We start from the raw sequence: 72089 nt of genomic DNA, 5'->3' as shown, positions 1-72089 counted from the left end.
GCCAATCTCTCTCCCTCAGAGAGCCTGAGCACTCTGCATGAGTTGCTACAGACAAGGTGGGTTGGGATTGGATTGCTCTGCCCCCCATCCAAATTGAGACTCTTAGAAACACTCCCAAACTTTCAAGGAACTTCCTCAGTTATCAAAACTGGTGTATGCTACTACCACAAACAAGAATGGATACATTTATCTGTACATAGTGTATCCATCAATGCCTAAATACTTTGCTGCATCCCTTACATTGACATTGGAGCAACCACAGTGGGACAGAGAAGTTTCAGATGTTTAAAAAATAACAAGAATGAAGTCGAGATAAAATACCTACTGAATAAAAAAGAAAGTGGAAAAGTGGAGTTAATAATATACTTAGCGGTGGTCTCTGAGGCTATTGAGGTTTGATGATTAACACTTTTTTTTTAAAAACTTTTATTTAATTCTTTCTTTGTTTCATCTTATCTGTATCAGTAATCCCTCCAAAACTTGCACATAAACACAGATGAAACTCAGTTAATGAGGAATATGGAAGACATGGCTTCTATCCATCTCTGCTTTCATTTTTCATAGTGCATAAGTAGACCTTAAGAAAACAAACCTGCTACGTCTTTTAAATTCACACAATGGCAAGTCATTGTAAATTCCACTGGCCACCACATTATATACTATGAAAAACTATATAGTTTCAAAATTTGTCATTCAGCATATCCATGTCATGGTAGAGTGGTCTAAATATGCTGCCACTTAATCAGTTATCGTAAATATTTAGAATTGAATGAATGATTAATGTTTGTGAATGATGAAATTAACATTTTTCAAAACATATGTTTTGGCCAATGTGATCTAAACATTTTTTTTAAAAATAAAGACCAAGGTTGAATTAGAAAAGTGTGTATGAATTCTTTACGAGATCTTAAATTGATTGGTTGCACATTTTAAGATTAAACCTGTTAAAGAAGTAATTTGATACAGCAAATAAAGAAATTAGTATTTGTGTAGTTACGATACACAAATCATCATTTTGTTTCCGGTATGCATGTACAGGTAGTTAGATTGAGGAAAAGAACAGTTGGACCTGATGTCTCTGTTTAATTCAGTTTTAAATGCCTCTCAAAACACAAACTAACATATTGTGAGCTCTGCAGAGCTGGTATTTATTACAGTACTTCTCTGTTGAATTTTGCCCTGCTGTACAGGTGTTCATGACCAAGTTGGTTTGTAGGGCCAGATGTTAAAGTCATGTGTTTTTACCTCACAGATGGTGCAAAATAAAGCTGTGAAGCAGCTTTCAAACAAGTGTAAGTGCCATGCTGGTGACATTTTCATAAGAGTAAGGAAAAGAGGTATAATGCCTGAGCAGCTCTGTTGGTAAACCACAGGAATTAAAAGCTTCCCTGCTTCTGCAGAGTCATCACTGTAATTACTTTTTGAGTAGCATTTGATAACAGCAGGATTAGTTCCATCATTCTTCAAATTTTTTTGCCAGACTCTCCAATTCCTGCAAATGTCTCTCAAGATACTCACTTCACTCACAGGCAGGATTATTAGAGGAGCGGTCAGCATGGAACAAGCACAATTAATAATTTATGCCGTAAACACCGGTTCAATTGTATGATATTTTGTTTCTGTGCAGCAAAATTATTTCTGTACGAACTGTGTCATTCCACCACTGATGTTACTAATATTCATGTAGCCAAAGATGACAGAGTGACAAGTTGTTGCTGCAGATAAATGCAGTAAAGCAGAGACAATAAAGAATTTTTGATGTGGGTGAGATTGATTGCAACAAATAGCAGTAAGTTTCAGGGAGCAAACTTGATTACATCTACCAATTATTTTGACTTTCATTGCTTTGGATGTTTGTCATCAATAAGACATGGACTGACACCATCAACAAAATCAGGAATGATAGGATAACACAGGAAAGCGGCCTTTGTGTTTCAAGAATACAATTCCATCTTACATGCACATTATTATGTATAATCCACTTCACTAGAAGAGAAATCACCATACATGTATAATAAATTATTTACTTCCCAATGATTTTGCTCCCTGTTCCTGCTGTGATCTGAAAAGGATGCTAGAGAAGATTGGACCCCCACATATGGTAGATATGAGCAAATGTTATTTCCTGTCAGAACTGCAACAAGTCAAAGTGTCAGGGTACACTGATAAATTTCAGAGGAATTGTGCAGTGTTGTCAAGGGGTTTTGTACTTCTTGTACTTCTTTAATGTAAGCAATGCTGCTACTTTGCAAACCCAGTTAATGAGGTTATAAAGGGTTGTCTTTTCAATCCCCTGCAGGAACCTTTTTCAATGGAAATGAGACTCATTTGATAATTCATATGTGTTGTTCTTTGGGCCTGAGAAGTTCATGCAAGGTTTTGGAAAAACTTTCCTCCAAAGCTTCAAATTGGAGTGCTTAAACTCTAATCTACATTGTCACATCGATGTACAGCCTGGAGCTACTCCGTTAACTGTGATAACAGGAAGGAACAAACTCTTTTCTCTTGTTTCTGTCTGTGGCAGACAGCACTCACTGTTCACTAATACAGGCTGAACTCTCCTAAGGCAGTGAGATGACATATTTCAAACATCAATACAGTGGTTCTGCTCTTTGTTTTTCCACCACCTCCAATGCTTAAATGCTTTCACCATGGAGTTTTGTTATTTTAAGCACAAAGCTGAGATTTCCAGGGTGAAGAATGCTTGAATTTTATGAGGTTGATTTTTTAATGAGCATAACTCAAAGAAAACTCTCCCATAACAAAACCTCACTAGGAGCTTCTACGGTAAGATCGTCTGTCTAATCTTCATTGAAATGGCCAGTGGAACTTTCCAATGGCTCCCAGGAGAGAGTGACTCAGATTTGCAACATTATATTCAACTCTCTCCAATTTTTTTTTTTTTTTTGTCTACTGCCATCTCATAAGCATTAGTTCTGTGACAAAATTGCTTTTCTGTTTCTTTTTTAATATTAAATAACACACTATTTAGTGCAATATTTAATTCAAATGAAAAAAATACATTTTAATAATTAAAGATTTTGGTATATGTCAGACCTATTTTGGGATTGATCGCCATTAAACTGTTTCATCTTATCCGTATCCATAACTCCTCCAAAACTTTCACAGAAATGCATCTGACACATTTTGCCATCAGAGTGCTGAAGCTCTGTCATAATCAAATTAAATTAAATGCCATAGAACATTTCATTTAATTTGATTTTGATCTTGATTTGATTGGTCTTCATTTTGTCTTCATTAACTGTACATTAAAAAGGACAAATTGCACATAATATATAACAATCAAATAAACAGTACCCATATAAGAGTAAGACATAACAATAAAAAATTAGGAAACAGAGAGAGTAATGGCAAATAAACAAATCAGTAAGGCCTGCTGTTCAGGTGATGTCCTGAACTATGCCTGTGAAAATGTCTGTGAAATCTCCGTAAAGTAAGATGTACAGGATTGTGACTTGTAACTTTTGGATGATGGTTAATTCAGCCCCTGCCTCTTCCTCCGGCACATCAGTCCTTTCCCTCTGCTTTATATCTTCTTTCCACTAAATCTAGTTCTTCTGGCTTGTTTTCTGTGTCTTTCTGCTCTCTTTTTCTCCATCTTTCTCTCTTTATCTCCCACTGTGTCCACCCCTTTCCCTTTACTTCGGCTTCTCACATTTAACTATCACACAATCCCTCCCTCTTTTAGTCTTAAGCAAAAGTCCTGGCTCCCATCTTATCTCCATCCTCCATGTAGTGACACCAAGCATGACTAAGAAAAAAAAAGTGAGGTCTTAAATTTCCTTGGCTGGTAGCCCGCCGTGCTACCTCCTCCCCATCTTCCCTATGGCTTCAGCCTGGTCATGTATCTACCTGCCAGCAAGCAGAGAGTTGCAGTAGGAATATAAGAAGAAAAAAATGGCAATGCACCTGCTTTACCTTGCCTTGAGTTGCCAGATTAGCAACTTCAACAGCTTATCTTTTGAAAAGTTTAAGCAGTCGACTCAGCTATCATTCATGTGTACGCGTCTGTATACATGGTGTGGAGATTTGCATAGAAGGGGATAATTCCATTTTTTAGTGACCTGAGGACAGACTCAGGAATGGTATTTTATGTAACCCCGAAGAGTTCTTCAAAATAACCTTAAAACTTCATGAGAAAGGGATTTCTTTCATTTATAGTACTGCTCAGAGCAATTCTTACCTCAGAATAGGTCGAAAACCAAATCTAAGAGAATAAGCAGGTTGACTTTGTCCCTAACAATAATACTATGCTGTAATATGCAATATGCCCAGTGTGACTGGTTGATAGGCTGTTAGTCATTATTAATCCATTTATCAACATACAGTACAATTGAATATGAATAACTTGCCAAACACCGCCTAGAGACTGAGGGTTTGGAGGGTTTACAAGCTTTTTGATGATCTGGACTTTGCCTTTCTGGGGGCTTTCTGTTCTGTACTTTGTCACTGAGATAAAAGCTACTGTTTTCATGTTGGTATTTTGATATTGCTAGTTTTCACAAAACTCAAGGCTGAGGTTGGAGACAAAGAACAAGCCCAGAAAAGCAGGGGGCTGAGGTCTAATCTTAAATTCTTAATCATGCAGTATGTTTATAGTCTAATGACACTGGCAACAGTGAGTGGTTAATTATTGGTCTTGCATATATCTGTGCAGATGGAAATTTAGGAATGACCCAAGTACCAGTAGCACCTTAGATCCAAGGGCAACTGCAAATGTTAGAACATGTCTGCCGATCTCAGGACCATGCCTGGTGAGTTTTCCAGTGGAGATTTAGACTGATGAGATTAACAGTTGTTTTTTTGGGGGCTGTTTTTTTTTTTTTTTTAGCTTTTGTTTGTTTGTTTGTTTGTTTGTTTGTTTGTTTGTTTGTTTGTTTGTTTGTTTGAGTGTTTATTTTGCATACAGCCATGATATACAGTAAAGACTATTGTTTTTAGATCAAACAGATGGAAATGCTTTTTATTGAGAGGTGGTTCTGTAACTGACGTAAGGCCACCTCAGTATTCAGTCTGGATGAGATGCCGTAGAGTCCAGTAGAGATGCTATTCAATTACTGCCTGGATTATAGCACATACCAATAAATGATTTTCTAAAGAACAGCATATACCAAAATCTTTCCTGGATGTGTTGAGTTGCCATCAGAGGAAGCACAAATCTATTAGATTCACCTCTCTTTACCTAAATAAAGAGAATGAATTCTGAGGTAAGACAAGCTGATTAGCCAAGATATCCAAAATGAAATCATAATCAGTTTGTGAATTCTGACTGTATTTAACATGATATATATCAGCGCTGGGCACACCACAGAAGCTATCATAAGCTTTTAAGAATTTCACTTCAGAAATATAAGTTTAAATCCTAAACCAACAGCTAACACAAAGCCTCTTAGTTCAGATGATGGCTTCTAATGTAAAAAAGTGGATTCTTGTGGAAGACGTTTTTAGGCATATCTCTACAAGAAGCAGAGAATCAGGACAGCACTTCCAACTCTGAACAACTCTGCGTTAGCTATGTCATTAGAGATGTGTTTCAGTTTCCTTGTCATTGTAGTTGATCCCATTTTGTCGCAACTGTTTAGCCTCGGTATGACCTGATGTGTGCAAACCAACAAATGTATTAATGGATGGATGACACATCTCTTGTTTTGTAATAGGGGTCATTTATGGGGCAAATTTGCATTAATGGTTGACTGGTTTCATTTAGCAGCCGTGTTTCTGTTGCCCTCTCTCTGGCTGGCAGTCATGTCCAATGTATTTCATATATTTAATCATTTCTAAATATTTGATCAAGAATTTAATGTGGGAGAAATACATAACCACAATTCAATAACCTAAATTGTCCTTGAATGGATTTATGCGGGCATCACCTCCCACAATACTATTCCTTACATATGGTGCATGGCATGTTGTGAGCTTTTTGTTTTCTTGTACCATCTACAAGCATTTTTATTTAAAAAAACGTAAATCACATTCATAACACTGAGAAACATTCTTCGGATTGTTTTTGAAAGCATCCTGAATCACTGCATGTGACCTGAAGATCCATGGTGGTCTGCTGTGGTCGATAAATGCATTCACCATGAGTGCTGTGCAACTCATGAATTCAACACAGACAGATTTCAGAGGAAAAAACACATCACAAAAGATGTACAGAGAAAGCTAAATCAATTGCTATGATGATCAAATGTGAAAGCGTGGTTGTTTATACATTGATGAATAGCCACTCTATCCCAAGGAACAATGTATTATTTTAAATTCATGCCTTCCAGTTATTGGTGAAATAACCTTCTGCATCCTTATAGGCCATCAGTCCTGAGACACAAGACGAACAAATGCTACCAACTCTGCAGCCTCGGGCACTGCAACGCATGACCAGAACCTTTTCTTGTGTTTGTAGCAAAATGTAATTATGACACCCACACAGTGAAATTATTGCTGTCCTCCTTTCTATTCTATCCAAATATTGTGGGCCTAAACATAACCAATAATAAACAAAACTGGGTGAAAAAGAAGAGACATGGAAAGCCAAAACATATTTTCACTGGAAATGATGAATAATTGAATCTGGGAGGCATACACACATGCAGACACAGATGTGCTTGCATGCACACACATTTTCAACCCTCCACAGGCACACACACAGGGGGGGATATTCCACTGGGTCTCCAGTGCCATCTAGAGTTGCGCTGCAGAAATGTTCATATAATGATAATATTGGGGTTATAATCTTAGATTTTTGCACTAATTGGACCTAAAAGCAAGACGGCATGAGGGAGTTTTCTTCGAGCATATCACCACTCCCAGTTAGAAGTAAGTGATCATCTCCAAAGTGATAATGTAGATGGTAATTTTTCTAAAGATTACATTCTAAAAAGACAAGTAAATGAAGAAGAATCATTCAATATCTCTTTTTGGTCAGAATGAAACAGTTGTTAATGCAGACAGCTGAGGGCTATCATGCACTGTTGCCTATTTTTGGAAACCATGCAGTGGGCCGTATTCTCTCCTTAATGATGAGCAGATGTGTCATTCTTCTGTCTGGCAAATCCTGACAAAGCAAGAAGCGAAGCTTGATGTTTTATCAAGTTATCAGCACCGGTAGAGCGATTATCCTTAAATGTATTGGTGTTGTGACATGACTTGACTTTTTCATCATTCAAAGGGTGTCACAACAGCTTCTTCTACCAAGCGTTGGCACTGACTTCAATGGTTCGCTACACTGACTTTTTCCTCATTGCTCTCTGCAAAAGCCTCCCTTTCTCCTGTTGTTTTTCTTATCTTTCTACTCTCTTTAAGTAGAGAGTTAATGTTATATTGTCTTAAATGTCAATATTGAGTATATAAGTAACACCAAATCTGACTGCAGTATTATACTTATGTAGAAATTTGAGGCAGAAAAATCTTTCTATTTCTTAGTTCTGTTTTAAACCTTCAAATTTTTAAGAGAACTATATTTTTTCTCTGATACAGTTATTAAATAGCTACTCGTTCTGGTGGGATGAGACTTTACAAAGCATTTAATTGGTTTATAAATATGATCCGTGCATAATGAAGATTTATATGAGTTATAGAGACTAAGAATCATAATGATAAACTGCCTTCATTTCAAATTCAATGTGGAAATGTTTTCATTTGCATTACTTTTTTGTAACCATCATCAAAAATACGATAAATATTTAAAACTAGCAGTCAATAGTGCTTTCAAAACAGATTCCAGGAAATTCCAGAAGCGCATGTCACATCACATCTGACATCCTTTTTCCCTGTTAATGCTGGCACAAGAACACACCACAAATACAGCTGTTGTTCTTTCCACTGCTATAGACGTTAATGTTGAGTTTCCTATTGGCAGCACTTCAGATACCATTGGCAAAAGTTGTGCCCAGAACATGGCACCACTCCAGATGCTTGTCATTTAATGTTGCTTCCTTTACTCACAGGTCAGAGTAATAGTTTGCTTGCAGGATATAAGTGTTGGTCAAGAGGAGAAAAAAGTAGAGCTAGGCAATCTGAGCCAAGAAAAATTCCTGATGCTGTCCTTTGAACACCCTATTGTTTGATCCTTTTCCTGTGCAGTACAGTCAGAACTGAAAAGAAAAAGCTAATACTTAGAGGCAAAGAGCTGGAAGGGAAACTTTTAATTGGCTACACAAAGCACATCTGTGTTAAGTTGTTTCCACCCAAATTCTGTTTGTCAGAAGCGCAGAGCACTGTAATAGCGAGGCAGTACCTGAAACTAATATGAACAGTAAACACTGGTGTGGAGGGATGGGCACCTTCCTCTTTTTGCGAAAATGACAGGAGTTATGTAACTACTTTTGTATCTGACCCAAAATAAATGCACAGGCGGCACTCCAGCACAACATTTACTTTGACATGATTTATTCATTTGCCTTGACTCCAGAGAGGGAAGGGGGGGAGGCCGTGTTGGGAATCAAGCCATGTTTCCAATCAGTGAATGCGTTGCCTCATTTCACTAATCATTATTCAAATAAGATTGTTTGCTCCCCACCCCACCTACCTAGTTTGAGTGTAAAACGGATGACAGCAAAGCCGACTGCTTGCAAGAGGGATTTGTATCAAATCACCCCAACCCACCCATCCACCCAGTGAATAGCAGTTTAATCATCCCTAAGTTTCCTAACAATAAGCTCATGAATACTGAAGTAGTATTTTATTTTTCCTTCTTAATTGTATTCACTGTCATAAAAGAAATAAAATCCACTTGAAAAGAAGGCCTTTTGGATCATTTGCATGCAAGCTCAGCCTCGTAATGGAATGAAATATGACACAGCAATTTAATTACTGCCTCAGAATTGTCTCTCCTCCCAGTATAAATATTGATTCAGGCTACTAGCAGAATATCTTTGCACTATCCCTTTCACTTCTCCTACTGCTCCCACCTTTCTCATATACAATTCCATTCTTTCCTCTTTCATAAAGACTCTCCCCTCCCTCTCTCTGACACATTCAGTCCATCCACATCTCATCTCCTTTCCCCAGCTACTCACTTCCAACTGTGTCTATTCGTTATTCTGCTAGCATCGGGATGATGCATGTCATCATGTAGGGGCAAAGACTGGCAGAGGAGCAACGAATATGAGATTCTGCCCTGGGTGCTCTTCTTCCTCACTGTGATGATAGTACTACTATATATGCATGTCTGCTCTCTCACCGTTAACGGGCCCTGAAATTACACACAATTTCCATAGCAATAGGCTTCTTAAACGACAAATGGGTCCCTGAGGGGGGCCCTGCCACCCCTTCACATTGCAGGACAGAGCACAGAAAGAAAAGATAGACAGGATGTACAGCACCACAGAGGTGGTGACGGAGGGGTTGTTTTCCCACAGACATCTCCCATGTGAACCTCTATACACTCCTTGTCCTCGCTACTTCTCATGGAGTGTGTGATGGGTCATCCTTGTCGTAGATCTCAGCTGTTCAACGGAGAGACATCATCCTGGAGATGTAGCCCTGATTTGAACTCATCTCTACATTTTCCCAGCGAGCTACTATCACGAGGCAGTGGAAGAAAGTGGGACGGGATGCTGATGAAGTCTAACATAAAGAAAAGCTATAATAAATGAAACACATCAAGCTAAAGATGCCCTTTTAAGAATTTAAATGGAGGAGAGCAGTGAGCAGCGCTTTTAACTCCTCAGACCCTTTCTATCCCAAAGCTTTTTCTCAGTCTAAAGAAAGAAAACATGCAGCATCTGTGAAAGCCGAGGCATTTTGTAACCAAGACACTCTCAAGGACATATTTCTCATGTTTTCATAGAGCTCTTAATAGGCTGAATGCATAACAAGGCTTTCCAAACATGCAATGGAGATTTGAATCCTTGTTGGAGGATTCATCCATGAAAAGTGAAGCATTGTCATGCACCTCACAGCTCTTGTAGACAGTCGTGTTTCTGTTGAAAGATTATACTTTGAAAGTGAGACTAAATCTATAAACTTTTTGATGAGTTTTAATGAAGACTAAATATAATTAAGATGATGGATCTGTGGAACTGATTTTGGACAAAGAGGGTAGATGAACCATAAGCATGGCCATATTAAAAAGACAGCTTGCGTCCCACTCACTCTATTCCTCAGAGGGTCATGCAAACATTCCTTTTCTAAAGGCTCGCTCATGTGCATCTCATCTCATCTCATTGTAGCCTGAAGAATCTGTGACAGCGCTGCCTCAGCTGGCACATCGTTAACATGGTGTAGCTGAAGTAAAAGGGAAGCCAGATGCATGACCTGCTGGCAGATTAATCCACCGAATGATTAAGTTAAGGTCAGCTGCTGGATCCACAGACACCAGTGCAGTTCAATATAGCCATAATCACCAATGCCATGAGACGGACAAAATAATGTGACTCAATTTATCATTGTGTAAATAAAACATTGTTAGGAATGCAAGACATGGAAAAAAGAGAAGATAGGAAGCAGATGTTCTGTGTCTGTGATTAAACATCTCGGTCCACAGGGATCTTGCCAGCAATGATTATGCGGCAACAGCAGCCTCTGATTTTTGTCTTCATGTCATGTTTGAAACGTTGCTTGTAATTGTTCAATTAGATTTTTGCAGATCTGTTTGTGTGATTTGTCCAAGAAAGGAACTCAAGCATTATTTTTGGAGATTGTAATTTTAGGACGCAAATCTGATCAAAATCACTGAAGCCCTCACAGTCAAATTAAAGAGCACTTTTATCAGTGAACGCTCATGGTAGAAGTATTTATTAAGAGTACTATTAGAACATACTAGAGAAAGATATATACAGTAGGTCTCATTTCAATCAGTAACATTTAGATTTTTCAAGAAACAGAAAAGAATAAATAAACTAACTCAATAGAGAACTGTATTATTTTAAGAGGGAAATAAAAATTGGCTTAATTGCCCCATAGCACACAATGACCATTATATGTGTCTTTAGAGGGTTGATAGCAATATGCTATAAAAGTACTTTTCTGTCACATAATCTTAATAAGCAAAAGCTTGAGAGTCCCAAAAGTCCACTTGCATTCAAGACAAAAGTTTATTTTTCCCCCGGTGACAATGTGATAATAAATTATATATAATTTTCAATGTAGTTGTCACTGGAATAATTATTCCATGTTCATGTGATTTTTCTGTGAGTGTTCTGATTAAATTACTCGGATTGTGTATATGAAAAAGTAATTCAATTGTTTTTCCGTTACAGTTCAGCATTTCCACAGAGCTTCAGATGAGTTTGAGGTGCAAAGATTTGTCAGTCATGCTTTAATTCCTGCTGCTCGTCTCCAGAGGTAGATCTGAAGTCACTCGATGCACTTCACAAGCAGCTTTTAAGGTGAAATGAAATTCATGTTTGGGTTGAAGAAGGAAGCCAATCAAAATGCAATTGTGTCGGTAATGCTAGCTGTGCAGGTGAAAACACAGAGGACAGTTGTTTGTTTCAGTTGCTGCCCTGTACCAATCTGTGAGTGTGACAGGAAATGTTAACATTTAATGTACCAAACCTCTTGAGTTTTTGCTCTCAGAAACAACCACATGAACAGAAGTCTTGTAAATCTGTCGGCTAGTCATTGGGAAAGCTATTAAAAATGTTTGGGTCCCTGTGCATCTACTGCACTCCATTTTGTTTGTAGCTGCAAAATCTAAAACCTAAATAAAGGCAATTAGATGGTTTAAATGCAAGTATGTAATCGTGCAATTATAGTCAGGGTCACTCAGGATTAGCAGTGAGAGCATGTTTATTTATTCACTTTTCTTACATGTGTAAGTTCCATGGGACAAAACTGTTGTAGATATGTTTGATCATTTGAATTTTAATTGAAGGAAGAAGAAGAATTTGTGTTATTTCATTCAGAATCCCAAAAGAACTGAAAGAGCAGAGAGCAGACATTTTGCATTCTCATACCGAGACATGAGGGACCCCAACCTTGATTAATATTTAATTTTTCTATTCAGCTATATTAGCAAACGGCACAATAGAATTCAGCTTCACATTTAAATAGAATATAAAAAATAAGTACATCTGTAAGGATTTATGTAAAAGGAACGAGAATAGTTAAAAGTGGATGATCTGTATTATATTCTCACATTTTCACCTGTAGAACTAATGGCTTGGTAGGATGAATTACGCACTTGGCTATGTGTAGCAATTTCATATTTCATACACATAGGAAACTTTGCATTACGTTGAATATCAGAAAATCTCATTCTTTATCATGGAACCTGCTCAGAAGATGCTACAGTGTCTTCCTTTGGTGGTGCATAAAGCACAATCCTGACTACGACTACATGTCAGTCTAAACCTCAGCAAAAACTGTGGGTGTTGTTTTCTGTTTTTATTTTTATCTTATTTCATTTTTTCAGATTTCTACAAGACATCCTAAAATCTGTCATTTTGGATAATTTTTTTTCACACCGGGTTATTAATGCTCTAGTTTACTTGAATTCCTGTTTGGTGCTGTTAAGGTGACAGCTAGATTACTAGAGAACCAAATCCAGGTTGTTAAAATTTTGCAGATTTGGTAGGCTTTCACCATTGAACAAAATGACCTTCCATCTCAATAAGCTAAAATATGTTTGGGCATTGTGCAGAAAATACACTTTGGCTACAAGTCAGACAGCTTGACTGGGACATAATAAAGCAGGCAACATCCGTAAGCCTAACAGTTGCCAGTGCAAAGCAATTCTATCTTTCTGAACAGCATGTTGTCCAACGCAGGCAAATGTACACTCAGCTGTTACATCTGCCCAGGCTCTCCGAATCTCCTCTTTAATTCCTCCTGCAAGCAGCTGGAATCAGTGTATGAGACATGCCAAGAATGGGAAAGCAGGTGGCAGCCTTGCAGCCATTCAAAACTCGTTATACATTTTCAAAAAGCTGCTAAAAATAAAGCCTCTTACAATTCCTGTCCTTGGTAAGCAGTAAAGAATAACAAATCACTGTTAGTGTCTTTAATGTCCACTGCATATCTATTCAAGAATGTGCAAGTGAGACGGCTGCTTACATTTGCTCCGTCAGGGGACTATTCAGTGTTAGAAAGCACATCAATCAGTAGAACATTCAGGAGATTTCAGGGTGGGCTGTGAAGATAAGTGTAATGGCTGTAATAGTATACTAATCCAATTACAATGATTCCATTATAGCAAATTACAAAATTTCATTATAATAACATATTACCATGGGAGGTACAGAGCGGCTGGGTTTCCATGGCTACAGTCAGAAACCCATAGTTAAATAAAATATGGAGAGGAATATAACACCCACGCATGCTACACAGCTTTAAAAGTTCAATTTTTTTCTCTCATCAGCTGGCCAGTATTTGTCAGACAAAGAAACCCACAGTATGAGTTCAAACAATCAGTAGATATGTGGATGATGATGTTTTCCTGAACATGCAATCGGTGAATGTACAGGTTATATAAAAGAAGTGAGAACACATTTTATTGATATGTTCTGATAGGGAGGACCACAGGGAGTGAGGGAGAGATGAGGAAGGTCTGTAGTGAGGTGAGAACCTGTGGTTAGCCTCGTCAGACAATCTGCTGGGAAATATACACTAGCAATTAGAGTTTGGACACACATACTGATTCAATGATTTTTCTTTATTTGTATTACTTTCTTCATTACAGATACATACTGAAGACATCAAAATTACAAACCAAGATATATGGAGTAATGCAGACATCATTGAATTGGGAAAGAACCCTGAATATGTTTCATACTTGAAATTCTTCAAAGTAGACACCTTTCTTTCACTGAGTTTCATGAGGTAGTCACCTTGAATGGTTTTCCCTTGTCAAGGTTAATTTGTGGATATTCTTGCCTTCTTAGTGGAGTTGGGACAATCAGTTCCTTTTCACAAAAGTCAGGTTGGTTACATAGTTGACAGCCCTATTTCATAGCTGTTAGAATCGTTTTTATGGTAATAACTAATCAGATAAGGTAAAAAGAAATCACAATCCATCATTCTTTTAAGAACTGTCATTCAGTCCAGAAAATTACCAAAACTTTCAATGTATCCCCAAGTACAGTCCCAAAGACTTGAGCTTCTGGCTCTCATAAGGACCATGCCAGGAATGGAAGAGTAAGGGTCACCTCTGCTGCTCACAATTAGTTCATCTGAGTCACCAACCTCAGAAATTGTTAATTAAGCACTTCAGATTAGAGCTCAGATCAATTCTATACATATTTCTAGTTGCAGATATTTACATCACCTGTTCAGAGAAGACTGCATGAATCATGCCATCATGATCAAATAGCTGCTAGAAACCACTACTAAGGACAAACAGCAAGCAGAAGAGATCTATTTGGTTCAAAAAACACAAGGAATGAACATTAGACCAGTGGAAATCTGCTTTCGTCAAATGAGTCTGATTTTGAAATCTTCGATTTCACCTGCAGTGTCTTTGTGTGACACAGAAACGTCAAGGCAATGCCTTTACATGCATGGTTCCCACTATGAAGTATGAAGAAGATGTGATGGTATGGAGGTGCTTTTCTGCTGACACTGTTAGGGATTTATTCAGAATTGAAGGCATACTGAAACAACATGGCTACCACAGCATTGGAATTCTGTCAATGTGGTTGACCCAAACACACTGACAGGCTGTGTAAGGTCTATTTAACCAAGGACTATTTCATTATTTGTCCCCTCCCAGGTGCACATGCCTGGAACACCCTAGGAAGGCATCCACGTGGCATCCTGACTGGATGTTCAAGGAGCAGTGGCTCTGCCTTGAGCCTCTTCTAGCGCCTTACCCTATCACTAGGGATAGACCCAACCAACCTGCGGGGAAAACTCATTTCAGTCGCTTGTACGTGTGATCTTATCTTTTAGGTCATTGTCCAGAGCTCATGGCCATAGGTTAAGTTTTTAACCTAGACAGAGCTGTAAATGGAGATCTTTGCCTTGTGACTCATCTCACTCTTTACCAACACTGACTGGTAGAGAGATGGCATCCATGTGGATGCTGCACCTATACACCAGTATACTATTTCCTGTTCAATTTTTACATCATTAATGAGATAGAACACCCTGAGAATTTTAAACTCTTCCAGTTGAAGGAGGGACTCCTCTCCTAACCGGAGTGGGCACTCTGATGCTGGGAATACAGAGACTGGACAGCTCATAGGAAGCACTCCCAAAGAATGGCTCAGGGGACACGGCCATAAACCTTCTCCAGGTCCACAAAGCGCATGCTGAGTGGCTGAGCAACCTCCCATGCTCCCTCCAGCACCCTCTCCAGAATATAGAAACGGTGCGGTGTTCGACAACCAGGGAACCACACTGTTTCTCCTGGGTCCGAGGTTCAATAGCCAGACTCTCCTCTCCAGTACCCTAAAGTAGACTTTGAGCAGTGTTGGAACACACTTTCTGGTCCCCCTTCTTAAAAAGAGGAACCATCAACTGAGTATGTCTCTCTAGAGACACTGTGCCCATTGTCCACACATAGTTGCAGAGACATGTCAGCCATGACAAACTTCCACAACATCCAGAGCCTTAAGATAGTCAGGGCAGATTTCATCCACCTTTGGGACTGTGCCACTACAGAGTAGTTAAACCACTCCAATATTCTTGCTCTTTATACTCCCTGGAAAATGTGTTATTGGGATTGAGGAGATCCTCAAATCTAAAATATAAAACATGTGTCAAGTTATTTCACATATTTTTATTTACTCCATAATTCCATGTGTGCTCATTTATAGTTTTGATGCTATCAGTGGCAAGGTAAAATGTCGTGGAAAATAAAGAAAACCATTAAATGAGAAGATGTGTCCAAACTTTTGACTGGTAGTTTATATATTTCCCATGACCTGAGATGCCAAATACACTGCTATGATTACACAGGGGATTCAACAATTCAGACACACCTGCCAGCAATGTCAGCCTTACTTCCCTTCAGTTTTGGCAAAGTAACTTACATTCTAAAATATGTGGATGTCGAGTTCCAGAATAACCCTGTTACATCACTCTTTAAGACCGGTTGCATACAACAGCTTGCAATCATTACTGTTATTAATTGCAAAGAGTGGCCTATTTTCATTTTATTGTTTCTTTTTATTAATAATTTATCTGTGACTCACATACTGTGACCCCTCTAAGCTGCACGCGTGCGCAATTGTGCAGTGTTCGCACATTCTCAGGGCACAAGAAAATTTAAACTGCACACAAAATAAAATTCGATACAAATGTATTAAGTGATATCTAATGTTAGGCCTAATCTAATTAATATGACCAGTAATATTGTTTTCTGTACCATTTTGCATCGTAACTCAGTGAGTGACAGGTGTCCAACCAATAAGGTTCACTGACGCTATGCAGCCAATCAGAGCATTGACGGTGCTGCATGTGCGCCCTGCTATACAAGCAGTGGAGGTTAGCTTGTAAACGTCTGACTCACCAAGCTAAAGTAAGAAAGACATGTGTTTTTTTAAGATGGAATGGCTGTCAGAGTTTATGCAAATAGAAGAGCAAGCGGTGAAACTGGGTGAGATTTTTTTTCTTTTTCAGAAAGTTCAAAGCAAGAAGCAGACAAAGGCATTAACTTGGACAAAGTGTACAACCACGTGAAAAATTAGGTAAAATTTAAGTCAGATTTGTGCCTATTCTAATGACAATTATTAAGATTTTTTATTTATTATAGCTGCTTCCCCCACGACCTGACTAAGTGGTGGAAGATGGATGGATGGATTAATGGGAAATAGAAATGCTAATAAAAAAAGAGTAATTAGATATTTTACAGACCAAAAGTTGCAGGAATTTATTCTGTACCACAACCAACAGCACATGCCATTGTGCAAAATGTGAATGTCTTAATGTGAACAAAATGTTTCAAATGTCAGACAAAATGTCCGAAAGGTGTATATGTATCACTTTTTCCAGAAATGAACCCTAAGCCAGGCCACAACTGGACATCACCAGCCAAAGCAGCACTCTTTCCATGGCCAAAGCAGACCCTTGCATATAACATAAAGTAGGCCCTCGTTACTCGCGGTTAATAAATTCTAGGAACCACACGCGAATAATGAAATCCACGATATATCGACAAACTATTTATGCTATTACTTAAGTTTACGAAATCTCCCCATACTGATATTAAATCGCCTTTTATCTGTATTACCTTTTCCCACTCTCTTATCGACTGCTTAAAGCACTTTTGTGTCTCACAGAAATGCGCTGCCTTCCGAGACTCACAGAATGTAGCGCACTTCTGGAGGCCATCAGGCAATAGAATGCCCGCACGGTATCACGTGAATACCTACTAAAAATCCACAATGAGGTGAAGCCGCCCGTGTTGATTCGCGAATTCGCGAGGGATTACTGTACTACACATCTCATGAAGAACAAGATTTTTGTCTTTTTCATTTCAAGTGGGCCAAATCACTTACATTAGAAGTATATTAGTGAAAAATGTTGCTGTAATTTGATTCTTTTAATAAGCCATGTAACTTGCTATGATCTAAGGTTTTGAACAAGTGTGATACTAGTGTGTAGCCACAGCATGCACATCTGATGTTGCTCATAGTGATACTCAGTGTACTCAGGAAGCTTGTGTGTTTGCCCAGATAAATGAAAAATTAGAGGGAACATAAACATGTGGCTAAAATTCTGAATACCAACTTCTTCTCCTTTCAGCTTTTCCCTTCAGGAGTGGCCACAGCAAATCAGTTGCCTCCATCTAACCCTGTCTTCTCCATCCTCTTCTCTCACAACAACTACCTTCATGTCCTCTTTCACTACAACCATAAACCTCCTCTTTGGTCTTCCTCTAGGCCTCCTAAATATAGTTATAACAGTAGTTTTTCATTGTGACATATGGTTAGATTAAAATAATGACTGCAGTAATTCTCAAATTAAGAATCTGATGTTTTCCACTAATACATTAAATTGTGTGCAAGATAACAGCCATTCATTTCTATTTAATTTGGGTCAGAGTTTTAATGGAAATCTCTGCAAAAGACAACATCCAGAAAAGTAGGACTGCATTCTGGGGTGTCGTATAAAAGAGAGAAAGATACCCTGCAAACACTGTTTACCTCACAGACAAGCCCTTCCAGGAGTCTTGAAGTAAACATTAAATTTGTCCGAAACAAACAAAATCAAGTTAAGCTTTAGGTATATGGGACGACACCTGTGTTGAACGGGCACCTTCTGCTGCCGGTTTGATGATATATTTTGGTGCTGTATTTAATTTTAGTTTATTTTTTGGGATGCATCTTGAGATATATCAGCAGCATGACTGAAGTTGATCTGAGGACACAGTTAGCTTTAGCAGTGAAACAGTTTTCTGTGCTGTTCCATTAGCCTGAAATCAACTGCACTTTTCCAACTATGCAGTGTATCCAGCAAAGATCCATGCCCTCGCAGTCATCACACCTCAGAAAAACAGTGAACCGTATATTATCACATTTAGCAGTCTGACATTATCCATGTTTTATTTCGACATGAGAACAATTACTGTAAAGACTGAGGGCCACAGAATTACACCATACAAGGATCAATTCATCACTGTCTGTGAATTTCTACTCTCCTGGCAGAGATTCAGACAGTGAATTAATCAAAGGAACTGTTATTGCCAAATTACTGACACAAGTTCAAAGATGAATGCCTCCTGGCTGACGCTGACTGACAGCCCAGAGTGATTCATTCAACTCCACTCTTATGATTGGCAAAAGACTAAAACTGAGGCTGGGCATCAACATAGTGCTGTAAACTAATGTTGCTTATTTTCTCAGAATTTAGACTGCAGCAATAATGAAGAGGACAGCATCTTCAGTGGTCTATGGCTTAGGAGATAGTGACAGACTATCCGTCACTGACCTGTGGGTCATTCTCACTGCTCTTTGCTAAAGGCCCCATTCAGTCTGGTGCCCAGTTAGATTCAACAATGAAGGTACAGTAATTTATAAAAAAAAGCCCCATGACTCCTACATTGCGATAGGACCCTCACAATAAAACATCCAATGCCTGCTGCAGGCAGTAATGCGGCTGTTTTCATATGATGAAGACTCAGGTCTCTTTTCCTTGGAGATTCATCTCAAGATTACCGTGATATACGGTTGAATACATATTTGACCTCCCTACCAAAGTCTGTGTGTTTAATGCACCTGCGATGTGTCTCAAGAACGTACTGTTCAGAAATACTAAAACTGCAGCAAATGTTTAAGCGAAGCAACAGCACTATCATCTTTTTAATATTTGCCTGCTTGCCTAAAACCCAGATATCCGTATTGATATCAGTTCCATGAAGAGAAGCAAAATCCATAAAATCTATGTTCTGGTTATTTTGTTTATCATGTTGGAGATTGCAGCAGGGGCTTGTGTTGTCATGGCAACTACTAGTCAGAAAAAAGGTTAGATTGTTGTTAAACTTACCAGGATGCATGGAGTAATGAGAGTCATCATTATGGGAGCACGAGCCAACAGCGGGCTATTCCTTCTTTTGTTTGCTGAGAAGCAAGGCCATTCAATGAATGTATGCCAGTGACTGCATGTTCCCTTTCTTTTATAAGAAAATGCAGGAGAGCATGGTGAAGTTCGCAAGATATATTGAGTCAAGATATATTGAGTCAAGGCTGCAACAGGTTTGAGGATTTGGCAGAATTCTCATAGTAACACAAATCAACTTTTTTGTCGCAAATCTGACCAACACAATCGTCCTGTCTTGCCTTCATTCAGAAATGATGCTGTCTGGCAGACCAGGAGAAAAACTTAAAGAGACAGTAAAGTCAAAATGAACCAGGTGTGTATTTGAAGTACAGTAATTAAACAAAAGTTTTGGTGGCATTTTTATTTTTTTCTGATCAGTGGTGACTTGGTAAATGTAGCCGCAAGAGGACACAAGCCAGTGTCTTATTGTGCCGGTCCCAAGCCCGGATAAATACAGAGGGTTGCGTCAGGAAGGGCATCCGGCGTAAAACTTTTGCCAAATCAAAGATGCGAATCAAACCTATGACTTCCATACCGGATCGGTCGAGGCCCGGGTTAACAACGACCGCCATCGGCGCTGTTGACCTACAGGGCGCCGGTGGAAATTGGATTACTGTTGGTCGAAGAAGGAGAGGAGGAAAGTGCGTTCGCTCGAAGAAAGAGAAGAGGAACACCAAGAGTATAGGACTAAGAGTAGGGATGTTGAATGTTGGAACTATGACAGGAAAAGGTAGAGAGTTGGTTGACATGATGCAGAGGAGGAAGGTAGACATACTGTGTGTACAGGAGACCAGGTGGAAAGGTAGCAAGGCTAGAAGTTTAGGAGCAGGGTTCAAGTTGTTCTATCATGGTATAGATAGGAAGAGAAATGGAGTAGGAGTTATCTTGAAGGAGGAGTTTGTTAGGAATGTCCTGGAGGTAAAAAGAGTGTCGGATAGAGTGATGAGTCTGAAGCTAGAAATAGAAGGTGTGATGTTCAATGTTGTTAGTGGGTATGCTCCACAGGTAGGATGTGAGCTGGAGGAGAAGGAGAAATTCTGGTCGGACTTTGATGAAGTGATGCAGAGCTTGCCTAGAAGTGAGAGAGTTGTCATTGGAGCAGACTTCAATGGACATGTTGGTGCAGGAAACAGAGGGGATGAGGATGTGATGGGCAGGTTTGGTATCCAGGAGAGGAACGCAGAAGGACAGATGGTAGTTGACTTTGCAAAAAGGATGGAAATGGCTGTAGTGAATACTTTCTTCCAGAAGAGGCAGGAACATAGAGTGACCTATAAGAGTGGCGGCAGGAGCACACAGGTAGACTACATCTTGTGTAGACGGTGTAACCTGAAGGAGAACAGTGACTGTAAAGTAGTGGTAGGTGAGAGTGTAGCCAAACAGCATAGGATGGTGGTGTGTAGGATGACTCTGGTGGTGAGGAAGATCAAGAGGGCAAAGGCAGAGCAGAAGACGAAATGGTGGAAGCTGAAAAAGGAAGAGTGTTGCATGACTTTTAGGAAGGAGTTAAGACAGGCTCTGGGTGGTCAGGAGGTGCTTCCAGATGACTGGACAACTACAGCTAATGTGATCAGGGAGACAGGTAGGAGAGTACTTGGTGTGTCATCTGGAAGGAAAGTAGATAAGGAGACTTGGTGGTGGAATGAGGAGGTACAGGAGTGCATGCAGAGAAAGAGGTTAGCTAAGAAGAAGTGGGACACTGAGAGGACTGAGGAGAGTAGACAGGAGTACAGGGAGATGCAGCGTAAGGTGAAGGTAGAGGTAGCAAAGGCCAAACAAGAAGCTTATGATGACTTGTATGCTAGGTTGGACAGTAAGGAGGGAGAGACTGATCTATACCGGTTGGCAAGACAGAGAGACAGAGATGGGAAGGACGTGGAGCAGGTTAGGGTGATTAAGGATAGGGATGGAAGTCTATTGACAGGTGCCGGTAGTGTGATGGGAAGATGGAAAGAGTACTTTGAAGAGTTGATGAACGTGGAAAATGAGAGAGAACAAAGACTAGAAGAGTGTGACTGTTGTGGACCAGGATGTAGCAAAGATTAGTCAGGATGAAGTGAGGAGGGCATTGAAGAGGATGAAGAGTGGAAAGGCAGTTGGTCCTGATGATATACCTGTAGAGGTATGGAAGTGTCTAGGAGAGGTGGCAGTAGAGTTTCTGACTGGGTTGTTCAACAGGATCTTAGATAGTGAGAAGATGCCCATTTTTAAGAACAAGGGAGATGTGCAGAGTTGTGGCAACTACAGAGGAATAAAGCTGATGAGCCATACAATGAAGTTATGGGAGAAAGTAGTGGAAGCTAGACTAAGGGCAGAAGTGAGCATTTGTGAGCAGCAGTATGGTTTCATGCCAAAAAAGAGTACCACAGATGCAGTATTTGCTCTGAGGATGTTGATAGAGAAGTACAGAGAAGGCCAGAGGGAGCTGCATTGTGTTTTTGTAGATCTAGAGAAAGCTTATGACAGGGTGCCCAGAGAGGAACTGTGGTATTGTATGAGGAAGTCTGGAGTGGCAGAGAAGTATGTTAGAGCAGTGCAGGACATGTATGAGGACTGTAAGACAGTGGTGAGGTGTGCTGTAGGTGTGACAGAGGAGTTCAAGGTGGAGGTGGGACTGCATCAGGGATCAGCTCTGAGCCCCTTCTTGTTCGCTATGGTGATGGACAGGCTGACAGACGAGGTTAGACAGGAATCACCATGGACTATGATGTTTGCAGATGACATTGTGATCTGCGGTGAGAGCAGGGAACAGGTGGAGGAGAAGCTAGAGAGGTGGAGGTTTGTCCTGGAAAGGAGAGGAATGAAGGTTAGCCGCAGTAAGACAGAGTACATGTGTGTGAATGAGAGGGACCCAAGTGGAAGAGTGAGGCTACAGGGAGAAGAGATCAAGAAGGTGGAGGATTTTGAGTACTTAGGGTCAACAGTCCAGAGCAATGGAGAGTGTGGAAAAGAGGTGAAGAAGCGTGTACAGGCAGGATGGAACGGGTGGAGGAAAGTGTCAGGTGTGATGTGTGATAGAAGAGTATCAGCTAAAATGAAAGGAAAGGTGTACAAAACTGTGGTGAGACCAGCGATGTTGTTTGGTCTAGAGACAGTGTCACTGAAGAAAAGACAGGAGAAAGAGCTGGAGGTAGCAGAGATGAAGATGCTGAGGTTCTCTCTGGGAGTGACCAGGAAGGATAGGATCAGGAATGAGTACATCAGAGGGACAGCACATGTTAGAGGTTTTGGAGATAAAGTCAGAGAGGCCAGACTGAGATGGTTTGGACATGTCCAGAGGAGAGATAGTGAATATATTGGTAGAAGGATGCTGAGTTCTGAACCGCCAGGCAGGAGACCTAGAGGAAGATCAAAGAGGAGGTTTATGGATGTAATGAGGGAAGACATGAAGGTAGTTGGTGTGAGTGAAGAGGATTCAAAGGACAGGGCTAGATGGAGGAAATTGATTCGCTGTGGCGACCCCTGAAGGGAAAAGCCGAAAGGAAAAGAAGGAGTGTTGACTTGGTAAAACAGAATTTATCATAAGGTACAGAGCACGCCATGACAGCGGAAGTGACTCAATTGTAGACATCACGGTGAATCCATATCAGCGCCGTTATGTAAATCCTAGCAAAAGCCCTTGGAAATTTCACTATGAAACAATAATATCAGACTGCATACAAAACATGAAAATAATAGCTACCTTATGCTATGGAGCTAACACTGCACTGCTAACATGGAGAGCTCCAACTAAACAATAGCCAACTGATGCTTGCTGAGCTTTTGCTGCAACACAACATGAGATGTTGATTTTTTTAATTTCTATTTTTTTAATGTCGTTTGCTAGCGCATATCTGCCCATCTATATATTTGAATAAGCTCACTTGAAAACCTCATGGTGTCATGTTTTAACTCCACCTACTGCTGCCCGACAAATCACGGCGCATCTGCCAGAAGGTATCACGTGAACAATATGGCGTAAGGCATCGGACAGCAGGACTCTTTGTTGTGGTTAGCCTTTCATCCACAGGACAACGCAGACATCTGGGACGAAAACGCTGGCCAAAGGGAAGTATTTTGAAAACGCCGCGTTTGCGTTGTCGTATTGACGCTGTAACCGAAACTTTTTCTATCCGGAGGGCATCTCCCTGCGACGAAAACCGCTGTGACGCTAGTGTGTGTGACCCGTGTCTACACTACACGTACACACAGAATGAACGGAATTAAAACCGGTTATTTTCTGATGTATAACAGCTCCACATCAAAGAAACGTTGATAAACATGCTTGACAAGTGGATATTTGTTCGTCTGTTTCTTTCTTTCTGAATCATAAAGTTTACACATTTATTTATTTATTCATTCATTCATTCACATTTCTCGCCAAAGATGCCGACGCCAGGTCTGATTTCTACATTTTACCAGGGCTTTGAACCGGTTCATTGAACGAAAACAAAAACCGGAAACTTTTGGTATTTTGGCAGGAACGAAAACAAAACCGAAAACTTTATATTTTTTAATGTTCCGGAAAAGAATCAGAAAGGAAAATAATTGTAAACCGGTTAATACCTTTTTTTTTTCGTTCTTGAAAAAAATATTTGACCGTATGTTTCACTTCCTGTCATTCACTCAACGCGGGATGAGAGCAGAGAGAAGTAGCGGCTATCCGCAGCAGTTAAGAAAAGGGCAGTCTCCCAGTCACAATTTAATCATAACAGGTAAACACTGCAGTATGTTAATCTTAAAAATGTATGTTTTAGACATTAACTCATTGGCTGCAGTCATTTTCAGTGCAGTGTGTCCCCGTACTGCCAGTGCTTTGTAGCAATACTGAGCTATGGGAGAAGCACAATGAAGATCTGTTGTTCAGCAATAAATGACATGATGGAAGTTATTCTTGTCTTATTTCATGTAGTGTCTAAGTAGGAGGCATTAGCCTTAACTACAGTGATATAACTTGCATAAAGCAGTGGTGTAGTGCTGTGGTACTGTTTACTGTAGGGTAGGGATATATCTATAATTATAGTATATAAACTAATTGCTTTAGTTGCCAATTTAAAAGTCCTTAAGTTAACGTATTTTGCGCACCATTCGGCTCATTGTATAAAAAGGCACACTCTAAATGACGGAGTTTATTTCTGCACTTTAACCGGACACTCGGTGCACGTTATTGTTTGGTGCATGCTAGCTAATGGAAGCAAAAAGTTGACTGTGGTTAAACTGTGTTGTACTACGTATTTAAATTAAAAAAAAATACACCGACATTATTTTTTAAATATGTTTTTATTTTTTGATAAATCTGTGCTAAATCCTTCGAAGTCCTCATCTTCCGTCTGCATTGAATAGCTCGGTAATTTCTCTATCGCTGACCGTAACGTTTCCGTGTGGCTGTCTGGTAATGACAGCCACACGGACAGCGAAACATCGGACAAAAGTCGAAGCAGATACGTTAGTCCAGGATCCACAATCCACCACATACTGTGGGGGTGTAACTTGCTCGGCACTGCCTCCAGTCCTGGTAAACGTGTGTTCACGTCTCTCATCTATCACTCCACGATGCACGCAGCTTAACTGTTTATAGGCTCTGTTTACACCATCTGTTTATCTGTTTACACTGTTTAAGGCTCTGTTTACACCGATGTCCAGCGGTTGGAGTTCTTTCGTTAATCCTCCCAGGATGATCTCAAACTCCGAATTCAGCCGCTTGACGTGGTTTTTGACAGAACCGGTGGTGTGAGCGTGCATGAAGCCACAGATCAAGAGAGATGGTGAAGCGTGAAAAAAGCCCCCCGGTCTCTTTACGTGAATCGGAACAACCGGAACTGATAGCCTGGAGTTTACATGTTGCGTCGTAAGCGTGTCTCTTCGCTGACGCCATTGTCGGGGGTCTTTAGCCAAACAAATGTGGTTAACAGCATACCTGCAGTACAGTACTGGCATATACCCTACACCGGTACCAACCAGAGGTGTGCCGGACGTAGCCTCGCGTCATGTTCTCTAATTGGTCCATCGCTGCCGGTGTACGTAGTGACATAATACGTCCTATGTCGGTGGACAATGGCCGATCTGGCGGATCGCTGACTACAGTCACACAAAAACATTTTAACAGATTTTGTAACTCAGTGTACACATAAGAAGATTAATGTTAAAAGGAGCAGCGTTGATTTTTGAGAAATTTTAAGGCTTTTAAGCGCGTCTTATGGTGTACAAGATAGGGCACTTACATATTTATATATACAAGGAACATTATTAACCGGTTCAGGAACTTTATTTTTTTGTTCTAACCAGTTCAGGAATGTCAGTTTATGGGTGCAACGCAAAACCGGACACGTTATAATTCTGTTTCTGTTCGGAACGAACCGATTGGCAAAAAATTCTGGTTCAAAGCCCTGCAATTTACATGAAAGAATGATGAATGGATGCATAAATACATATATACACTTTATGACTCCTGAAGAAAGAAACAGACGAACAAATATCCAACTGTCAAGCGTGTTTATCAATGGGTCTACGTCAGAAAATAGCCAGTTTTAACTCTGCCCATTCTGTGTGTACATGTAGACATGGGTCACACACACTAACGTCACAGCGATTTTCGTTACAGGGAGATGCCCCCTGGATAGAAAAAGTTTTGCTTACACTGTCTACATGACAACGCAGACCCGGCGTTTTCAAAAAACGTCACTTTGGCCAGCGTTTTCGTACCGGATATCTGCGTTGTCATGTGGACGAAAGTTGTAACCGCAACAAAACGCCTCGCTGCCCGATGTATTACGCCCTATTGTTCACGTAGTTTTCTCTGGCAGATGCGCCATGATTGGTTAGGTGCTTGATTGACAGGTATTGGATGGAGTTAAAAAGCGTGACAGGGTGAGGTTTTCAGGTCAGCTTATTCAAATATGTAGGTGGGGAGATAAGGCAAGAGACAACGTAACAAGCCAACATTATTGCAATCACATTTATTTATCACCAAATTATCTCAAATCATGTGCTGACCCTCTAAGAGTTTCAGTGGGTTGTGTGAGCTGCTGCGTTGTTTATCGTTGCACACTTCTGTAGTTCTTAGCTGTAGTTCAGCTAGTCATGTCAGTTGTTTCCACTCACCTTTCTTTTTCTTCCTGCTGTACCTAGAAGGCCCATGTGAGTGAATGCGCATAATGTTTGAGTGACTTACTATTTATAGTGTCCCGTTTTGGTTTACTGTATGTAAAAGTTAATCGCGCTACCGATGCTAATGCGCTAGCCTGTAAATAGGATTTTCCATATTATGTTAGCATTGAGCTAACCGCCATTCATTACTGTTGGACTGTGTGGGGTTAATAACAACTTTAGCATATTTTAATATGTCTTGTATTGATTTAAGAATGTATAAGGATCAGGGCCTGACATGCTGTTTTTGTATGTTTTATTTCAGGTTCACAGATCTTCTCAGTAAATTGACCTTTCTATCACTTTTGATATTGCTCACTTTTCGCGAGTTCCATAATTGCGTGATAATCTGTTCATAAAAACATTAATGCAGTACCTCCAGACTTGAATTAATTATCCACTAGACCTTGGGAATTCAGAATAAATAATATGGGTTGTCCGAACATTATCTTACCTTCAAATCTCTTTGGAAATCATCCGGGTTGAAGTGCTCATGGCAGATTCTTGGATCTTTGGTCATTTTGACCAGGTTTATCCATGCCTTCCATTTCCTTCAAAGCTTTCCAGAAGGTATTCTGAAGAAAGATAGGTTCTTCTCTTTGTGTTTAAGTCCTGTGGTGTTGGAACAACCATTCACCTCACAGGTAACCATGACTTCAGTGATCGTATTGTGTTGTAATGGCTGCCCTGACTGATGAAGCGACACCCAAGGTGTCGCTGATGACGTATGACTCCACGTGACCACTGGATACAGAAGCTGCTGCAGCAATTTTAAGGTTTCTTGACCACAGGGATGATGCCAGACATTAGCATTTTTTTTTCTTCAATTTTTTCATAATGATAAGCAAAACATACAGTGGTACCTCTACTTACGAAATTAATCGGCTCCGGAAGAAATTATGTAAGTAGAACATTTCGTAAGTAGAGATGCGTTTTCCATGCAAATGCCTTAATCCGTTCCAAGCCCACAAAATTTCCGACATGTTTTATAAAGCATAAAAATGCATCAAAACATGTAACAAATACATGTTACGATTAGATTATTACACAATAAATGAGAGTTGTGCATAACGTAAAAAAAATAAAATAAAGAATAATAATGTCATTTACCTCTTAACAGCTATCCCCATTGTTTTTTGCCCACTTTGGTTCATGCACTCCTATCTCACGATGCCGAACAACAGAGTGAATTCCAGTCCTCATTTTGAACTTCTCCAACCACCCATGCAATGCCTTAAAATCCTTAAGCTTACTTTTGTTTTAATAACGTGGCGATTGTAGAGAGAGAGAAAAAAAAACCTTTTCTTTTCCTCTTTTCTCCGTCACTGTCTTGGGGTCCATAGCGAATACGACCTCGAAAAGTTATTATACTTGCGCAAAACTATCAGAACACCTTATGGGTTGAGTGCCGAATGACGAGACACTCCATAAGCACCGTTCTAGCTCCACACAGTGGTGGAGTGGCATCCCTCTTAGCTAATGGGATGCCAGGAAGATAAGTAATAGGTAATAGCCAATGGCAGAGCAGCTATGAGAATGTTGCATTCAGGAACCTGTGGGAGATTTAAGTATCAGCCGATACTGTGTTTTTACATTACGTAAGTCAAAATTTCTTTCGTAAGTAAAGGTAATATTTTCCTGCTGTGAAATTTCGTAAGTAGAAAATTTCGTAAGTAGAGACATTCGTAAGTAGAGGTATAACTGTATTTCACTTTAAAATGAGTTTACTGTCCTTTTAAGCACATTTTGATGTCTCCTCACTTTAGGATTACATGTTCGCATTCACACAAAATTGTGACCTTATTGAGATTTCCTTGACTGCTTGCAATCTTTTAACAGTCAATGCCTGGTTGTAACAAACTAGGGCAGAATGATGCAGCAGAAAAATATCCTTAAAGATCACAAAAACACTCTCACTTCTCATGAGCGGATTTGTTTTGTATAGGATAATTTCCAAATCACAGTGTCATAAAAATTACACAGACCTTTACATGACAAAGTGTTTTTATTCCAATCCGGTGAGAATTTCTCAGACAGACAAAAAGGTGCACAAAAAAGTTGTGGGATGATTTTTTTGAAATCATTTCAGATCCATGTAATCTAAGTGGAATGCATTTCTTCAACACTTTAGATATCAGTGAAATGAGAAATGAAAAAGGCAGAATATGAACCATGGGCATTGTGATTGCTGTACGATAGGCAATGGTGTACGTTAGAAAAGAGGAGAGGAGATAACGTGAGGAGAGCAAACTCACCAGGGGCAAAGGATTTTAACTCAGTTCAGCTGAAAGTGAATGGCTGGTCTGTTTCTCCACATGAATACAACTTGTTTAAAACCCATGCTTTTCAAACTCAGGAACCACAAAGGAGCTGTGAAGCAATATCTCCTAGTGTTAAAATGGGACAGCAAAGCACTAAGAAAATTGTCTAAATGTTCAAACCTACCCCTAGTCTGCTGCTTACTGATATTTAATTAATCAAGACCCCTCTTTTTCCATGGGAATTTTACTCCTCAGACTTTTAGATATTGATATTTTATTGGACGATTTAACTTTGTAGAAAACAAACAACAAATTTGTTTTTCCTTCACTGGGTCTTTTATGCAAAGCAAAACACCCAAGTGGAAAAATTACAGATATCAAGCCCTTGCTTTCTCTGAAATAAGTTTTCAGTACAATCACTGAAACAGAAACTTAGGGGGGTTTTTTTGGGGGGGGGAGTAGAGATAGTGGAGGAACTTAAATGACCCCTGAATTGCAAGGTAACCACTGTTTGATTTACATGACATAGATTTTTACAGATATAATCAGCAGCTGGTTCATGACTTTCATTTGTCGTCTATCGGCCATTATTGCTCCATAACAGCAAACACATTTCATTCGTGCAGCACACCACATCAAATCCAATATCATTTAGCAAAATGTGTGTGACAAGAGGGTCAAGAGAAAACAATTGATAAAAGGATTATTTGACAGCTGCTTTTTGCTGGGATGATTTCCCCCATTCTGAGAAGTCAAAGGGATTTGACGACATGGCAGCTCTCGATTCCGTGCACAAGCATGCTGTGTCCAAACGCACAAGCTGTTTACCTCGTAAAGCTCAGAAGAGATTTCCCCATAAATCTCTCAGTAAGGTCTATATCAAAAGCTCAGAGGAGAGGCTCACCTGCCGCACCTGCTCCCTTCCTAGAATCAGCCCCACAAACACATCTGAGAACAAGAACCAAGGCAGTCACAGACTGCAACATCCCGCTTCATGGCAAACACAATCCTGAAGTCTGCTTTCCCCTGAATTCAAAATTTTACCCTGACCTACTTGCATGGGTCAAATATCAAAGCTAGTGCTCTGATTTACTGTCATTGATCAAAGCACTAGCTTTGATCTATGATCTTACTCTTTTTTTCAAAAGAAAAAAAAAAATTACTCACACTGGCCTTCTCCCTCGTCTATCTCAACCAGTTCCTGAGAGTACAAAAGTTGAAATTTGACCTTGACCTAGTTTTCTCAAGGTCAAGGTCATCATCTCATTTTCCCTTTGTCGCCAGAATAACGTGTTTTTTGTTTCATCTTTCTATCTGGTATGGTTATGCAGATATTTGGTGGACCAACTAACGGACAGACGAATGAACAGACGGACAGATGAACACACAAAGGCTGACAATTACGATATTTTACATCCCACTTTGAAGCGGGATGAAAAAATGTACTGTTATCGCCAAAGCCTGTTTTACTTAACTCATTATAGTCTGAATATCACGTCCATTTTAACGAACTGAAGCTGCATTAGTTGTGGCAATATGAAAATAACCACAAACAGAAAATGGCGATTATCCCAAAGAAAAAAAGAAAACACATATTTTTGCATGTTTATGGGGAAAAACAGCACTGTCTGTTAATGTTGTAAGCTTCTGTGTTCTAATACCTCCTGAATTAGCAGACATATTTAGAATTTCATGTGTACTTGATCTTCTCCAATGGAAGAAAAAGTGTCACTGAATTTCATGAAATATTTCAAACTGAAATACTTATCAAATCATGCCGATTCAAAACTAAGAAAATGAGAGAAAATAAGAACAAGAATAGTCAACGTTACTGAACTCCTGTAGGAGGAAATTATTATATAATTATATGAAATTATTTTTTCACTCTAGTTATGGTGTTACATGTGTGCGTTTCCTCACACACACTCACACACACTCACACACACACACACACACACACACACACACACACACACACACACACACAGTCAGCCACCCTCCGGTCTCCAGCCTAAGACTTAGTGGACTGAGCTACTGCAAAAACAAAGCTTGGTAAACAAATGATACAGTACGAAATATGAAAATAAAGACTAAGGGTGATAAATAGTGATTATGATTCCATTACTACATGCTGAGATGCAAGTTCTCACTGAAAGCTAGAGGTGTCTCGATAGGTGACTCACAACAGCTAAGCAGAGGCGCTAGGATTATAAAGATGGGAGTGAGTCATCCTCCCTTCTTAATCAGCCTTTAAACTGGCTGCTGTTCTCAGCTATAGTTAATGTTAAATTGTGTTCATTTTTCATCATTGTGAGCCTCAGTTATTTCTAGGATTTCTCTTCAGAAATCAATGTACGGGAACAGGCGATGTTCACATGTAACAAATAAGTTTGAAAGTATTTTGTCTGTGAGATTATCATTTATTATTTGTCATGTATTAGTCAGTCAGTCAACTTCAGATCACCACCGCTGTATCCGCCGCAGCGGGTCACGGGGAGCCGGAGTCTGTCTTTGCGGCATAGGGCACAAGGCGGGGGACACTCCAGGCACGACGCCAGTGCACCACGGAGCCACACACATAGACACGCAACCATGCACACAGACACTCATTCCTACGGGCAATTTGGAACGGCCAATCAACCTGAAGCGCATGCTTTTGGAGGTGGGAGGAAGCCGGAGAGTCCGGAGAGAACCCACGCAGACACGGGGAGTGCATGCGAACTCCGCACAGAGCGGGACTCAAACTCGCGTCCGCCGTGTTGTGAGGCGACAGCACTAACCACTGCCCTTCATCTATTAGTTTGATGACAAATAATAAGTTTCGTTCTGTGCGGAGTTTGCATGTTCTCCCCGTGTCTGCGTGGGTTCTCTCTGGGTTCTCCAGCTTCCTCCCACCTCCAACACCATGGGCTTCGGGTTAATTGGCCATTCCAAATTGCCCATGGGAGTGAGTGTGTGTGCGTGCGGTTGTCTGTCTTTGTGTGTGGCTCCGCGGCGCACTGGCATCGTGTCCGGAATTTCCCCCACCTCACGTCCAATGCCAGCTCGGATAGGCTCCAGCTCCCCCTGATCCGCTGTGGCGGATACAGCGGAAGAAAATGAATGAATAAAAATAATAAATGATAATTATCTCTGATATTGCTCTTGTATATGGAAGACATATACAAGAGCAGTATCATTTTTCTGGTGTAGCTTATAAACCCAAAATTCAACAAATTTTCCACAGCATGGGAATAACTGAACTGGAAGGGGTGACTGGGTGAAGGGACATCTGGTACACTCAGCTTAGCCCTGCTGCACTGCAACGGAGGGAGGGATGGATGGATGGATGGGTGGATGGATGGATGGATGGAGGTATGGAGGATGGATGGAAACCAATTCAGTGCTGTGAACACAAAAGTTGATCTTTTAAAAATCTAAATTACGTCTATCTAATGGCATCATATATCAAATATATATATTTGTGGCCATCAATAATGACAGAAAGGTCATATTTGATTCAATGGGGTGTTTTTTTTATATATGTACACAGGGTAAACATAAGATGCAGAGAGTAGAAATTAGAAGAATCCAGATTGCTGGGCATATATTGCAGTGTTGCCTCACAAATGTGACATTGTTTTTGTGGTTGGTGACCTGGATGACTCAAAAACAGAAACACATCAGTGCTTACTGTTTCATGGGTCAAATGTGAATGCATTAGAACTGGAAAGAAGTCACGTAGGATTATGAATTGTCAAGATAAACAAATCTGATATAAGAAAGAAAACAAATACTGAACAATTAAGTTCACTATGTACTGGTCCCATCTTTTCTGATCATGAACATCTCACTCTCATCAGCTCCATGTATTTCATTGTTGTAGTAACATCTGGCCACACATTGCTTGCACACATGTAATTATTGCTGCGTGTGGGTTGAGTAAATGGTTTGATTGTGTAACAATACACTGTATTGCTATGTGGTTGGATTGACAAGTGTATGCAGGGCTCTGGATTTATTTAACTTTCATCCTTGGTTGTCTCACCCACCAGTTCAGACTGCTTTATGTTTTAGCCTTCATCTGACTGAAGTTTGTGCAAATTATTGGTCAAATTTATGATGCTGACCATGGTTCCGGTACAGCGTTATCAGCAGGTTCCTCTAAATAATAAATAGGCAGCACTTAGTAGTTACATTGTACTGATATAATGTTTAAAGTTGGAGGTCTGCAAGGTGATCGTTGATGTTAAAAAACCTTGACCACATCACCAAGGTGCACAAGTCCCACTCCATCTGACTTGGTAGAACACAAATGCTAATGATACTTAAAAGTCATGGGTTGATAGATACACAGGTTGTAATAAAACATTGCTTCCAATGAGCAGGTGATGTTGAAGTTCTCAGAAAACAAATTTGTGAATGAACCAGAGCACCCTTAATTAGTCTGTGTATGTCTAATATAAAAATGAGCTTTTCATATTCTTTTATATCCCTAGTCATTAGAAAATCCCAAATACTGTACGTTTTCTTGCTCCCTTGCCATGATTAAGTGCACATGCATGTGAAATTAATCCCTTAGCATCAAAATCTCACTCCAGCCAAGTACCCAAAGTTGGCAACCCTGTTCAAGACGTTGTATGGTGATTTCATGTAGCTAGTTCATTTTGCCAAGCTTTCCCATCCAAGTCAATTTCACAGCCCAGCAGCAGTGAGTTTTTTCCCTTTCGACTCTTTCAAACTCAATTTCAAAGATTACTGGGAGACAGCGGCAGACTCAGCACTGGTCGATCACATTTTCTCATTAATTTAAAGGTGCCGTAGATGCCTTCCGATTAAGACATGAATAATAAATAAACCTGTGTCTCCTTGTTGTGTGAGATGCACTGCTTAATTCAGGATCCATCCATGTGTATTAAAACTGCTTGTCCAAAGTAAAAAAGACACTACAGCTTCAGACCTAATAAACAAGCAGTCAGAACATGTTATAAGGGGATGTTCTAGTGGGGTTTGTGGTGTAAAAAACCGTCATTGTAAAGCCCACTAACAAACACACAATATTTTAGGTGTTGTGTTTACACGTAACATTTCTGTCATGTAACATGTCATCTGATGTTGACTGTTCACCACTAAATACAGTAGCACTGCATGTATTTTAGTGCTATCATACGTACTGTATATCTGTTTCTGTTTAAAAGCAATGGCTGCAGCTCAAAGTTCTCATCATAGATTATGGAATTTACTTTTATAATGCAAAATTAAATGAGGAAAATGGCTGCATTTACATTCTAGTGCACCTTTCAGAGTGCTGCAGGAATAGCAGAACACCAATTTATGAGCTAAAAATTACACACATCAGAGAGCTTAGGTTTATATGGTGATCACTATTCACTAGGGCTGTTCTTATCATTATAGCATTAATGCCACATACAAAACCACCATACCTATTCAATAGGATGTGTCACAGTCTGGCTCTCACAGCCAGATGAAAACATACCGTGTTTTAAAAGAATAACAAAATATTTAACAGAAATTTGCTCAAATAATATGTTAACCAAAGATCACAAATCATGAGATTTGAGAATCAGTAAAATAAGCAAAAAGTACATGTTTTGTGTGAACAAGTGCTGTGTGTGTGTGTGTGTGTGTGTGTGTGAGTGTTTTAGAGTGTACAAACAGCTCAAAACCTTAATAAAAGAAACTGAAGCTGTCACATAACTCACAGTGCCTGCAGGGAAGGGGAGAGTGAGTGATTAGCAGGCCTTCATTTATTTGCTGGTGAACCCCGCGCCCAGGAGTCACCAGGACACACTGAACCACTCTGCTGGCACTGCCCAGAACAGTGCCACAAGACCACCAGCTGGAGTCGTCAAGATGTCTACCTCAATAGAGGAAATCTTGTCTCATATCCAGCATGTACAACATGTACTGTGATCCTTCACAGTGATTGTCAAGGTGTTATGTCTCCACCTAAAGGTAACCCGAGGAAGTGAAAGAGGGATTTGCATCTGCATGTGTCACATGTGACATATGCTGAGCTGATAATTATGTAAACATAGGAAGCACCATTTTAATCAGTCTGTTATAAGTGTCTTTCATATTTAATGATACATCGGGTACAAGTGGATATGAGTAGACTTGAGAATTTAGTGTAATTCAAGGGGGATTCTATGTACGCAATTACAGCTTCTACAGTACGTATGCAACATTTAATTAAAAAAAAAAAGTAAAAACACACCAATAACTCAATTGTGTCTCAAGAAGTTTATTATTAAATACATTTACATAAATTCAAGGCAAAGGAATACTATTAATTATGCGTTTCAGTACAAAACCTTTTAAAAGTGACAGTGAATGGAAGGAATCACAGGAATTCCGAAAGTTTTTCCTTCACCTTTTCCTCAATGTTTGCATAGTATTTCATTTTGGCAAGCAGTGCTTTGGCAGCCTGAAGATCTCCTGTAAAAACAGAGTTCAAAATTAAACAAATGACTCACACATAGACTTAAAAGAAATGGTTCAACATAGGTCATAGAACAAAAGAATGAGGGGGGAGAACAAAAGCTGTTTCAATGCAAAGTCAGAACAGAATACCTCGAAGCAGGACGGTGTCTATCTCCTTTGTCAAGTCTGCCAGTTTCCCTAGAAATGAGCATGAGATATGTCTCAGTTAAAGAACCCATAATAGATAAATCAAGCAGTTTTATGTGTGTGCCATCTAACACATGGATACAGTGATACATTTTAACATACAAAATGCAACACAGAAGAGCACTATCTGAGCACTATCCATTGGTCTGAAGTTATCAAACTTCCGTTTGTGCCATATAAATCAGCTGTAATGCCATGGAATCAAATTCTGTTTCAGATACTATATAGGTGTAAATTTTGCCCTGTGTTTGCCATAGATAATATTTGAATATATGAATACTTATGAATATACTTATAAACCTTTGTGTAAAAGAACTGAATGACAATTCAAAGATAAACTACTGACACCCCCCATGCCATATGAAATGCAGGCAGTGGCCTTATTAACAAATTATTCTGGAGCTCCACAGCAAAACAGTGATGTGGCATGATTCTACACAAATCAAGAAAATGGGAAACAACAACCAAAAGCAAACATCTTCCACAAAGCCTCTAAAAATATGTAGGTCATACCACATCTGAGATATGCTAGCTCCAACATATGTAAATGTACCACCAGATCCAGATCCAGAACTTGCAATCTCTGCATAACTTTGCTTTAACCTGCTACCAGGAAGATCTGACACAACAAAAACACTTTTAAAATGGAAAATGTCCCGCCAGTATAGAAGGAAAGTGTATTTATTGTGCTGATACTTCTTTATGTGAGCTAAAGATGAGGAACTCAGAGTACAAGAACCACAACCCACAGCATGCTTCAAAGAAACAAGACATGAAGCCGGTGTCAGTTTAATAAATGTAAACCAATCCAGACATAAAGACAAAGCATCTGGAATTTGTTCATACCTTTACAGGTGGATCTGTATTGACTGGCCATGCCCAATCAGAGAGCATGTATTAAAGATGATTCTGACAAATAACTATGGTGTTCTGGACTTGGTGGTCAAATAACTAAAGGAAACTAGAAAAAGACCCACAGGACAAAACATTACTTTCTGAGGTTTACTAACACAAGACATGACCCAGTTCTACTCTGACACAAAGTGAACACTGTGTGTGTAGAATAGTCTCAGCATCATTCTTACAGCCTCAAAAAGCTGTAGAACACGCCTCTCACCATGAACAGTTCTACGCATATTTTCATCACCATGACATTGAAGATCTTTTGGAAATGACCTCTCACTTTTCCAATTTTTATGTTAATGTTGCTATTCGAGCTTTTTACACTTTTTTTTTTTGATTTTGTAGATAATAGAAGGCGAAATATTTTTATCTTCACTCCATTATAATTTTTAAAATGATAAAGACTAAAAGACAATTTTAAATGACGTTCTTAAGTGTAATCAGTGTCCTTTTTTTTGACGCACATTTTTTGGCAGGGACACACGACCGTCAGACAGCGTGAGTCACTGGGACGCAAGCTTTAAATGCACTTCCATTCAACACGCTTTTTCCATTTCTCCGCTTAAAGTTTGAATTCGCAATTATGTTTATATTGTTTCTTGTCACAGGACTCGCCTGCGTGATTCTGCCTTTTTAAAATCATCCAAAAAGCAACAGTACGTCTGCTCGTTTTACACGCTGCAGTGAGAGCGAGGATTTAGTTAGATCCTCTCTAGAGATATAAGCGTCATGCTGGGTTTCTGTCTGTTAAAGTGCTTTGAAATGACTGCTGATGTGATTTAAGTGTTTTACAAATAGTGTAAAAGTTGATTTACTGATTAATTGATTATCACCATGCCTCCGAAAAACGATGCAAAAGCTGGGGGGAAAAAAGCAAGCGACAAGGAGTGCTTTCTTACATAAGAAACTTCATGAAGAAAAAGAGACAGATATTACTGACAGATATTACTGAAATTTGTGTGGAAAAGGCTCTGTCAGCTCGGTGCAGTGTCCACAGGAGAATACAGTATATGAATCAAAGGCAAAGAAAACTATTGAGTGAAAAGCAAAAGTGAAAAAAAACAAAACTGTTACATCTTTATTTCTAAAGCTTTTTTAATGACAAACCAGGTTTTACATATTTGATAAAATATATAATTTTACTGTTTTTCTTCTTTTTACTTAAACATGTTGTCATTAAAGAGTCAGGATGTTATTGACAGCCGGAAGTTCACTTCCAGCTCTCAACAGGAGCGGACACCTTTCTTCTGTCTCCTGTTGTCGCTATCTCACTAACTCATACCCTTACTGACTTACTGATTCTCTGCAAAATTGGCAAGTGGAAGAGGAAAGTTGGAGGATACTCTAGACCAGATGGTCTCTTCTATGAAAAAGTTAAAGAGCGAGTTAAAGAGCGACTTTGATAAGTTAAGGAGTGGCTTTGATGAGTTAAGGAACTGGGTACAGCGCTGGCATCGAGACTGTGGATCAACAAGTGAATTCTCAACTGAGGGATCTGGAGATAACTATAGATCTGGACCAGATTAAGAAATGTTATCCACTACCATATTGAGGTAGGAGACCACTTGCAGTGCTGATAAAACTCCAGAATCGTAAATTCAAAATTGGTCTTCTGAAACAAGGCTTCAAACTGAAAGGAAAAAATGTCTACATTCATGAAAATCTCACTAAAAAGAATGCTGATAACACTAAAAAAGCTCTACAACTGAAGAAGAATGGGTTTATCAACAACACCTGGACAAAAAACTGCAGGATCTTCATCAAAACAAAAGGGCTTTTGGAGAAGAATAAAACAATGGTGATCAAGAGTGCAGAGGAGTTGGTGAAATACGAGCAATAAAGATGGACAAGAGGTGTTACTACACCAAAGATCTGTACAACAGAATCACTTGAACAGTGGGAGCTCTACACCATTCTGGTTCTTCTCCAAAAGGAATGTTGGAGAATAGTTACTGATAGTTACACCTGCGGAATATTCTGGATGCATGTGTCAATTGACTCAAAAACTTCTAAGCAGTGCATAAATGACCAACGGTTATGTTTTTTTTGTCTCCTATATTGTAATTCAAATACAGTTCGCCCCCGAGCATTCGCGCATTAATACTTGTGACTTCAGGTCATCGCGGATTTTCAGTAGGCAGTCACGTACACGCATTATATTGGCTGATGGCATCCAGACGTCCGCTACATTCCGTGGGTCTCGGACTTCCGCGAGACACAGAAGTGCTTTAAACAGTCAATAAGAGGGTGGGAAAAGGTAAAACAGATAGAAAATGATTTAATATCAGTATGGGGGGGTTCATAAATGTTTTAAATTACCGTAAATAATAAGATAAATAGTTCTTCGCAATATCGCGGAATTCGTTATTCGCACGTGGTTCCTGGAACGCATTAACCCGAGTAACAAGGGCACACTGTATTCACTTTAACGTTATCAGTGTCTTAATTCACTTTTTTTTTCAATGTACTTGAATGAGAATCCTCCAAAACAACATGCACTACTCCTTACTGCATTCATGATCAACAGCCCACTCACCTCACTTAACCAGACTTTCACACAACAATTTAAATTGGCATATTGGTTTACGTTTTGTGTCTCGGCCGATCTTATCGGCCTCTTCTGGGGTCTTTGCTTCATCAAGGGATTCATTGATCTCCATCAGCTCCATCAGAAACTCTGAATCAGCCCCATAGTCGGTGCCCTCTTCAATAGTCATCCCCTTGAGCTCCAGCTAAAATACATGGTGGGAATTCATCAAACTCAATTTTCTTACCACTAGTCTTGACTGTCAGACACTATATTGCCAGAGTATTCGCTCACCTTCCTTGACTCGCCTATGAAAGTGACATCTTGTTTCTAATCCATAGGCTTCAATATGACGTTGGTCCATCTTGTGCAGCTATAACAGTTTTAACTCTTCTGGGAAGCCTGTCCACAAGATTTAGTCGTGTGTTTATGGGAAATTTTTACCATTCTTCCAAGAGTTCATTTGTGAGGTCATATATTGATGTTGGACAAGAAGGCCTTGCTCTCAGTCTCTGCTCTAATTTATCTTAAAGGTGTTCTATCGTGTTGAGGCCAGTCAAGTTCCCCCACACTAGACTCTGTCATCTATGTCTTTCTTGACCTTGCTTTGTGCACTGCTGCAGTCATGTTGGAAAAGGGGCCAGTTCCAAACCGTCCAAAATGTCTTGGTATGGAACTAAAAGTGGCCAAGCCCAGCTCCTAAAAAGCAACCCCACACTATTATCTGTCCTCCAACACACCTTACACTTGGCACATTGCAGTCCGACAAGTACTGTTCTCAGTACCCTGACTCGTCCATCAGTTTGCCAGATGGAGGAGCACAATCCATCACTCTAGAGAATGCATCTCGACTGCCCTTCAGTCCTGTGGCTGCGTTCTTTACACCACTGCATCCGATTCTTTGCATTGCATTTGGTGTGATGTATGGCTTGGATGCAGATACTTGACCATAGATACCCATTCCGTGAAGCTATCTGCACCCTGTTTTTGAGCTAATCTGAATGCCACATAAAATTTAGAGGTCCGTGGCAATTGACTCTGCACGAAGTTGGCAAGCTCTTTGCAATACAGTAATCCCTCGCTTGTTTGCGCTTCAAGATGCACGGCTTCACTACATCGCGGAATTTTAGTGGGTAGTCACGTGATACCGTACGCGCATGCTATTGGCTGACAGCATGTGGAAGTACGCTGCGTTCCAAGACTCATGGGTGGTCCTGGAACGCATTAACCGTGAGTAACCAGGAATTACTGTATGATTACTGCCTCAGCATCCGTTGACACCGCTCTAGTCATTTTACTTTACATGTCCTACCACTTCATGGCTGAGTTGCTGTCGTTCCCACATACTTCCACTTTCTTATAATGCAGCTGAAAATTGACTGTGTAATATTTAGGAGCAAGGAAATGTCATGATTGGATTTGTTACACAAGTGGCATCGTATCACAGTTCCTTGCTGAATTCACCGAGATCCTAAGAGCGAACAATTTTTTCACATATGTTAGTTAAAGCAGTCTGCATGACTAGGTGCTTGATTTTAGGCACCTGTGGCCATGGAAGTTATTGGAAGACTTGATTCTGATTGTTTGGATGCGTGAGCATATACTTTTGGCAATATAGTGTATTTGTCTAAAGCAAGCAGGCAGACAAAGATAGCTTTCAATCATGAAAAACTATTAATTGAAAGTTTAGTAAGGGACTTCAAACTCACCATATAAAGACCACGACTCAAAGGCTTAAGCAGAGTCTTGTATGCTTTGTTCACAAGAGCCGAATGGATTTCTGAATACTCCTGTTCTTTCTGTAAAAGAGGGTTCTGTTTGAAAGCTGAGTCTATAAGCATTCACAAAAAAAATGAAAGGAAATGTGGATTATTGTGATTTTTAAAAAACATACTATGTATTGGGGGGAGCGTATTCACGTTATTCTAACCTGTTTCAAAAAGGAAGAACATGTGAGCTAGTTTACATCCTGCCTTTGAGTCTGTACCATGATCCCTTTCTTAAGCATTGAATACTCTGTGATGCTGACAATTAAAAGTATGATATATAGCTGTTCTTTTGTTGTCCAGCTGTTTGGGACCCTTCAATGAGTTCAGGTGTAAATTTGACATGATAGATGTCTGGAAACAAGCCGTAAGGAAAATATCTTGGAAATGGTCGACAGATCCAAGTACATTTTACATCTATCAGGTCTGTCAGCTCTCGTGAAAATCAATAGTCTTGAGCTCTGGCCCATGGGTCCATCACGTTGAGCTGCCTCAGTAATAACCAGTTCTATAGGTGGCTGCCTTGTAGTCTTGTATAAGTAATGAGTTTTCTATAAATGACAAGAGACCTCTGAGGCTAAAAGATGTGTAATTAAAAAAAACTGCCAGAGGTACTGATAAATAAAACAACATCAGTACAATATTAGACAGATTGTGTGTGAGGAAATCATTTAGGCTTCTCCAGCTCTCCCAGTCAGCTGAAAAGGAGCTTAGCTTTCATATCACATCATGACAACCTCCTGCACGATGAGCATACAAAATAAGAGCAAAGCATCACACCTCTGCTCCTCCTTGTGCTTGTAATGCTTACTCATTTAAACTGTCATGCCCTTTGTCTAATGATCCTATAGGTTTGCTGAAGGACAGAAAAGGTGAAATTTTTGTTAACAATTTCAACATTATAAAATACAAGTTCAAATTAAAAAGTGTTACAATGCATTGCAGCAAGCATAATTACATCCCGCTTCAAAGCGGCGATGTATTGTAATTGTCAGTGTTCATGTGTTCGTCCATTTGTTCGTTCGTTAGTCCACCAAATATCTTCACAACTGTTACAGGTAGAAAGATTAAACAAAAAGCCGATTACTCGGGTGGCAAACGGGATAAAATTGAGAGGATGACCTTGAGAAAACTAGGTCAAGGGCTTTTGTACACTCAGGAACCGGATATGAAAGAAAGACGAGGGAGAATGCCAATATGAGTAAGACCATTGCCAATATGAGTAAGACCATTGATCAAAGCCTCAAGGTCAAGGCCATCATCTCATTTCCATCCCCTTTGCTGCCCGAGTAATCTGCATTTTGTTTGATCTTTCTATTTGCAACGGCTGCGAAGATATTTGGTTGACATGCGAATGAACAAACAGACGGACAAACACACACTGACAATTTCTAAACATCACCGCTTTGAAGCGGGATGTAACGAGAAACTCTAGATCTGCTTTACAGTTTCTACAGTATCTTGCCATATCAGCAACATGTAATTGTTGTGTGCATTTCATTGATGATACTTTCTCAAACTTCTATTAAAAAAAAACGAAAAAAGCTGTCTGAGACATACTTGAATTCCTAGTATGCATCCAACCCCCAAAACACTGACTCTTACAATATGTAACTTGATAGCAGTGTTCAAACTCTGTGCAAAGTACACAATGTCTTCAGATTGAAATCTGCAGTTTGTAGCATAGGTTTTCTATCTAGGTTTGCAGTCTTGTCGCTTAAAAATGCAATAACAATGATAAACCTATATTTTAGTAACATACTTTCTGCCATAACAGTTCATCTTAAAGCTTAAGCCGAAAATTATGGGATTGAATCAATCAAGAAAATAACCAATACTTCTGTGCTATGTTTAGGCAGTCAAACAATTTGTGTCACTCACATCTTGTCCCTTGTGAAAATATGCCCTTAAGGCCTATTTGACAGCATAAAAGCCATTAACTCTCCCTTCATTCTTGAATGTGGCATTTACAATAGCACATGACATCCATTTGTGCTTATATATTGATTTCACTTTTGCTTTGGTAGACTTGAGATACAAAAACTTTTACATACAATATAAAAGATATCAGTCTCCAAAATTGCATAATATATTATGTGATGCACCAAGGTGCCCTGGCGTGGCACCGGAGCATACCCTGCCTCACATCCCTAGTCGCTGGGATAGGCTCCAGCAACAGCACGACCCATAAAAGCGAAGAAGTGGACCCTGAGAATGCACTAAGTGCAGTAATCATACTTGAGTACAGTACGCTCCCACATATTCGCGAGTCAAGACTCGCGACTTCACCTCATCTTGGATTTTTGGTAGTCAGGTGATACCGTAAGCACATTCTTTTGGCTAACAGCATCCGGAACTGCGCTACGTTCTGTGAGTCTCGGAACGCAACGCATTTCCATGAGACACAAGTGGTTTAAACAGTCGATATAAGTGTGGGAAAAGGTAATACAGATAGAAGGTGGTTTAATATCAGTATGGGGAGATTTCATAAACGTGAATAATAAGATAGTTTGTGTCTATATCGCAGAATTTGTTAGTCGCATGTGGTTCCTGGAATGCATTAACCGCGAGTAACGCGGACGCACTGTATTCTGTTTCCTTGTTTTAGAATTTTAGATTTCATTATCCATTCATTTAAATAGCCTATTCTTTTTTTGTTGCGCAAACTGTCATAAAGGAATTTGTATTTGAGATACTTAGAAGCAAGCCATCATAATTCTCAATAAATACAAATGTGCATCTCTGGATACAAGTCAAAATATCATTGATCAGATATTTTGTGAGGTTATGTTTTGTATTTCTTTACCACGCAATCCAACTCAAAAAAACTCCATACAGTGGTACCTCTACTTACAAAATGAATTAGTTCCGGAAGAAATTACGTAAGTAGAAAATTACGTAAGTAGAGACGTGTTTTCTTTGCAAATGCCCTAATCAGTTCCAAGCCCCAAAAAATGCAAACCTAAATGTTTTATAAAGCATAGAAATGCATCAAAAACATGTAACAAATACATGTTACGATTAGATTATTACACAATGAGACTTGTGCATAATGTAAAAAACAAAGAATAAAGAATAAATATGATGGTCATTTACCTTTTAACTGCTGTCCTCGGTTTTTTTTTTGCCCTCTTTGGTTCATGCGCTCTTGCCTAACGATGCCGAACAACATAGTGAATTCCAGTTCTCCTTTTGAACTTCTTTAACAACCCACGCAATGCCTTGAACTCCGGGTGTTCTTTCGCCGATTTTCCCTCACCTGAATCCTCCTTCACAAGGTCATTAAAAATGGTCTTAGCCTTTTGCCAAATTATTTATGTAAAACTATCAGAACACCGCATGGGTCTAGGGCCGAATGACGAGGACGCTGCATAGACACCTATCTAGCTACACATAGGAGGTCAGTCTGAGCCAATGGGATGCCAGGAAGATGCTAGGTAATAGCCAACGGCAGAGCAGCTATAAGAATGTTGCGTTCAGGAACCTTTGAGAGCTGCTAGTAGCAGCCAATACTGTACTTTTACCTATCGTATCCTGAAATTTCTTTTGTAACAAGAGGCAATATTTTCCTGTTGAGACGTTTCGTAACTTGAAAATTTCGTATGAAGAGACGTTCGTAAGTAGAGGTACCACTGTATATGCAAAGTGACCTTGCAAATTTGTGTCTTTTAGTAAGCCCAGTTTTCAACTTTGCTCAGTTATTCACTCAAATTCTATTAATCATACCAACAAAACAAAAATGGCCAATCGAATGGCATAATAGGGACATAAGGTCAAACACAATTTTCTGTGTCACAATTGATAAGACTAAGTTGACTCATAAACCATGTTATCCATCTGGTGTCTGGTAAGATGCTTCATGAAATCTGCTTCCTTACCAAGGATTTTTGGACGAAGTTGTCTGGATGGAGAAACCGCTGAAGCTGCACATATTTTGTCTGTAGTTTGTGTGTATCCAGTGTGAATGTTTGCTCACTGAAAAGAGACGTGATAGCATGTAATATTTTCTCACAAACGGATTAAAAGAATGATGAGTTAGTTCATAGCTAGTACTAAACATCAGACGACTTACCAATCCATGATTTCAAAGAAGGATATCCCTTCTTCAGGGGGCTGGACTACTTGGCATGACTTGCAAAAAAACGAAGGTGTTTTGACAAGAGGCTTTTTGCAATTCCAGCAGCTCAGTTTGACTTGAGCTGTAGAGTAACGTCTGGCCAAATCAACGGGATGAAATGAACAAATGAAGTATTCTTCGTTTCCCGGTAGCTTGAAGTTCATGTTGCTGTGCAATGTTTCCTTCTTGGTGAGGGTGGTAGAAATGCAACGTGCTGACAATGTAAGGTTCACAGTGAAGCTGTGCAGTAAAGTCCGAGAGGAGCAGACCGTCCGCAGTAAGTTTACTGATAACATTTCCGGAATTTAGAAGGAAATTGATGGAGCTGTTAACTCAATCAAAAAATTATACCGTACCGTGCCACTGCCCTGACATGAAGTTCTCTCTTCCGGGATGTACAGGTTGTCGTTCTTCTTCTACGATACCAAGAGGAGCACTCTACTGCCGCTATTCTACTGGTGGTGAAAAGGTGGAACTGTGTCAAGGGTGCTGGGAAAAATAACAGCTAGCAAGTTTAGCTGTGAGACACAATGGTTAGAGTTTGGATTTGATCGTAACACACAAACCTTAGTAAGTTTAACATAGTGACACTATTAATACGTATTAGTGAGGCATCGACTTGATATAAGTGTCTGCGTTTGTTGTCTTATCATTTTGAAAGTACAGGCAGAGCTGGTGATCTCCGTGGTTAGCCGCGGTATTTCAGGAGCTAACAGCATCCTAGCTTAGTTTGCTATCGTGTTTTTAACACCAAAGCTGAGTCTTTTTGTGGTCCGTGTTGAAATGTATTGTGGTCAGATATCAACGTCACGTAACTTCGGATGTTGTGTGTCCAATTTAAAATGGTACACAACATATATCTTATACTTTCTGAATTGCAATCTGTCTTTACGACAAATATCCCCTGCTAATGTTACGATGAATAACAAATGACACATCATCTAAACTAATCAGTATCGTGTGTCTCACGTTATACTACCCTCCTTGTGCTTAGAGCTCTTAAAAGTATGTCACGCTTATTTACAGCAAACTATCGTTAAATATAGCTTGAATCAGAATCAACGAATACTTGTTATTTTCTTGATATCACCATTGGTAAGAAGCTGAAACCGCGATTAAATCTGTAAATAACATTGTCAGGCTTTCATTTCAGCCCGATGGTTATGAGAGAGGCAATGGCCCATGAACACCTTTGGATACGTAGAACGTGGCTTGTCCATCAGGGGGATCATCAGGGAATGAAGCGCAGATAACGCAGATAAAACTGGTGAGTGTTTGATTTACTAAGTGTACTTGATGCTGCAGAATCAAATCCATAAAACAACAGTACATGAAGTGTGTGCAAACCTTTCTTTGAAATAGGGCCAATATAAATCTGCTTGTTTGCCAAAGATCAGGCTAGGAATCTGGACTCCTCTCCTTTTACAGTTTCCTAACAAAGAACAAGCGCTGATTAATGACATGTTTTGCTTGTAGTTGTATGTGTGTTCGAGTTGGAAGGGGTGAAAAAAAGGTGAATATTCCAGAGACACTGGCTGGAGACAGCAGCATTTATAAGGTAAACAGGATCTCTTCCTGAAGGTCAAGGGAGGTGCTTTTCAAGGCCCCCACAGACAATACTCTGGGTATTATAAACGGAAATAGCTAAGAATAGAGAACAGCAGAGAAAGGTGGCTCCTCTGGTTGTTGTGTTGTTTGGGTTGAACTGGCCAAAACGGAACATCATCTTGAAAGAGTGACTTCTCAAGCTTACAGGCTGGGAGTGTCACACTGAGGCAAGGCTAGAGGTTGATTTGGATGGCTTTATTGGTTCATACACAGCATCAGCAAAGGAATACTTTTGGATTGCCTTTGACTGTTCACGAATGGAGATACTGTTCATTGTAGTTCAGATTTGTAAGTAGATTTTTTAATGCATGATGAGCATTTTCCATCTTTGTTTAAACACAGATTGCACTGTGCACATGTGTTTTTTGTAGTAGGTTAGTGATTCATGCCAGCTACATTGAAGAATTACTTAAGTGGATCTTGCTGCCTGCGCTTTGTGTGTAGGTGTGGGATAGCGCAGATCTGTATTATGTTTGGGTGTCTTCAACCATGCATAAAATATCCTCCTGAACTCATTAAAAATTGACATACATTTCACCATAAGAGTGCATGGTATTAGTGGACTTAAGCAGAAAGTGTAACACTACAGGTCAATGTATGCATGCATAAATATTTTCAATATCTACTTTTACCATGAATTACTCCTGCTCATTGATTTGTTCACACTTCAGCTAAGATCATCCAAAGTTAATGCCACATTATAAATTGTTTCACAATTGTAAATGTGCTGACCTGTCTCTGTACCCATATGACAGCGTGTATTCTAGAGTGGAAAAGTAAGAAGAAGACTATTCTAAAACCGTGACCAAGTAGATACGGAAACAATATGCAGTTGTGTAAAGATAAGACTTATGACAAGGTGTAGACATGTTCTACTGGAAAGGCAAAGCTAGATGACTTCTGTTGTAATCTGGCACCCTTAAAATCATGGTATGGGGAAACACACACACACACACATATGTCTTGTCTCAATAGTTTTGATGCATATACAGGTGCCGGTCATATAATAAGAATATCAACAAAAAGTTGATTTATTACAGTAATTCCATTCAAAAAGTAAAAATTGCATAATGTATACATTCATTCCACACAGACTGATTATTTCAAGTGTTTATTTCTTTTAATTTTGATGATTATAACTGACAAGTAATGAAAACCCCAAATTCAGTATCTCAGAAAATTAGAATATTACTCAAGACCAATACAAAAAAAGGATTCCTAGAAATGTTGTCCAACTGAAAAGTATGAACATGAAAAGTATGAGCATATACAGCACTCAATACTTGGTCGGGGCTCCTTTTGCCTGAATTACTGCAGAAATGCAGCGTGGCATGGAGTCGATCAGTCTGTGGCACTGCTCAGGTGGTATGAGAGCCCAGATCGCTCTGATAGTGGCCTTCAGCTCTTCTGCATTGTTGGGTCTGGCATGTCGCATCTTCCTTTTCACAATACCCCATAGATTTTCTATGGGGTTGAGGTCAGGCGAGTTTGCTGGCCAATTAAGAACAGGGATACCAGCTATTTGTTAAAGAAGTTTATCAAATTCACTTTCAGTGAAATACAGACATCTTTTGACCTCCAGATTAGGAGGGCAGATTTGAACATACAAATAGTGGAGCACAAGTTAGAGGTGGGTGTTGTTCACAAGTGACTCATATTGAATATTAGAATGTTTGTATTTGTAAGTAATAAAGATTACCAAATGAAATGTATATTGTATGTTTTTATTGCCCGCTATGGTGATGGTGACTTAGACAGACTCTGAAATGATTCTGGCAGATGGAGTCACTGCTCTGCCACCCTGGATAGCTGGCAGGTGGACGGGGTAATTATCGGGGTGTTCAGTTTGTGGGGTGGGGTGTTGTTAGGGTTAGGGTTAGGGTTAGGAAACGGCCTTTCAGCAGGCCTATGGTCAGCTCCACCCGGGCTGTCGTCCTGCAGTGAACTCATTTGAGGTTCTGTTGAAGGCCTGGGTTAGTAAGGGGTCAGCAGCCTCGGTTGGCATGGGTAACCCCTGTCTCACAGAAAACAACCATCAGACTCTCCTGTGATGGAAAGTAGATTCATTAGAGTGGATTAAAAGATGGAAACAAGTGAATTATTGTGCTAATCTTTAGTTACTGCATTAGTCTGTTGCTCAGGTGAGACTCATCATACACCCGTGAGTCAGGAAGCGATCAGGACTACTCCGTCTCCACATCAGTAGTGAGGGGAGTTCCTCCCCGCTGCTGCCGCTTATGCTTGCTCTGGAGGGTTCTGTTGGGTGTCTGTTAAAACTCTTTGAAATGTCTGCTGATGTGATTAGGCGCTATACAAATAAAGGCGGAAAATGTAGTTGGCAGCATCACGTGTGATCTGGACAGATGTTAATTTATCTATGATGCAGTCTTTAACATGTTGAAACAGTACTCAATCTACTTCTAGCTGCTGTGAATTTGCTGTGAATTGTCATCCTCTTCACATCATCACCTTCATCATGTGAGGGAGCCTTGATGGGAATATGGGTACCGTCTATGGCAGCAAATTACATTGGGACATCCGCAAAGAAATTAATGTTACTAACCCAAGTCTGACATTGCAGCACAATATCATTAAGAGAACATACTTTCAAATGAATTTATCAGATTTCTACATCATTCACCTGCAGTCCTGTTGAACTCCTCCTTGATGATTCTGACGGTTTTCTATCCAGGGAAATAGAAAAACTGGGGTAAAAGTTTGAAGGCGAGGCACACTGAGGATCTCCTAATGTATAGAAAAACTATCGTTTGCAAATAAAAAATGAAAAACTGAACAGAGCGTTACACACAGCGCTGCTGTAGACGTGAAGATGGATCAGGTGTGTGTGTGTGTTGGATTGGGACGTGAATCGGTACCGATCATAAAGAGGGGGCTCCATGTCAAACGAACATGGCATGTTCGCCTCTAAAATGCCTCTAAAATACCGAGTAATTTATAAAACCTTACTTTCTGTCCGACAGAACCAGGAAATGAAGCCGCGTGAGCGGCGGTGAAAGGGGGCGGAGTCAGAAGAAACTCTGGGTTTGTGGAATAAAACCTGCTACTGACCAGGTTATGTTCAGAGAGTCTGTTACTGCGGTAACAAACCCAGAGGTTCAGTTTACCTTGCTACGTGAAACAGACCAGGGTTACAACCCTAACCCTGAAATAAGTTACCTCTCTTTGTGAAACCGAAAACCCTGATTTTCGCTGATTTCAGGGTTAACTTAACCTTCTCCCGACCATGCTAGCTTCAGAGTCTGTTACTTTGGTAACAAACCTAGCGCCCAATGTATACATTATACAAGTTTCACTTTTTGAATGGAATTACTGAAATAAATCAACTTTTTGATATTATTCTAATTGCATGACCAGTACATGTATATAATACCTTTGATCAGTATTGGCACATCATTCATGACACAGATTATTGACCAGTCAGGACTAAGATCTACTGTTTTTGTCTTACTGTTATCTCCCCACCTATATATTTGAATAAGGTCACTTGAAAACCCTCACACTTTCACACTTTTTAACTCCACCCACTACTAATCAAGGGCCCAACCAATCACGGCACCTAACCAATCATATTTTTTTCAGTTGAACTATAAATATTGAACCAGTGATGGAGGGTTCAATATTAACAGTTCAGCGGAGAGCTTCTCATGAAAAGGCTTCTGAGAAGACTACATTTCTCTTTGGTTTAAGATCAGTTCAAGAACTGTTTTCTAGCTATAGGTTTTCTTCTTATCTACACCTTTTTCAGTCACAGTCGGTGCTTCCTCATCTTGGCAGCACGTTCTGCCAATTTCTGCACTGCCTTCCTCTTCAATTACTTCTGGTGTGAATATATTGATAAGCTTCCACTTACTGTGTATGTGTCAAACTGCAGTTGATGATGCTACTGAGCAAATTAACTGTTAACCTTCCTGGAAATTTCTCCCTTCAAAGAGACATGACATAATTTGATAAACAATGTACTGTATGTCGAATTAACTTGTCTCCAGGCTAAACTAAAAATAATCATTCCCAGTTCTCCACTGTAAATTATCGATGGATACATTTTCAATAATATATGGTTAATAAAAATCTATTTTAGCTCACAGATTTTATTTTTTACTATAGTACAGGGGAAAAAAATCTAAATTCATGATACAATTTGGCAATGTTTACCATATATCCAGAACTCTTTATGAATGAATGACAAAATAAAAAGTATTTTAAGGTTACAGGAATTATTATTTTCCACTATTAAAGAAAACTAATTTATTTGAAATTTACCATAACATGCATTCAATTTGGTGGTTTACATCTCGGATTTGGATGTCTATGGATTGTCAACATTAACAATATGACTCTGGCAGCTGTTGTTTGATGTGCTTAAAATCTAGTCAAGAGTTCCTTGAAGTTCTCTTCTCCTCAAGGATTACAATATATGGAGCAAAAGCTTCATAAAGTCAAGTAAAATAAGTAAGTTTGCTTTTTATTGTGCATAATTAATTATATATATGTTACGTAAGTTAAGGCTACTGAATTTTGTGGGGTTTTTACAAAGTCATCTGTAGCAATCTATAGCGTTTTGATTTTTGAGGGTTTTCTGGTCTCTGCAGCCCTTATGATTATGCCTTTTTACTTTTTTTTTTTTCTCAACAGATAAACAATGATCCCCATCACCGAACTGCGCTACTTTGTGGACACACAGCCAGCATACCGCATCTTGAAACCATGGTGGGACGTGTTCACGGACTACATCTCCATTGTTATGCTTATGATTTCTGTATTTGGCGGAACACTGCAGGTTACTCAGGACAAAATGATCTGCCTTCCCTGCAAATGGGTGGTTAATCAGACCTGCAAGAAGAACTTCAATGCTACCCTCTCCACATCATTGTTCTTGGAGCCCAAAGGAATCCAGTATGATCTGGACCGCCACCAGTACAACTATGTGGATGCTGTATGCTATGAGAATAGATTGCATTGGTTTGCCAAGTATTTTCCTTACCTAGTTTTATTGCACACACTTATTTTCTTAGCTTGCAGCAACTTTTGGTTCAAGTTCCCAAGGACTAGTTCCAAACTTGAGCACTTTGTATCCATCTTGCTGAAATGTTTTGACTCCCCATGGACTACTCGCGCACTGTCAGAGACAGTGGTTGAAGAAAGCGACCCAAAACCAATGAAAATGAATGGCTCCATGGACCACAAGGAATCTGTTATCAGTGAGGATGTTGAAGCAAGCGTACCTATGCTCCAAAGGACAAAGACACGCGTTGAGCAGGGTATCGTAGATAGAACAGAAACAGGGGTTTTGGACAAAAAGGAAGGTGAACAGGCAAAAGCTTTGTTTGAAAAAGTGAAGAAGTTCCGTATACACGTTGAAGAAGGAGATATTGTGTACAGACTGTACATCCGTCAAACTATCATCAAAGTCATCAAATTCATTTTGATAATATGCTATACAGGGTATTATGTGCATGATATTAAATTCAGTGTCGACTGTTCTGTAAATATAGAGAGTCTGACAGGTTACAGTATGTATCGTTGTGCTCACCCACTGGCTACACTTTTTAAAATCTTAGCTTGTTTCTACATAAGCTTGGTGGTAGTGTATGGTTTGATATGCATGTACACACTTTGCTGGATGCTTCGGCGCTCTCTGAAGAGGTATTCTTTTGAATCAATACGAGAAGAGAGCAGCTATAGTGACATACCCGATGTGAAGAATGATTTTGCATTTATGATGCATATGATTGACCAATATGACCCTCTGTACTCTAAACGCTTTGCTGTGTTCCTCTCAGAAGTCAGTGAAAATAAGCTGAGGCAGCTCAATCTCAACAACGAGTGGACACTTGACAAGCTCAGGCAAAGGATCACCAAGAACTCTCAGGATAAATTGGAGTTGCACCTTTTCATGTTGAGTGGCATTCCAGATACAGTTTTTGACTTGATGGAGCTTGAGGTTCTAAAACTGGAGCTAATCCCTGATGTCACCATACCCCCAATCATCGCCCAGCTTGTCAATTTGCGTGAGATGTGGCTTTACCACACACCAGCCAAAATTGAAGCTCCTGCACTGGCTTTTTTGCGTGAGAACTTGAAGTCTCTTCACATCAAGTTCACTGACATTAAAGAGATACCCTTATGGATCTACAGTTTAAAGAATCTCGGTGAACTTCATCTGACAGGGAATCTCAGTGCAGAGAACAACCGTTACATTGTTATTGATGGGCTTCGGGAACTTAAAAGGCTCAAAGTTCTTCGTCTGAAAAGTAATCTCACTAAACTACCTCAGGTGGTGACTGATGTGGGCATGCACCTCCAGAAGCTTTCCATAAATAATGAGGGCACCAAGCTGATGGTGCTCAATAGCCTGAAGAAGATGGTCAACCTGACAGAAATGGAGCTCATTCGCTGTGATCTAGAACGCATACCCCACTCAATTTTTAGCTTGCACAACTTACAAGAGATTGATCTGAAGGACAATAACCTGAAAACGATTGAGGAGATCATAAGCTTCCAGCACCTTCACCGGCTGGTCTGCCTTAAGCTCTGGTACAACCAGATTGCCTATATTCCTATCCAGATTGGCACTTTGACCAACCTTGAAAAACTGTACCTGAACAGAAACAAGATTCAAAAGATCCCCAGCCAATTGTTTTATTGCCGGAAGCTACGTTTCCTTGACCTCAGCCATAACAACCTCACATATATCCCTGCGGACATTGGCTTCCTCCAGAATCTTCAATACATGGCAGTGACAGCCAATAGGGTGAGTACTGAAGTAATCCCTTTCTTGAACCATTTTTTTAAATTTTGAGTATACCATATAATTGTCCGTCTTATGCATACAGTCCCTAACAAAAACAATTTTGCTTATCCAAGTTGTAGGAACAACAAATAATAACTTGACATGTAGTTGATCAATTACAATCATAAATGGCTCATTTGAAAGGCCTCTAGATTTTACTTCTTTTACCAAAAAAAAAGTCTTGTATAATTCATTGAGTTTTATCTTTTAAATAAGACAAAAAGATCAGATTTGCTTGAACAAAGGTCTTGACATATACAAAATAATATATATATATATATATATATTATAGTGTGTGTGTACAGGTCCCTCTAATACACACAAACATACACAAGGGGGCCTGTAAGCATGCAATGGGAGGTAGGGTAGCGGCAACTCCTTGGTGCGCCCCAAATGAGCAACTTGTGAGGGGGATGGCGCCTTGCTCAAAGGCACCTCAGCAGTGCTCACACTCCTGGTGGCAGGGTTGGAGCGGGAATCGAACCGCCCATCTTGGAACATTGGACGACCCGCTCTACCGCCCGCTCTACAACTGAGCCACTGTCGCCCCTTTCGGGTGACACTCTAATCTGTGATTGGTTGAATCACAGATTACACACGTCAAGACTTTAGTTCAAGCAAAATCTGACCTTTCTTTTCTATTTAAATAATAAATCTCAATGCATAATATAAGATGTTATTTTGGTATAAGAAGCATAATCTAGAATTGATCGAGAACAATTCAAGTTGTTATTTGTTGTTCCTGCAACCTGGATAAGTGACAAGACTTTCATTCGGGACTGTATTATTGAAAATGCTTTTAAATTGCATATACTCATTTTTCCATTTCTTCTCTGTTATACCCTCCCTCAACTTGAAATGAAGATTGAAAGTCTGCCTAATGAGCTCTTCCAGTGCAAGAAGCTTCGCACATTAAATTTGGGGAACAATTGCCTACAGTCTTTGCCGTCACGGTTTGGAGAGCTGACTGGGCTTACACAGCTAGAGCTGAGAGGAAACCGTCTGGAGTGTCTGCCTGTGGAGCTGGGTGAGTGCCGGCAACTAAAGAGAGCAGGTCTAGTGGTCGAAGAGGACCTTTTCAACACCCTGCCCTCAGAAGTCAAGGAACAATTATGGAAAGTTGACAAAGAACAAGTCTGAACAAGTCTGGTTGTCAATGAAGATGGATATTGATCAACATGTGAGGGGAAACCTATCGTGTCCCAGTGGGCTTTTTGACGCAGGCAGTCACTCTGTTGAAGTGTTTTGCCAGTAAGGTTGGGTATTTCGAACCAGCGCCACTTTGATAGGTGCAAAATACTGACAGCATCACGTTATGTGAAACTGTGCGGAGGATTTTTACAAGACAACTTCTCAGGCTTTACCATGATTGCTCAGAATGATGATTTTAGCAATGCCATTGTGATTAATAGCAAGTGTTAGATTTTGTGCGACTTGATAATAGCAACATTAGCAAAAATGGTTGTGGGCCAACTTGAAAAAAAGAACTCCTGATCAAAATTAATGGGACATCAGGTCTGATGAAGATACAGAAAACTACAAGAGCACTCATAGAGAATAGACTGACACCAAATCCAATTGTATGATCTATGCTATGCAAATTTGTCAGCACAGCCACTATACAACTGGACATATTTCCAAAACCTTATATCTAAATATGGTTGTGCACAGTGTTGCCTCATCAAGTTCAGCCAACTCAAGTGTTTTACAAAGGTTACAAGTACTTTTTTCACCTTATTTTAAATTATATCAAGCTACTTAGTTCATTTTTTTTACAAAACATTACAGATAAGAGACTAAACATTTGAAGAAAAATTATGCCTATTGTGTCACAGTATTTGAACTGTCTTCATTTTATGTCAGCAATTTTTTTCAACAAATTAATTGTAACAATAGCAATCCTAAATTACATAATTCCTTGTTTCATTTCTCTGTTCCTGGATTTTTTTTCACCTACATTTCCACAGCAGACCTGAGCTGCCTGTGGTGGAAAGCTGTCAAAGATGAAACAATCTAAACCAAAGTCGTACTGTCTGCACCAGCCAAGGGCTAAAACATGGGCACAAGTAGGGATACATGAAGGAAGAGTGGTTGACACACAATAATACCATGTACAGGAGAGTTGTAATACCAGGGAACATCTCTGTTAAGTGTGAGTGGTCACATGAGGGATGGGAAGAGATAGCCAGCTTGTTAATCGATTGCAGATGGTGTCGATCTGTCAACAGAAAAATGCTGAAAAAGGTTGTCAGCTATAATTTGACAGCTGTTAAAATACATGTGAACCATCCACATGAGTCAAGCTGAAGTAATGAAAACACCTGTTTTCTAGGCAGTGCAGCTCTAAAAATATAAACTACAGTTACAGATACACTACCAGTAATTTATGGGGAAAATGGTGATGTTAGCATGTAGTTTGACTGAAAATAGTTGCTGTTCTGCTACTTTTTAGTTTACAGTGTTTGACCTAATGTTGGCTAACTCTGGAGGTTGTTTTTATAGAAAAGCTTTTCATAAAATTACAAATTAAAGGAATTATCAAACAGGAGGGGACTGTTTTCAGTGCAGGTGCTTCAGAAGTGGAGGAGTTGTCTTCAGTTGTAATGCTTACAAATAAAACAAAAATGTCTCAGATTTGAGATGTGGTAGATGTCCTCTTTCCTGGGAAAATGTGTTGTTTGTTTTTGTTCTTGTTCTTATTCTTGCTTGAAGAAAATTGTTCTATTGAATGCTACACAGCGGACTTGTATTACAAGACAGTGGTCCCCTGTATTTGCATGGCTGGAGCTTCTTACTAGAGTGTATACCCAACCCTTATTGCCAGTATACTGCTCAATGGGAAATGAAATGCCCCTCGTTGCCATGCTGAGTCCACATCAATAAGAACTGCATGAATTAATTTCGAAAACCATAGCAAAATGCAGCAAGTCTGTGTTAAAAGATTTCAAGAATTACAAAAAGTAGTGTTGTCATTTTTGTTTCTAACACTGGTGGCCATAAAGTAAGCCCTTCAGAATTCTGAACAGTGTTATTGATCACAAATATGTTTAAACGCCTTGGCTTGTGTGTACAACGAATAACATTATTAATGATAAATGAATATTATGTTTCTACCTTATGGTAAATGACATTACAGCCAACATCAGTCACAGATGAAACATTTGTTTCTGATCCATTACGTTATGAGAGGAAATTTTATGGGGCTTTTTTCTTTTTAATATATTAAAAATTGTAATGAGGTTCTAAATAGCCATTTCTGAAACTTGTCATAAAATCTGAAATTAACTTTCACTTTTAAAAAAAGCAATATTCTAGTTCATAGAAGAATCAAGTTAATCCATATAACAATGGCAAGAATGATTGAGGACATTCAATAATAGCAATGGCATTCAGGCCAACTGCCTTAACTTGAATTCACTTGATCAGTGTTATGTACAGTTTTTGTTGTTTATTAGGGGCATTGTGTTCCTTACTGGTTTCATGCCGTAGGCTTTCCTGTTCCACATGCTAATTGGAGTAACTGAATTTTTTTTTTGTTTGCTTGTTTTAAGTTGTCACAATCTTAATGCCATTCCTTCTACTATTTTCCCATTTGGGAAAATAATGATGCTTGTAGTATCTAAAATGGGATTTGAAACACATTAATTTATGTTGCTGCATCACTTTTTGGCATTGGTAAAAAAGTGAGTTAAATGTTAATTACAGTTAAATATGCATATTTTGGGAGTTTTGTTTTGTTTGTATGTTACTTCCTCTGCTAGATAATCACACTTTTCATGGAAATCCTGCCCTGCCAGGTGGCAAAAAAAAGGCAACAGGTCAGAATTTAATTTTTTAAGTCTCAAAATTAAACTGACAAAGTGTAGTTTTACTACCACTTCATTACAATTGAATCAGAGTGAGGTAAACCTTACAACATAAAGGTTTTAAGCTCAAACCCATTAGGTAATAAATTTTTTATTGTCTTGTGTTCTTTAGTAGTGAAATGTGGGAACATTTAGTTTCAGTGATTGTTTATCTCTTGCATCAGTAAGCAGAAAAACCAATGCATATTTCTGACACAGAGCAGCACATAGTTGGGGTTCTTGTGGGAATCACTTTTTATATGATCCTAACTGCAAAAGAAATTCTGTATACAAGCTGTATGCAGGAATACTTTAAGCTATTTACATTTATTTTGATAACATTTTCAACTATTCTACTGTGCAATATTATTGTTTAAATTATGTAAAGTTTGGTCATGTCATAAAGTGCATGGGCATTATTTTTGTCACTTTCATTTTAATAAAGTGTTCAAGTCAAGCAATATAGAGGTGAGTTTTGTTTGTTTGTTTGTTTTTTCAGGAGAAGTCTTCTTCCATTGCAACACCTTCTCCAAAAGTTAAATAAACTGTCTGTGAATGCAAACAACACTGACGGCCATTCGGCCATGAGATTTAAATCATATCAGATAAATATTGAAGAATTCTTTTGAAACTGCTCAAAGAAGCATGGATACCTTACCATCACTCCTACAAATGATACCCAGAACACCTTCAGAATACGCCACATTTTAATTATAAGTAGAATAAGAAAACGTGATGTTAGATGTAGGGCGCTACAGGTTAATTGGTCTGTAAATTTTAATGTGTTTTATTTGTTTTGTTTTTTCTTATCGTGGTATCTGCAACTACTGGTATATATTCACCTGGTTATTTATTTATAATCCCATTCTCTGCATTTTTAAAATTTGTCATGAATTTCTACCATTTCTTTATTTTGATATAAATCAGTGTTACTATATTTCTCAGGAAGCCGACTAGTACTTTTTTTAACAGCCTATTTTTATTACACTTGCTTTTTTTAATTATTTAAACATTTTGTTAAGAATTTTAAGTTTTGTGTGCTTTTCTATACATTTTTTTCTAGTTTAGATTATGTAATTTTGACTACTGTTTTTATGTATTTTCATGTTTTAATTAAACCACTTGGTTGAAAAATGTTTTGTTTTTTTCGTTTTTGTTCAAGACAATGTTTGATCTGAACTCTATTGTTGATTCAGGACTGTTATCCTGAACAAATGTTTGGAAGTGTTCACTTTGTGTATTGTAGTACGATGCAACTTCATCATTTATTGTTGATAATCCTTGTTTTCACCATATAATCACATTAATTTTGGATTCCAGCATTGCATGGTTGGAAAGTAATGGTGTATGTATTAGCATTTATAAGAATAACGTGAAAGTTTTGTTCTGCTTGTAAACGTGTACATCCTGTCCTGCAGACATTGCGATAGAAGTAAAATCAACTTGGTTGACCAGATTCGTCTTGGTTTCTGTCGATAAAATGTTTTTATTTTTGTGAATCACTTCTCTGTTTTGTTTTAGTGTCGTGTTTGGGGACCTCGTCACATCATAGGACCCATGTTAGTTTGTAGCCTTGGTTGTAATATTAATGGGAAGTTATAAAAACTATTATGTTATATAACATCAATCGTTCTATTCTATGGAATTATGCAAACCCATGGCCCCTGTGAAATTAGAAATGAAACGTTCTCCAGTCCCATTCAGTTTGTAGTCTGAAATTTGAATTGTGTCCACATAGTTTCTACTGCTTTATGCGAATGTAGCAAATTCTTAATTTTCATAAATACATACTTCAATAATAATAATAATATCAGAATAAACAAACCTATGTCACTCTACTTATGCTACATGCCGTTTACAAAATTAATGCAAACGTAAGCGGAACCGTTTGCCCTGTGGCAAGTGTTTCGAGTCGAACATGTTTCTTTGACACCATTTCGCAGGAGCGACGTTCAAAATGGTAAATATGAACTTAGATGTGCTCTAAGCATATAAAAAAAATAAACATTTTTTGAAAATGTTATATTAGTATTAAATAGTAATAATATTTAACGTGACTATGTTATAAACACTAGAAAGACTTAATTCGTAATTTTGCCTTTCGAGTTACAGCTGAGCTAAGTGGCAAACCATAATGAACTGGATTTCAAAAGAAACATCATTTATGTCTGTTCTTTGTAAAACTTGCAGGCTGTTACCCTTCACACGGAACTTGGAGAAATTAAAATTGAATTGTTTTGTGAGCGTACCCCGAAAGCATGTGAGGTGAGTCAACCACGATCCGCTAAGCTAAGGTGCTACTTCGATGTTACATCGCAAGTATACGACAAGCACGATAAAGTTTGACACGTTTGGCTTGAGAAAATAATGCCGCTGTATTTTTGGAAGATATATGTTTGTATTGTTCCAAAACAAGGTATACCCAAACGTATTTTTCCGCTTTTTAGAACTTCCTCGCTTTGTGTGCCAGTGGATACTATAATGGCTGCATCTTTCACCGAAATATTAAAGGGTTCATGGTTCAAACTGGAGATCCTACAGGTATGGGAGTTGTTTCTTCTGATGCTTCTCAACATAAATGTTTTAAAATATTTCAGTCTTTCCTCACTGTAGCTTCCCTAGTCCTCTATATTTCTATCAAATCTTTCAGGCACAGGCAAAGGAGGAGCAGGTATATGGGGCCGTAAATTTGAAGATGAGTACAGTGAGCACCTTAAAGTGAGGACATACCAACGTTGTATTATGAATGATGTTTCACCTACTATGGCATCATGTCATGATCTAATATTGCCACTGTTTTCATTTCTTCCAGCATAATGTCAGAGGTGTGGTCTCAATGGCAAACAATGGTCCCAACACTAATGGCTCCCAATTTTTCATCACATATGCCAAACAGCCCCACCTGGACATGAAGTACACAGTGTTTGGAAAGTATGCAACATTTACAGACAAATGGGTGTTTGGTTGGAATAATGATAGAAATAAAAAGAATAGCACCTAAAGCCATTTGTCTCTACAAATGACAGTGGAGAATGTGCTCTGTAATCACAGATTACTTAATTGCATTTGCTCACTTTATTTTCTGTTGTTGTTTTTTGTAGGGTTATAGACGGCCTGGAAACATTGGATGAACTGGAAAAACTGCCCGTCAATGAAAAAACATTCCGGCCACTGACTGAATCCCGGATAAAAGATGTGACCATTCATGCTAACCCCTTTGCTGTATAGATAACTACTGTATTGTCTTTTAATGTGCAGCTATTTTAACACAGAAGTCATCTTGATATTTCCAAAAAGTCACTTGATACAGTTTATGTGAATAACTTGTCAGAGGCAACAAATAAGAGTGACAGCCTCTGTACAACAAAGAACATAACCCTAACCCATGACTGTGTAAAATAAAAATATAAAATATTTTTGAACAAACTTTCTCTTTAATACCTCCATAATCTTGTCGAGAATTTAAATGCCATTTGTCACATGTTTTCCTGTGCAGGTAGTTGTGCCAGAATGTGCTTCTAAATCAAATTGAAGGGGGAACTGCTTTGTAGTTTCTAGTTATGTATTACTGTGAATGTGACTGTGGGTTTCTATATTGGTCAACTCTTTGCAGTAACAATGTGGTTCAAAATACATATTTGTATAACAATGCTGTACATATTGTTTTTCCTGTCTTTAATGGCAGTTGTAAATAGTCTGTCAGTTGAAATCTTTGCAGCTAATGTGGTCAGATGCCTGTTTCTCAAAGGACACCCAGAAAAGGTCATTAATTCCAAAGCCAGATATGAATGAGCCTAATTCAGTTTGCTCATTAGATCTGAATGTTATCTTTAAGCAGCCTCAGAGGTCAAACATGGATCATATCAAGTGGAGCAAACAGCTGTAGTTTAGGATAAGCAGCGATGTTTATTACAATCAAATTGATGAATAATAGGAAAAATTGAAACACCCTGACACCGAACAGATGTAATACAGCTACCACAAACACAGTGAGAAAGACTATTTAAAATGCAAACAGGAACTCAAATGTAAAGGGTCACATGATGTCTGCTTTAATAATGTGTTCCTGTTTACAGAAGTGGTGCAGCTTCATATCAATCCTGCAGCTCTTTACTACTTGGCTCCTCTCTCTGCAGCTCCTCTCTTACTCTTCTGTGGATAACAGAGGAAAATCATCTGAACATGAGTATGTTATGTTATATCTCTTTATTCTAATTATCTTAATCTTGGAATTCTGCTCAATATTGAAACATTATTTCTATGTATAGTGACTCACCGGCTTGTGACAATAAATTATCACTTTTGCACTTGTACTGGTTAAATATTAAGATAGCTAATATGTATGAAAACTTGATAGTTTATGTCCTAAAAGTTAATTGTTTAAAATCATATAACTATACATGCGTAAGTCTATATGTTTTAATTACATCCCGCTTCAAAGCAGTGATGTATTGTAATTGTCAGTGTCGGTGTGTTCATCTGTCTGTCCGTTTGTACGTCCACCAAATATCTTCGCAACCGTTGCAGATAGAAAGATGAAACAAAAAGCACATTACTCGGGCAGCAAAGGGGATGAAAATGAGGTGATGACCTTGACCTTGACAAAACCAGGTCAAGCTCAATTTTCAACTTTTGCACACTCAGTAACTGGATAAGATAGAAAAATGAGGGAGAAGGCCAGTGTGAGTAAGACCGTAGACCAAAGCCAGTGCTTTGATCAATGACAGTTGGTCAGAACACTAGCTTTCATCTTTGTTCTATGCAAGTAGGTTAGGATAAAATTTTGGGTTCAGAGGTGTCACGGGATGTTGCAGTCTGTGACTGCATTGGTTCTTTTTTTATAATGGTATACTTCCATTTCATTTTTTTTTTTTAAATGGTTGTGGACTGGTTGTACTCATTGAAGTCAAGTAAAGTAAAAGTAATATTCATCTCTGTTGTCACTGGTCAGTGTTTGGGAACTCGAGTTGAACTAGAACTTGGGCTCAGCCTGATAATTCTCCTGCATCTGACCAGGCTAGTTTTTGATGTGTTTCCATTGTAACTGATCCCACACTATTTTGAATGTGCCTTATTGAACTGAAGTAGGTGAAAATAAGACAGTCGAACCAGAATAAACCTGGATTATTTGATATAATTGCTTCATGGAATAGGTCCCTGGTTTTATCATTATTTAAACTATTTTTGTCCACATATATGGACATATTTGACGGTTGCTACTTCAAATGTAATGATACTACAATGATGTTTTGAGTAAATGCAGATGAAGTCAGATGAAGTACAAGATGTGCCTGCAGTGTATGTGGAAACTCAATTTGAAAGCTTTTACTAATTACAAAATAAGAAATGCAGCAGAAATACAGCTTTAAAGTTAACATTGTGGTGTGTGGTTTAGTGTTGCTTCTGGGTATTTTTTACACTTGTTTTACTTGTTCAAATCTATAACAAACTAACAGCCACACAAAAAGTAATGTGTCATGTTTATTTCTTGGTGTGGACAAATACTGTAGACCCATGATTTTCAACCATTAAAAGAACCTTAATTAGATTTGAGGAAATGCAGTCTTGTTTTGTCAGTATGTATTAGTAGTATCATATTTGGTTGCAGGAAGTGTGAGGTGAGCGAGCTTTAAGATGATTTTTATCAAGGTCATAATATGAAATTTTAGCTGTATATCCTGCCTTACCAGCATTATTTCCCAGGTTAGCACTGTGATAAAGTGTCTCATTTTAATTAGCAGCATAGATGCACATGGCCCAGTAGTCCCTCTTACTTCGATCAAAACCTGTCTTAGTGTCAAACTTGCTGCTCTCTCTCTCTCTGAGAAGAGGAAGGCGTGTGTTAGTGTCTCTGCACATTTATTCACTCTATTTCTTACTTTTTTATGAATTTCTGAAAGTTTTTGTGTACCAAAATTTAACCATGGTCACGTTTTGGGAGTTTGTGAAAGAAATAGATGGGAGTGTGGCGTCCAAGTACATATTCACTCGATCATATTTTGCTTTTTTTGTATACGTGCTTCTTCACTTTCACTTAGTGACGGTTACCTCGAAGTTGCGTTGTTTGTGAGACTTTTGTGGAGATTTAGGAGGCACTGTTGTAGCCCCGAGATGCGTTATCGCAGAGGAGAAAGCAGCTCTGGCGAACTTCACACGGCAGCATGGGATAAAGTTAACACCCCACCACAACTGCTTGGTGGTGGAGCTGTTATTAGTGGTGGAACAGCAGGTCGGTTTCGACAGCGTTAAACATCCTCCTGAATGAACAAAGCAGTGGTAATTTTTCTTGACAAAATTGAAAAGGTGCACCAGGTGATTGTGAGGGGGGTGGTGATTATGAATACCTTCATCCACATCCTCCACCTGGCAAGCCCGATTAAAACGGTGATCATATCAAACGCACCGCCATACCTCAGAGACGAGCTCCTGGAGAAGGGCCTGTCGCGACATGGTCGGCTCCTGGGTCCTATCAATATGTTCTCGGTCGGAAATACCACTCAGGCATGTTACGTCTTCCGGAGACAAATTACGATGATCCCTAATCGGTCTGATGAAGACCTGAATTTGACGCTTAGGTTTAAAATTGATAACTATGACTACACGGTTTATATCACCAGTGAGGGTATGACATGTCTGAAGTGCGGATGGGAGGGACATCTCATGTGTAACTGTCCAAAGGGAGAGGATGAGCGCTGGCTGATGGTTTCCACGGGGCAGGCGGCTGCGCCTGTGGGGGTACGGGCGGCATCCGGTGCTGCCGCCTTGTGAGTTTCCAACGCCTTTACTCACTAGGTCACCAATTGCCAACCCAGAACCACAGAATAACATGAAGGATACAGGTGACAATGCAAAGGTTAAACAACCGGGGGCCACAATCCCTCTGGTGTCTTCCAGTACTGCGGTCCTCATTTCACAATCGCAGCCTTGTGAGTTTCCAGCTCCACCCATCACGGAATCACCGGGCATCAACCCAGAGGTCACAGGTGACGGCTCAAAGGTTAAACCTTCACCGGCCATCAACCCGGAACAACAGAATAACACAGAGGTTGAGGGGGCCGGAGATACACCCGCCAGGATGGTTAAACAGTCGCCAGCCGCCAACCCAGAGCTACAGAATAGCACGCAGGACATGGATAACAGCACAAAGGAAGGACAGAGTGATTTGGTGAAGGCTGAGGGGGCCAGAGAGACAGCCGCCAGGGTGGTAGAATCTCTGCTGGAGAAGGACGAGGAGGATGATGATATTGTGATAAATGAGGAATTATTGAAGATAGCTCTTAAAAGGGAAAACACTAACACAAGACTGAATAAAGCAAAGAAAATTGCTAAAGAAACACCTGAGACACCTCCTGATACAAGTAGCTCTGTGAACAAAAATGACAACAGTCTGAAAGATGCCGTAACAGAAAAATATGGTTCGCAAAAGACAAAAAAAATTCTGCAAGACATAAAAGATTTGTGGGCAAAAGTAGGAAAACTTTCTCCTGACCTCAACATGTTTCTGGATAGTGTAAATTTTTATATGAAAAGTAAAACAAGAAGTGGTGAGTCAGATTTTACAGACCAACAGTTTTATATATTGAAAAAACTAAGGAAAAAAGTAAAAGACATGATTGTAGAAGAGGTGATTGTGGAGAACGCATAATTGTTTTTTGTTTTTTTATTTTCTTAATTTTGTCTGGTTTTTTTTGTTTGATAAATGTGAAAAGGTTAGATGTTTATTTGTTCAGAAAATGCACAGTGTTATTGAAAATCCTCTTTACGTGAGTCTCTTGTGGATTTTGTGTCATCGTGATTATTTTGTAATTTGACTTTCATGAATAAATGTGTTGTTATAATTAAATCTCTCTTTCTGTCGCTGTGTGTGTGTGTGTGTGTGTGTGTGTGTGTGTGTGTGTGTGTGTGTGTGTGTGTGTGTGTGTGTGTGTGTGTGTGTGTGTGTGTGTGTGTGTGTGTGTGTGTGTGTGTGTGTGTGTGTGTGTGTGTGTGTGTGTGTGTGTGTGTGTGTGTGAGGTGGGTGAGACAGCCCATGCCATGTCTTGTTCATACATTTGGAAAACAATGTTCACTTACTTTGAATTATTTTACTGCCTGCACTTCCTTGTCAGCAGGTGTGAAAGGTGTCACTGCCTGACATCATATAGAGGGTTCACCCGTCTACTCTGCCTGTTATCTAAAGATATTTTATCTATATCAACAGTGCTTCCCTTGTAATGTATTGTCATTGCTGGTTGTGAAAAGAGGGGTAAAGATTATGAGTGGTACTTGAATATGAGCAGAAGAGAGTGGAGCTGTGACCAAATGATCATTTCATAAGTCGGATGGCAATCTGTCAAGCAAATACCTTGGCAGAAAATTCCTGGATGTATCCCCTGATTCTGATACACATCAAAATGTAATTGGCTTCTTTTCTGGCCCGTCCCTCTACCAGGAAACTAAAACACACTGCTACAGGCAGGCAGTCTAAATGCATTTTATTTTCTCACTTTACTGGGAAGGAAAAAAAATTGTCAGACCCCTGGAAGATAAAGATTTTGAGCATTTAAATTTTCTACACAGACCAAGTACTACAGGGCCATATATATATATATATATATATATATATATATATATATATATATATATATATATATATATATATATATTCTGTAATATACTGATAACACTGAAGGTAATAAATTTTGCATTATAGTAGTTACATTTAGAGGAAAATAAAGGGGAAAATGTAATTCTCATTTACATGATGTGGCTGTATCTATGTCCAAATCTGTACTGTTAGTTCTTTGAGTTCGTTTTGTTTTTGTTTTTTTTACAATTGTGTTTTCTATTTCTCCCCTGCCTGTTTGTACTTGTAAAGCTGTACTCACTGGATGCTTACAGGGTATAGCATTCATCCTCACTTCCTCACAGCAACAAACTGTTTGCTCCCATACCTCTTCCACTTTTGGTGAATAGAGGATATTCTATTAAGATGTGCCATCAGGCCTGTATGGGTTTTGTCATGTATCATTGTACATGATGACTTGACTGGCCGGGACTTGCTTAGTGTTCCATTTTTGTGAAGGTGTGTTAAGGGCTGAAAGTCTGAACATACTCACAGTGGCATACTCAAGGTTTGGTTTGGTTGGGCCTACATAGCAGGATATTTCAGTGCTCATGATAAACCTTCCATTGAGTCTAAAAGAGCTAACCTTTCAGGTCATATTCGGTAGAAACTTCAGCAAAAATTCCAATAAAGATAAGCAATTTGTTAGACTTAAATTGACATTAAAAATTTTTCCAAATTATGAAATTTCACCTATAAAGTATAACTTAAGAACTTTATATTAGAAAAATGTTTGAAGAAGAGTGATGTGATTTACAATTTGTTCATGTTTTTCACAATATCTTAATAATTTTAATGAAATGGGAGTCCTCGATAAGCTGTTTTAAAATGTCCAGAAACACCAAACAAGAAAAACGTTCACTAAAACTGACACTTTTGTTGTTGTTGTTGTTGTTGTTGTTGTTGTTATTGCTGCATAAATGTAATCATTTTGTGCCAGCTAATTTACATAATCATCATATCATTCCAAAGCGACATACAGAGGATTTCGTTGGGGTCTACAAAGAGCACTCTTCCTGTTAAATGAACTTCATATGCAGAAGTATGAAACACGTCGCTACGTCATCACTGGTCAACCATACATTGAGGGCAGAATGTCATCAGATGATGCTTTTAAGGCAAGTTTGCTGTTCTAAATAATAATGAACACAGTATTTGATAATCTTTTGATAAACTGAGTGTTTATTTTCTAGGTGTCCTCCCTGAGGGGAAAAGTCGCTTTGATTACCGGGGCCAGTTCGGGTATCGGAGCCGGTACCAGCATCCTATTTGCCAAACTGGGAGCCTTGTTGGCTCTGAATGGCCGTGACATGAAAAACCTCAACAAAGTGTCCAAACAGTGCACCGACTGTGGAGCTGCAGAGGTGACCCTTATGCTGACGTTCTCGTTCCGTTAACTACATCAATTAAATTAGGTTTTTCCAATTGACATGGACTTATACTTGTAAATAAATAAATGTAAATACATGTAAACACATGTAGGTGTAGATCAAGTGTCAGTTTCTGACCCTGTCTTACAATTTCATGCAAAAATATGTGTATTAGGTCCATCCATCCATCTTCAACTGCTTATCTGGGGCCGGGTCGCGGGGGCAACAGTCTCAGGAGGGATGCCCAAAGTTCCCTTTCCCCAGACACCTCTTCCAGCTCCTCTGGGGGGATCCCGAAGCGTTCCCAGACCAGCCAAGAAACATAGTCCCTCCAGCATGCCCTAGGTCTTCCCCGAGGTCTCCTCTCGGCAGGACATGCCCGGAACACCTCCACAGGGAGGCGTCCAGGAACCATCTGGAACCGATGCCCAAGCCACCTCTGGGGCTATAAGCAAGCCCACACCAGCCCGTCCCTCACCTTTGGCAACACCAGAAAAGTGGAGAGTCAAGCCCCTCTCAAGTGTCTGGGTGTCAGAGTCCAAGCTGTGGGTGGAGGTGAGCTGACTATATCTCAACCTCCCTCACAAGCTCTGGCTCCTTTCCCCCCAGTGAGTTGACATTCCATGTCCCTACAAGTAGACTCTTATCTGGGGATTGGGTCGTCGAGCCCCATTCTGACGATTGCCACCCAATTCACACTGCACCCGTCCCCTACGGATTCTTCGGCGGGTGGTGAGTCCACTGGAGGTTTGGCACGCGTTGTCCTTCCAGGCTGAGCCCGGCCGGGTCCCGTGGGCAGAGGCCCGGCCACCAGGCGCTCATATACGAGCCCCAGTCCTGGGCCTGGCTCCAGGGTGGGGCCCTGGTTACACTATACCGGGCGACGTCATGGTCCTTGATGTTTTTCTTGCCATAGGGGTTTTAGTACTGCTCTTCATCTGGCCCGTCACCCAGGACCTGTTTGCAAATGGAGACGCTTGCGGGAGCATAAAGCCCCTGACAACATAGCTCCTGGGATCATTCGGGCTCTCAAACTCCCCCACCACGATAAGGTGGCAGCTCTCGGGAGTTGTTGTGTCATATGGGTTATTAAAATATTTCATTTTGCTCATAAACCTAAAATATAACTGGGCTTGAATACTTTTGCTTCTGTAACTTTATTTGTTAACATATACAAGTACATTTAAAAGCATGCATTCGTACTTTATCATCTAAAGGTTATGGCTGTGAAAGAATTGCTAAAGCCTTGTAACTTGTCAGAACCTAATGAAGGATTTCGATTTTGTCCAGCCTTTGCTCGTTTCTGGAAACCTCAATGACGAGGAGACTGTGAAGAAGACCGTGGAACAAACAATCGCTCACTATGGCCGACTGGATGTCTTGGTCAACTGTGCTGGTACCCTGACCGTGGGTTCTATTGAGACAACAGACCTTGCTCAGTATGACAAGACCATGAATACCAATGTCAGGTAGGATTGCTCCTGTGTGTTCTCATCATGTGTCTATTGGTTAATGTGAGGGGACATGATGCCAAACCAGAAACGCTTGTGTCCACACTTGATATTCACTGTTGATTGTTTTTCTAGTTATTTTAAGTAGTGTGTCTCATATTTTGTGAAGGAAGTCGAGGTAGTTCAGAAGTGATTACTGAAAGTATTTATTAATTTAATATTATTTTTTTATATTATTATTATATTATGTTGCTCTATTTAGCTGCTATGGTTTTACTACTACTTCTATGTCTTTAAAGCTTGTTTCTGTAAGAATGGCAGATTCTCCAAATTTTATTAGGGATACATAAAATATTATTCTGTTTGTTTGTTTGTTTGTTTCTCTCTCATAGATCTGTGTATCACCTGACTCATCTCTGCGTGCCCCATTTGATCAAGACTAAAGGATCTATAGTCAATGTTTCCAGCATCACTGGACAGAGATCCGTGGGTATAATGAAGCTGAACACAAATTCTGTACTACATAATTTTAGGAATTATGATGCACTGCTTTGTTTCCATAGTTCTCAAATATGCTGGCCTATTGCATGTCCAAGTCTGCCATTGATCAGTTCACACGCTGCGTTGCACTTGGTGAGTTTCTCCTCATAGTGGGCATGTGTCTGAAATGTATGATTAGCATTATAAGTAACATAAAAATAATATAAATAACATGACTTTTCCATTTCAGAACTGGCAAGTAAGCAAGTCAGAGTGAACTCTGTCTGGTAAGTGTTTTAATAAGAAGTCTTATCTTCAGTAGCTGACCGCACTAATTTTTTTAATGCATTCATAGTCAATATAAAATATATTAGTTTGGGTTCTTTTGTTGCTGGTGTGAATTTTTTTTTTCACAACTGATCATTTGTGTCATAAAATTAATTCTATCCTTGTTCCTGCCGCCTCTCCTCAGCCCAGGTGTGATTGTGACAAAGCTCCACAAGAGAGCAGGACAAGATGATGAGCAGTACGCCAAGGTATCGCTTTCACATTTCTTTTTTTCTTCTTTTCCTTTCGGCTTTTCTCTTCAGGGGTCACCACGTCGAATCAGTTGCCTCCATCCAACCCTGTCCTTTGCATCCTCTTCTCTCACACCAACTACCTTCATGTCCTCCCTCATTACATCTGTAAACCTCCTCTTTGGTCTTCCTCTAGGCCTCCTGCCTGGCAGTTCAAAACTCAGAATCCTTCTACCAATATATTCACTATCTCTCCTCTGGACCTGTCCAAACCATCTCAGTCTGGCCTCTCTGACTTTATCTCCAAAACCTCTAACATGTGCTGTCCCTCTGATGTACTCATTCCTGATCCTATCCTTCCTGGTCACTCCCAGAGAGAACCTCAGCATCTTCATCTCTGATACCTCCAGCTCTGTCTCCTGTCTTTTCCTCAGTGACACTGTCTCTAGACCAAACAACATTGCTGGTCTCACCACAGTTTTGTACACCTTTCCTTTCATTTTAGCTGAAACTCTTCTATCACACATCACACCTGACACTTTCACTTTCACATTTAAACTTCTAATAATCTGCCATCTATGGTTGTGCTTAATGCAGAAATAAGACAACATGCTGATTGCAATGCCATATCTCCATTTCACTGGAAACATACTTAAAAGATTCTAAGTGTGCCTGGATCCTGGGTGTCATCTACTCAGGATCAACTAAACGTGGCTTTCTTTAAGCTTTCGCCACACACAGTTCACCTGCTGTTGTGAATGTAGAGTCAGGGTGAAACAGGTTTAAAATACAAAGTTTTTTCGGGTTACTTTTTAAAATACACTACTGACAAAGTCAACCTAGCAGACACAAGAGACAGTAACACAGGCAGAAGTGCTATGTGGAAAAGTTATTCTATGGGAAGTACTGAATAGACTCAAACATCATGAACCCCTTTTCCATCTTACACAAGAATCATGTTTTCTATTTACCTTTTTTATATTCAATTTTGATTGATTTTTTTTTGTCCTACAAAAATCGTATACTAAGTATTAATATAGAAGTAATACTAAGTTCTATTTTACTTAATTAAATGTACTAAGATACAGGCCTGAAAATGTGTAAAATTGTGATGTATTCTGATCTGTATGACACTACCTGTAGTATATTAGATTCTACATTTCAGTTATACCATACAGCTACAGTGGCCTATATCATCAAGCTATAGTGCATCACAGTCTGAGTGTGTGAACCATTGAATGAAGGCAAGTGAGAACTATATTTTTTGTGTCGTATTCTTTTCCTGCCAGTATCTTGTCCACTGTAAGCAGACACATGCCCTCGGTCGACCAGGGGAGGTGGATGAGGTGGCCCAGAGCATCGCCTTTCTGGCATCCGATGCAGCCAGCTTTATTACTGGAGTCAATCTGTCCATTGATGGGGGCCGGCATGCCATGTGCCCAATATAAAATCATGTACACTAAAATACAGTAGTCTAAGAATAAAGGGATTTCACCCTCAGAAATTATTAAATTATTTGTGTGTTTATTCTCCACATCACCACAAACACTGACCAGGGAGGAATCACAAGTTGTGTCTTCAAGAACAGTTTTTTACCCGTATAAATTCATTTTAATTTCTCACTCTGCTACAGAAAAAAAAGAGAAAAAAACTGAATGCTACTCATAAAATGATTCAGACATTTATTTTCTCACCATGGATATAGGAGGAGGATATTAGAATGAATGGAATGGAATTCATCAATCTATCACATTTCATTTTTGCAACATATCTGACAAACTGAAATACTTCTATACAACACATTCCCCACACAACCATTAAGTTCCGAATTAAACTTAATGCGTACTGCTCCATGAACTGGAGAGCCCATTATTTTATTTTTTTAAGAATCTGAAAATTGCATGTCATTTATCAAGAATTGAAATTAACATGAAATATGTAATTTTTCTTCACACTCTTCCGACTCGATTCTTCCTGTGTAAATAATCTCTACAGACCAAATACTGTAAATGTAAGGTCGTGCATATCTTTACACTCTATACACTCTTTTGCATGTGGTTACATTTTTGGGTTAGTCATGCACATAGTTGAATACGGGCCCCTGAACACAACATACTAGGGGCCTGTAGGCATGCAGTTAGTAACAACACATTACACAGGAAACAGTAGGGGGAGGCAGAGTGACGGGTCACGCACGGGGGTCGCGACCAAACAAGCAGCTTGTAGGGGGGACGGCGCCTTGCTCAGGGGTGCCTCGGCAGTGGCTGGGAAGTGAGCTCCCACCTTCAGCTCACACTCCAGGGGATGTCCTGGTGGGAGCGGGATTCGAGCCACCGATGGCTAGGCGATCCGTCTTCAAGACGTCTGCTCTACCGCTGAGCCACTGCCGCCCCATAGGACAAGAGGATGAGTTTTGTATGGAATTGTATACAGAACACTTTCTTTGCATTCACACCCGATGAGTAATAGTTCATACCCAGCAGTTGTAACTGGGTATGAGAGGCTCCAGGAGGTTGCCTGCATGAATCCTCTCCCCTGTCCAGTCTTCGAAGCTCACAGCCCTGGGTGGAGACTCTAGAGAGGGTCCTTTCTGCCCACACGGGTATATTGAGAAAGAGAACCAGTGACG

General features: G+C 39.5%; 4 protein-coding genes across 5 annotated transcripts; 3 read left to right on the top strand and 1 right to left on the bottom strand.

Moving 5' to 3' along the window:
* Window positions 1–35065: 35065 nt before the first annotated feature.
* Window positions 35066–45180, bottom strand: hscb (HscB mitochondrial iron-sulfur cluster cochaperone). Its single transcript, XM_068311329.1, has 6 exons — window positions 44728–45180; window positions 44534–44630; window positions 40599–40688; window positions 38950–39094; window positions 35403–35450; window positions 35066–35267 (listed from the first exon to the last, which is right to left on the bottom strand). Exons 1-6 carry the CDS (start codon window positions 45066–45068, stop codon window positions 35173–35175), a joined length of 816 nt encoding a protein of 271 aa, XP_068167430.1. The 5' UTR covers window positions 45069–45180; the 3' UTR covers window positions 35066–35172.
* Window positions 45181–45245: 65 nt separating this feature from the next.
* lrrc8ab (leucine rich repeat containing 8 VRAC subunit Ab) lies at window positions 45246–58481 on the top strand. Its single transcript, XM_068311328.1, has 4 exons — window positions 45246–45342; window positions 45926–46039; window positions 51034–53152; window positions 54056–58481. Exons 3-4 carry the CDS (start codon window positions 51041–51043, stop codon window positions 54329–54331), a joined length of 2388 nt encoding a protein of 795 aa, XP_068167429.1. The 5' UTR covers window positions 45246–45342; window positions 45926–46039; window positions 51034–51040; the 3' UTR covers window positions 54332–58481.
* A 454-nt stretch (window positions 58482–58935) lies between these two features.
* Window positions 58936–66744, top strand: ppil3 (peptidylprolyl isomerase (cyclophilin)-like 3). 2 transcript variants are annotated; one of them, XR_011035012.1, is made up of 7 exons: window positions 58936–58996; window positions 59227–59301; window positions 59484–59577; window positions 59687–59754; window positions 59849–59967; window positions 60138–61222; window positions 66614–66744. XR_011035012.1 is itself a non-coding variant. In XM_068310483.1 (6 exons), exons 1-6 carry the CDS (start codon window positions 58994–58996, stop codon window positions 60262–60264), a joined length of 486 nt encoding a protein of 161 aa, XP_068166584.1. In that variant the 5' UTR covers window positions 58936–58993; the 3' UTR covers window positions 60265–62584. The 2 variants fall into 2 exon arrangements, 1 of the variants encoding a protein (XP_068166584.1); XM_068310483.1 differs by lacking the exon at window positions 66614–66744 and having other exon boundaries at window positions 60138–62584.
* On the top strand, window positions 63373–70914 carry LOC137592175 (uncharacterized). Its single transcript, XM_068310126.1, has 9 exons — window positions 63373–63800; window positions 63931–64282; window positions 66835–67005; window positions 68302–68480; window positions 68855–68948; window positions 69026–69095; window positions 69193–69229; window positions 69415–69478; window positions 70750–70914. Exons 1-9 carry the CDS (start codon window positions 63373–63375, stop codon window positions 70906–70908), a joined length of 1554 nt encoding a protein of 517 aa, XP_068166227.1. The 3' UTR covers window positions 70909–70914.
* Window positions 70915–72089: the final 1175 nt, after the last annotated feature.

This window comes from Antennarius striatus, chromosome 3 (genome assembly GCF_040054535.1).
Source record: "Antennarius striatus isolate MH-2024 chromosome 3, ASM4005453v1, whole genome shotgun sequence".
NCBI lineage: Eukaryota > Metazoa > Chordata > Actinopteri > Lophiiformes > Antennariidae > Antennarius > Antennarius striatus.
This window is presented reverse-complemented; position numbering and strand designations above follow the sequence as displayed.

Coding starts and splice junctions, on each gene's coding strand:
- hscb (XM_068311329.1), bottom strand. CDS start 45,068: ATGTTATCAGTAAACTTACTGCGGACGGTCTGCTCCTCTCGGACTTTA. Junction 44,631..44,727: donor TTCTTTGAAATCATGGATTG/GTAAGTCGTCTG, acceptor GTCTCTTTTCAG/TGAGCAAACATTCACACTGG. Junction 40,689..44,533: donor ACTTCGTCCAAAAATCCTTG/GTAAGGAAGCAG, acceptor CCTCTTTTACAG/AAAGAACAGGAGTATTCAGA.
- LOC137592175 (XM_068310126.1), top strand. CDS start 63,373: ATGAATACCTTCATCCACATCCTCCACCTGGCAAGCCCGATTAAAACG. Junction 68,481..68,854: donor ACCATGAATACCAATGTCAG/GTAGGATTGCTC, acceptor TCTCTCTCATAG/ATCTGTGTATCACCTGACTC. Junction 69,096..69,192: donor CACACGCTGCGTTGCACTTG/GTGAGTTTCTCC, acceptor TTTCCATTTCAG/AACTGGCAAGTAAGCAAGTC.
- lrrc8ab (XM_068311328.1), top strand. CDS start 51,041: ATGATCCCCATCACCGAACTGCGCTACTTTGTGGACACACAGCCAGCA. Junction 53,153..54,055: donor TGGCAGTGACAGCCAATAGG/GTGAGTACTGAA, acceptor CTTGAAATGAAG/ATTGAAAGTCTGCCTAATGA.
- ppil3 (XM_068310483.1), top strand. Junction 59,302..59,483: donor GTACCCCGAAAGCATGTGAG/GTGAGTCAACCA, acceptor TCCGCTTTTTAG/AACTTCCTCGCTTTGTGTGC. Junction 59,755..59,848: donor AGTACAGTGAGCACCTTAAA/GTGAGGACATAC, acceptor CATTTCTTCCAG/CATAATGTCAGAGGTGTGGT.